Source organism: Dromaius novaehollandiae, unplaced genomic scaffold (assembly GCF_036370855.1).
Source record: "Dromaius novaehollandiae isolate bDroNov1 unplaced genomic scaffold, bDroNov1.hap1 HAP1_SCAFFOLD_125, whole genome shotgun sequence".
Taxonomy (NCBI): domain Eukaryota; kingdom Metazoa; phylum Chordata; class Aves; order Casuariiformes; family Dromaiidae; genus Dromaius; species Dromaius novaehollandiae.
Window position 1 is genome coordinate 41,741 of NW_026991441.1, and position 70,459 is coordinate 112,199.

The window sequence follows — 70,459 nt, forward strand, 5'->3', positions numbered from 1 at the left end:
AAGTCGTTTTTCCTTTACCGTGAAGAGGCTATGAAATGCTGTATATTAATCACCTGCATTTTTCTTCTTAGTTATTCTAGAATAGGAAGCCTAAAGGGACAAAAGGTGCCTTGCAGGATCTGGGGATAGCTTTTGCAGGACGGGAGCATTCTGGTAAGTATGATATGATGATTCTCATCTTATATATTTTTATAAAGCTAAACAGCTACTGTAACTTTTTCAAGTTACGTAATGCTCTGTTCAACAAAAGCATCAAAATAAGAAAGACCAGATGCTTCAAAGATTAGAGTTTGTCATCTCTAAGTTTATGCTTTTTTCTGAAATCTGGCCTAGTCCTTTGAAGTGTATGTTGCACAACACAGCCAAACATTAAATTATTAGGGTTCAAAAGAAAAAGACAGTGGGGGAAGAATAAGGAAATCGAGGGAGAATCAAGGAAACTTGATCTTACTGGATAGGTCTGGACATCTTATTAGTGTAAGAGAATATTAGTACAATCGGAATTTGATATAAGTGATAAAACAAAACAAGAATGTTAGTAATCAGGACCATATATTAAACTCTGGTTAGATGACCATTAGATGTTCAGCAAAGGAAACTTCACTGCCACTGCCCTTTTCCGAACTTTCTCTAGAAAACCATGTGTCAGAGTTCCGTGAATCCCTTCCATTTATGTAAGCCTTACCTGAATGCCTTTTCCCCCACTAACAGTAGTTTAAAAGGAAGAATATGAACATAACCATTCTTTTCAAGGCTTGGATGATTCTCGGAATACTGCCCGTCTTGCTTGGAGGATGATTTGTGATGGATGTGTGCTGAAGGTTACTAAATCTTTGGCTAAGCTTAGTAACTTCCTCACATCTTCCCTTCTACTTGCTTCAGAGCCTGGCATCCAGATGAAAGATGAGCTATTCAAATAAACAACCCAGCATCTTGACTATGAATTGAACAGAACATCATTAGGCTAATATGCTTATTAATTTAGAGCATTGATTTCTACTTCTGGGGATTCATTTCCCCAAATCTCCATTTGTGGGAACTCCCCTCCATTTGGGGACTCCCTAGGCACATCCAAAGGGGAACCTGATTTCCCGAACACTGAGTATAAACTTCACTGACAAGACTCCACTGGGAAGTAATAGCAGACCTGAAACATCTGGAGATACAACTTGCAAAATAAGCTCTCCAGCGGAGGAAAACCACAACAGTGCTACCGGAGTTATGATAAATTCCAACGTACAAACAGGAGAACAACAGGAGAGAAGCACAATCAATTCCTCTACAGCCATCCATGTTGCATCTAGCAGCAGCTTAAGGACTGATTTACATGATCAAGCCCAAAGCTCTTTAACAGCATCTGCTGACAGATTTGCTTTTCCTCTTGGACAGCCACAGCTATCTCGCGGTACAGGCATTCAGAAAGGGTTCCGCAATGGGCACCTGACGACTACTGCCAAATACAGCTCTCCAGTACATGGATCAGGACTAGTGCTTGTCTCCACTACCATCCCCTCAGTTAATATCTCTGAGGAGGATACTAGTACTAGTTCCGATTGTTTCTCTCTGCTGACTGACTGGGAAGAGGTAGCTTTCATACCAGAATCACAGTATGAACACAATTCAGATTGTGTTCCATTCAAAGATGACTCCAGTACAGCTATTTTAACAGCATCTGAAGAAACAACAATTTCTAGAGTATCAGTTGTTATGAGTTCAGATCTTCAAAGTTTGGGGAAAACTGTGGTACCTGTGGAACCTCGGAAGTCTATCGTTTACAAAAGTCCCGATACTATGATCTATAATGTAGGAATGGTCCAAAGGCAGACTTCAAACTTTTCTGCTTTTAAGTTACCACCTGCAAAGGCAAATGCTACTTCAGCACATTCAGCATTAACTGGAAATGATTCCACTCCCGAGGCTCCTCAAAGAAAGCCAACAAGTCCAAAAATGTTCCCACCAGCAAAAAAACACTCTTTTGCTATCTAGAAAGAGAAGACTGCATCTTTTAGGCATTGCTTACCTTCAAGAAGTTCAAACTTGTCCAAAGTGTCTCCTGCCATTCTGAACTCCACAGTCAATTTGAATCAATCTGTAAGAGCTGCCAAAAATGAAAAACCAACCCCCCCTCGGTGTCATTGTGGTCAAAGAGCTAAAAGACTGTATGTATCAAATACCGGTCCAAATCACGGCAAAGCATTTTGTGGTTGTCCTGTCAGTAAGCAGGAAGGCAATAAGAAAGGCTGTGAATACTTCAAGTGGGAATATGCATCTCTGAAAGAGAAATCTAATGTTCTCACGGTGAATGCAGATGCTTTGACCTCTCCCGGAACTTCTTCCAACACTGCAGGAAATTCTTCCCACAAGAAATACTTGCGTCTTAGACCCTCTATGAGAACTTGAAAATTGATGGGGTTTTGTCCAGATCTTAAGCTTAATTACTTGTTGCTGCTTACTATTATCAGGACGGTCAAATGATCTTAGATATGTCTTCTGAGAATGGGACCAAAATGACATGCTTGGTTAAAGTAAATAAAAGTGGAAATTGCTCAAGCATGTCATAAACTATCTCATTAATGAAGTGAGAGAACTGATCAAGCTGCGAGTGCTAAAATTAAAGTATGAACAGCTGATGGTAAATATTTTACACTTCTATTTTATCATCTATTTTAAACTCTTTACTAGTCCAGTCTTTAAACATCACTGCCATGATACAGATTTTATTTATACTCATTTTTCTAAACATACTTGTATTGAGCTGCAACTTTTAAAAATGTATTTATTGTTGCACTTCTGAAAAGTGATTCTTGATTCCTCGCCAACCTAGAACATTTCCAGGAATGTCCCAATCTGCAACCTTTTCCAGGGAACCTCGACCTGGAATGGCACTAGACTCCTGCTGACCTAAAACAGTTCTGGACAGAATCTCCAATTCAGTTCTACACTCACTCAAGTACAATGGTTCTAGACTTGAGCCACACCTCTAGAATGCTTCTAGGTGCACTGGCTCCAGAACCTTTCCAGGAACCCCTCAATCTGGAACTTTCACAGGCACCACCCCCACCATGACCCAGAACTAGTTGACTGCAAAGTGTTCTAGGCCAGTGAGTCTGGAACCATACCAGGGTGCATACCAGGGTCCCAAGCCAAAAGCCCACTGGCATGAAAAGCAGTCCTTGGATTTGGGGGGCAACTGTTATGATTATTCTATGACTTCTACAAGCTACATTTTCCCACTCTTGATTACTCTAATTGACTTCTTCACATTTTCTTGGCAACCCTAATGGAATTTATTGCTGTAGCTGCAAAGTGTCTGAACATACGGTTTCTGCCTGTCCGTAGCCTTCGTGAATATCCAGCCCAGTGTGCTCTTCCCATTCTCCCATCACTTCAGGGTTGATTGGCTCCCCGGCACTCACACAGTGCCGCAGGCTTCTGAATTTGTAGCTTGGTGGGAAAGAAAAAGCAAATAATTGGCAGAGTTAAGCAGACACAGTGATCTATCTGCAATGTCCCCTTCCTTATTGTATTCCTGGATCATGGAGTCCTTTCTACACGAAAATAAAATCTTCACCAAGTCCTATACATTCCATTCCAATTGTGTGGAGCTAAACATAAAGAAATCTGCAAAAATGCAAATGCTCTTTTATTTCTCCATTATTTTAACATCTAGTAATTGATACAGTGTTTCTAACCCTAGAATCTAAACTGGGGTCTCCAACAAAATGGTAACAAAAAGTCACAGGAGAGTTGCCAAGCTGCACTGACACGCGCTATTCTTGTAGAGCATGGTAGTGGGGGAATGCAGGGGAAAAACAAAGGGAAGGGGAATCCAACTATAAAAGCACTTTGGAAAGTAGGTCAATCATGCTACGCTATCATTATTATCCTACTATTTCATCAGCTAAACTGCTTTTCAAAGTCTCATGCAAGTTTGCTACAATTTGTGGAATCTGTGATGGTTACGCTGTCCCTGAAATGTTTACTCTGGCTTTGTTCCTAATATGTCAGATTCAAGATGTTGAGAAATACATGACTACCTTTGCTGTTACATCATTGTAACTCTGAAGTAAAGTCAAGGTGAGAAGAGCATTTGGTCCACTGTTTTGATCAAATACACTAATAAGGATCTTTTCTTTGGCTTACCTGGACAGTCTATGTTGCACCAACATTCGATAGGCAGTTGGAGCAGAACAGAAGACTGTTATGGGAAATCTTGACAGACTCTAGAGAATTAGAATAAAAAAAAAGGAGATGTCGCTACTGAAACACGTGAGGTCTCACCTACATCACAAGAGATAACATAACGATCTCTGTATTCAGCTTACAAAACTCAAGAACAAAAGCAGTTAGCTTTGTACTCGCCAACACGAATATACAGCAGTTCTATTTAAACAGGTTCTTCTTCAAAACAGAATCTACATCTTTTTACAGCTAGTTCAACGCACCCAAGCTTTGTGCTCTGGAAAGCTTTTCAGTCTCCCTTGCAGAATTTCTTCATAATTCCAACTTAAGTAGAAAACAAAGGAAACCATAAGGCTACTTTTTCAGACGTTCCAGAGGGGAATGACCGATAAAGTGTTCTTCAATGGATCTTAATGTTAGCTAACAATTTTCAGCCATCACAGTAACGTGGGTATGATGATAAAGGGATTCCGTGTAAAAGGAATAATGGTGGTCTTTTTCACAGAGTTGCGTGCAGAGGATGTAACAGAATATAACGCTGGTGCCATTTGTTAAAGAAATATAGGCTTGCTGCCTCTTCACTCCTTAACATGCAGTTCTACAGTACATGCAAGCAAAATTCTCAATTATCTGCTGCTGTCACTCATTTTAACACCACCACCAAAGCACTCCACAAGCTCCTGTCCCATTTCTTGCGGGCTTCACTTTTAGGCCTAGGAATGGATGTTTGCAGGTTTGGGCAGTCGAATCTCCTCTCAGCAGAGTACAGAACAAAAATTTGGGGACGTTAAAGATTCTCGTGTTTGGGGGCTTACATTTACAGCCTTCACTACTGAAATACCAGTTGCTTACTTCCTGGTGAAGCTCACAATTCTTCAGCATACTGCCCCTGAATAGCTCTGGGGAAGTGAAAATCTGGGGAGGACAAGCCAGAGAGAAGAGTGCTGTTGCTGGGCTCTCCTTGCTCTCAAAAGAGGATGCTGAATAAATAAGTATGAGATTGCAGGAGTTTTGTTGAAATCATATTGTAGGGATAAGGATTCTTTGAGGTTTACTTACTTTTTAGTTTGCTCTCTTCTGATTTGTTACTCTTTGCCAGTTAGAATGAGATGCATTGCTACGCCAATTTTCTAAACAACACAGTTTTATAAACTCAGAGATCTCACGAACCTGTGTAGTCCTTCCGGATAGTTCGGAACTATCAGCATTTTGTTCCTGTGGGACTTGTCTCTAAAGCAGTCACGCATGAATTCAGAAGCCTAAGAGCCATGTCTTTTCCCCCTTTTTACGGTACACACTTCATAAACTTGTTCTTTGCTGATGTTCAGTAAATGGGCAATCTATTAATTATACACAATGAAGAGTTTAGAAGAAGTTAAAGAAAATGTGAAAAAAGAGGTTAGTGACTCTGTATGACTGCCAAGTGCAATACACACTAAGGCAGCTAACCTCCAACTACGCCTTGTTGCACAGAAAAAAGGCTTGTTGGGACTGAATAGAACTGCTGCTTTTTAAAATAGTGAAACACAGAGCTGCTGGTAAAATCTTCTCTTCCCCTTCTTTCTGCCAATTTACCAGCTACAGAAATACATCTGTGATTTAAAGTGATAGCCTTACCTTCCACTTACTGTGAGGCCAATGCCATAGCTGCTGTGGGAATGTGCAGTCCTTTTTGGAGCCCCCGTAGTTCCACTGGTAAAATAGATGGCCATCGGGTCTTGACGCTTTGTGGTCACGCAGTGGTGATCAGAAGGAGCATGCCTTTAAAATGTGCAAAATGAGGAATACAGTGATTTGAAAGGGTGAATTACACATTCTTGAAAACGCTTGGCTAAAATAACTTCTGCAGCAAGCAAAAGTGTCATAAACATTGACATTTTCCCACTGTGCAGTCCTGAAGGGAGGAAAATATTTTGGCATGTGCCAACATTTCCTGTTCACAACCAATCACTGTGCTTGCCTTTCATTGTTTCTGTGGCGCTTTCACAGTAGTGGTTACTCACTTCAGGAGCTCTCTGAAGTTCAGCCATCCTTCTCTGTGGCCCTCTGATACAAGCAGCTTGGCTTTCAGAGACTGCCATTCAGGCCCACCTGAGTCCACAGCTGGTGCCACAGAACCATCAGTGATGACACACTTTGCCTTTGATTTCTGTAGTCGATGGAGAATGTCCTTTGCTGTCAGCTGCTGCCTGCCAGGAATCGGGACAGTTCCTAAAGGAGAATACTCTCAATATTTAAGAACAATACTTGTACCTAGAAACAGTCTCTAGCTTGCCTTGTGCTTATTAGTGGGACAGGGCTGCGCTGAAAGCAGGCTTTGGCTCTGCATTTGTAAATATACCCTTCTTTTTCATGCACTAAATTCGACGGGAGGATCACTGCAAGTTAGAAAATACTAGGCTCAACATGGGACAGCCAAAGAAACCAACAGAAGGACTTTTTTGGGGTGGAAAGCATTGCCACTGGGACATGCTACCCCTCTGGATTTGTATTCTTCACTAGTAAATACAGGTGTACCTGTCCTCACAGGGTATGCTGCTGGCGTTTGTGAGGCCCCGAGACATTCTGGGCTGTAAATACTGGCAAGCCGAGTATTTAACATAGCCCACAGGGGAACATGTGAAACACACGGGTAAGTATGTGCTAATTGCATTGTAAGTTAAGAAGACGATGCATTTGCGATGCATCACAAGTGCTGGAAAGAGGAGAATGACAGAGGTCCACGGACTCCCAGAATTTCCTTAACAGCTAGAGCATGTTCAAAAAATCCTAAAAGTACCATAAAGACAAAACTTGGCATGAAGGGTGTTGACCAGCATGGCAGTGATGATCATCCCCGTTAGCATGTTTGTAGTTCTGAGTCTATTAAATAGCAATGATCGGTGTATGTGACAGCAGCTATAGCTATACATCATTTCTATGCTTTTACTAACCTGTTCGCATGCAAGCCACATTCAGCAGCCACCACTCCGGGATCCTGGGCAGAATCCAAATAACTCTGTCTCCCGGTTGCAGACCACAGGCACCAGACAGTACATTAGCCGCTTGCCTGGACAGGACTCCCAGCTCTTCAAAGCTCCACTTCACTTCTTCTCCGTCACCGCTTACCCACCACAATGCAGGGTTTTCAGGCTTTTTGCCCTCCTACAGGACAACAGGGCACAGTGCAAATGCTTCATTTAGGGAACATGTTGCCTTTAATTTAAGCCTGAGGAAGGAAAACAGTCATCATTTATTGAATGCTGAATAAACCTGGGGCATAATAAATATGAATGAATAAACCGGGGGGTGTAAGCCATAAAGTTCAACTGAATGGTTACAGGGCCAAGATAGAATGGATTAGTTTAAGACTGAGAGAAGGGATTCATGGTTCTTCCCATTCTGACTTGTTACAGGGTAAGTTACTTACCCTTATGCTTACTTACCTCAATTGTAAAACAGACACCTGACTTGTACAGTGACCTTGAGATTTATTAAGTGCGAGGTGGTATTTCTGAAGTCGTTTTTCCTTTACCGTGAAGAGGCTATGAAATGCTGTATATTAATCACCTGCATTTTTCTTCTTAGTTATTCTAGAATAGGAAGCCTAAAGGGACAAAAGGTGCCTTGCAGGATCTGGGGATAGCTTTTGCAGGACGGGAGCATTCTGGTAAGTATGATATGATGATTCTCATCTTATATATTTTTATAAAGCTAAACAGCTACTGTAACTTTTTCAAGTTACGTAATGCTCTGTTCAACAAAAGCATCAAAATAAGAAAGACCAGATGCTTCAAAGATTAGAGTTTGTCATCTCTAAGTTTATGCTTTTTTCTGAAATCTGGCCTAGTCCTTTGAAGTGTATGTTGCACAACACAGCCAAACATTAAATTATTAGGGTTCAAAAGAAAAAGACAGTGGGGGAAGAATAAGGAAATCGAGGGAGAATCAAGGAAACTTGATCTTACTGGATAGGTCTGGACATCTTATTAGTGTAAGAGAATATTAGTACAATCGGAATTTGATATAAGTGATAAAACAAAACAAGAATGTTAGTAATCAGGACCATATATTAAACTCTGGTTAGATGACCATTAGATGTTCAGCAAAGGAAACTTCACTGCCACTGCCCTTTTCCAAACTTTCTCTAGAAAACCATGTGTCAGAGTTCCGTGAATCCCTTCCATTTATGTAAGCCTTACCTGAATGCCTTTTCCCCCACTAACAGTAGTTTAAAAGGAAGAATATGAACATAACCATTCTTTTCAAGGCTTGGATGATTCTCGGAATACTGCCCGTCTTGCTTGGAGGATGATTTGTGATGGATGTGTGCTGAAGGTTACTAAATCTTTGGCTAAGCTTAGTAACTTCCTCACATCTTCCCTTCTACTTGCTTCAGAGCCTGGCATCCAGATGAAAGATGAGCTATTCAAATAAACAACCCAGCATCTTGACTATGAATTGAACAGAACATCATTAGGCTAATATGCTTATTAATTTAGAGCATTGATTTCTACTTCTGGGGATTCATTTCCCCAAATCTCCATTTGTGGGAACTCCCCTCCATTTGGGGACTCCCTAGGCACATCCAAAGGGGAACCTGATTTCCCGAACACTGAGTATAAACTTCACTGACAAGACTCCACTGGGAAGTAATAGCAGACCTGAAACATCTGGAGATACAACTTGCAAAATAAGCTCTCCAGCGGAGGAAAACCACAACAGTGCTACCGGAGTTATGATAAATTCCAACGTACAAACAGGAGAACAACAGGAGAGAAGCACAATCAATTCCTCTACAGCCATCCATGTTGCATCTAGCAGCAGCTTAAGGACTGATTTACATGATCAAGCCCAAAGCTCTTTAACAGCATCTGCTGACAGATTTGCTTTTCCTCTTGGACAGCCACAGCTATCTCGCGGTACAGGCATTCAGAAAGGGTTCCGCAATGGGCACCTGACGACTACTGCCAAATACAGCTCTCCAGTACATGGCTCAGGACTAGTGCTTGTCTCCACTACCATCCCCTCAGTTAATATCTCTGAGGAGGATACTAGTACTAGTTCCGATTGTTTCTCTCTGCTGACTGACTGGGAAGAGGTAGCTTTCATACCAGAATCACAGTATGAACACAATTCAGATTGTGTTCCATTCAAAGATGACTCCAGTACAGCTATTTTAACGGCATCTGAAGAAACAACAATTTCTAGAGTATCAGTTGTCATGAGTTCAGATCTTCAAAGTTTGGGGAAAACTGTGGTACCTGTGGAACCTCGGAAGTCTATCGTTTACAAAAGTCCCGATACTATGATCTATAATGTAGGAATGGTCCAAAGGCAGACTTCAAACTTTTCTGCTTTTAAGTTACCACCTGCAAAGGCAAATGCTACTTCACCACATTCAGCATTAACTGGAAATGATTCCACTCCCGAGGCTCCTCAAAGAAAGCCAACAAGTCCAAAAATGTTCCCACCAGCAAAAAAACACTCTTTTGCTATCTAGAAAGAGAAGACTGCATCTTTTAGGCATTGCTTACCTTCAAGAAGTTCAAACTTGTCCAAAGTGTCTCCTGCCATTCTGAACTCCACAGTCAATTTGAATCAATCTGTAAGAGCTGCCAAAAATGAAAAACCAACCCCCCCTCGGTGTCATTGTGGTCAAAGAGCTAAAAGACTGTATGTATCAAATACCGGTCCAAATCACGGCAAAGCATTTTGTGGTTGTCCTGTCAGTAAGCAGGAAGGCAATAAGAAAGGCTGTGAATACTTCAAGTGGGAATATGCATCTCTGAAAGAGAAATCTAATGTTCTCACGGTGAATGCAGATGCTTTGACCTCTCCCGGAACTTCTTCCAACACTGCAGGAAATTCTTCCCACAAGAAATACTTGCGTCTTAGACCCTCTATGAGAACTTGAAAATTGATGGGGTTTTGTCCAGATCTTAAGCTTAATTACTTGTTGCTGCTTACTATTATCAGGACGGTCAAATGATCTTAGATATGTCTTCTGAGAATGGGACCAAAATGACATGCTTGGTTAAAGTAAATAAAAGTGGAAATTGCTCAAGCATGTCATAAACTATCTCATTAATGAAGTGAGAGAACTGATCAAGCTGCGAGTGCTAAAATTAAAGTATGAACAGCTGATGGTAAATATTTTACACTTCTATTTTATCATCTATTTTAAACTCTTTACTAGTCCAGTCTTTAAACATCACTGCCATGATACAGATTTTATTTATACTCATTTTTCTAAACATACTTGTATTGAGCTGCAACTTTTAAAAATGTATTTATTGTTGCACTTCTGAAAAGTGATTCTTGATTCCTCGCCAACCTAGAACATTTCCAGGAATGTCCCAATCTGCAACCTTTTCCAGGGAACCTCGACCTGGAATGGCACTAGACTCCTGCTGACCTAAAACAGTTCTGGACAGAATCTCCAATTCAGTTCTACACTCACTCAAGTACAATGGTTCTAGACTTGAGCCACACCTCTAGAATGCTTCTAGGTGCACTGGCTCCAGAACCTTTCCAGGAACCCCTCAATCTGGAACTTTCACAGGCACCACCCCCACCATGACCCAGAACTAGTTGACTGCAAAGTGTTCTAGGCCAGTGAGTCTGGAACCATACCAGGGTGCATACCAGGGTCCCAAGCCAAAAGCCCACTGGCATGAAAAGCAGTCCTTGGATTTGGGGGGCAACTGTTATGATTATTCTATGACTTCTACAAGCTACATTTTCCCACTCTTGATTACTCTAATTGACTTCTTCACATTTTCTTGGCAACCCTAATGGAATTTATTGCTGTAGCTGCAAAGTGTCTGAACATACGGTTTCTGCCTGTCCGTAGCCTTCGTGAATATCCAGCCCAGTGTGCTCTTCCCATTCTCCCATCACTTCAGGGTTGATTGGCTCCCCGGCACTCACACAGTGCCGCAGGCTTCTGAATTTGTAGCTTGGTGGGAAAGAAAAAGCAAATAATTGGCAGAGTTAAGCAGACACAGTGATCTATCTGCAATGTCCCCTTCCTTATTGTATTCCTGGATCATGGAGTCCTTTCTACACGAAAATAAAATCTTCACCAAGTCCTATACATTCCATTCCAATTGTGTGGAGCTAAACATAAAGAAATCTGCAAAAATGCAAATGCTCTTTTATTTCTCCATTATTTTAACATCTAGTAATTGATACAGTGTTTCTAACCCTAGAATCTAAACTGGGGTCTCCAACAAAATGGTAACAAAAAGTCACAGGAGAGTTGCCAAGCTGCACTGACACGCGCTATTCTTGTAGAGCATGGTAGTGGGGGAATGCAGGGGAAAAACAAAGGGAAGGGGAATCCAACTATAAAAGCACTTTGGAAAGTAGGTCAATCATGCTACGCTATCATTATTATCCTACTATTTCATCAGCTAAACTGCTTTTCAAAGTCTCATGCAAGTTTGCTACAATTTGTGGAATCTGTGATGGTTACGCTGTCCCTGAAATGTTTACTCTGGCTTTGTTCCTAATATGTCAGATTCAAGATGTTGAGAAATACATGACTACCTTTGCTGTTACATCATTGTAACTCTGAAGTAAAGTCAAGGTGAGAAGAGCATTTGGTCCACTGTTTTGATCAAATACACTAATAAGGATCTTTTCTTTGGCTTACCTGGACAGTCTATGTTGCACCAACATTCGATAGGCAGTTGGAGCAGAACAGAAGACTGTTATGGGAAATCTTGACAGACTCTAGAGAATTAGAATAAAAAAAAAGGAGATGTCGCTACTGAAACACGTGAGGTCTCACCTACATCACAAGAGATAACATAACGATCTCTGTATTCAGCTTACAAAACTCAAGAACAAAAGCAGTTAGCTTTGTACTCGCCAACACGAATATACAGCAGTTCTATTTAAACAGGTTCTTCTTCAAAACAGAATCTACATCTTTTTACAGCTAGTTCAACGCACCCAAGCTTTGTGCTCTGGAAAGCTTTTCAGTCTCCCTTGCAGAATTTCTTCATAATTCCAACTTAAGTAGAAAACAAAGGAAACCATAAGGCTACTTTTTCAGACGTTCCAGAGGGGAATGACCGATAAAGTGTTCTTCAATGGATCTTAATGTTAGCTAACAATTTTCAGCCATCACAGTAACGTGGGTATGATGATAAAGGGATTCCGTGTAAAAGGAATAATGGTGGTCTTTTTCACAGAGTTGCGTGCAGAGGATGTAACAGAATATAACGCTGGTGCCATTTGTTAAAGAAATATAGGCTTGCTGCCTCTTCACTCCTTAACATGCAGTTCTACAGTACATGCAAGCAAAATTCTCAATTATCTGCTGCTGTCACTCATTTTAACACCACCACCAAAGCACTCCACAAGCTCCTGTCCCATTTCTTGCGGGCTTCACTTTTAGGCCTAGGAATGGATGTTTGCAGGTTTGGGCAGTCGAATCTCCTCTCAGCAGAGTACAGAACAAAAATTTGGGGACGTTAAAGATTCTCGTGTTTGGGGGCTTACATTTACAGCCTTCACTACTGAAATACCAGTTGCTTACTTCCTGGTGAAGCTCACAATTCTTCAGCATACTGCCCCTGAATAGCTCTGGGGAAGTGAAAATCTGGGGAGGACAAGCCAGAGAGAAGAGTGCTGTTGCTGGGCTCTCCTTGCTCTCAAAAGAGGATGCTGAATAAATAAGTATGAGATTGCAGGAGTTTTGTTGAAATCATATTGTAGGGATAAGGATTCTTTGAGGTTTACTTACTTTTTAGTTTGCTCTCTTCTGATTTGTTACTCTTTGCCAGTTAGAATGAGATGCATTGCTACGCCAATTTTCTAAACAACACAGTTTTATAAACTCAGAGATCTCACGAACCTGTGTAGTCCTTCCGGATAGTTCGGAACTATCAGCATTTTGTTCCTGTGGGACTTGTCTCTAAAGCAGTCACGCATGAATTCAGAAGCCTAAGAGCCATGTCTTTTCCCCCTTTTTACGGTACACACTTCATAAACTTGTTCTTTGCTGATGTTCAGTAAATGGGCAATCTATTAATTATACACAATGAAGAGTTTAGAAGAAGTTAAAGAAAATGTGAAAAAAGAGGTTAGTGACTCTGTATGACTGCCAAGTGCAATACACACTAAGGCAGCTAACCTCCAACTACGCCTTGTTGCACAGAAAAAAGGCTTGTTGGGACTGAATAGAACTGCTGCTTTTTAAAATAGTGAAACACAGAGCTGCTGGTAAAATCTTCTCTTCCCCTTCTTTCTGCCAATTTACCAGCTACAGAAATACATCTGTGATTTAAAGTGATAGCCTTACCTTCCACTTACTGTGAGGCCAATGCCATAGCTGCTGTGGGAATGTGCAGTCCTTTTTGGAGCCCCCGTAGTTCCACTGGTAAAATAGATGGCCATCGGGTCTTGACGCTTTGTGGTCACGCAGTGGTGATCAGAAGGAGCATGCCTTTAAAATGTGCAAAATGAGGAATACAGTGATTTGAAAGGGTGAATTACACATTCTTGAAAACGCTTGGCTAAAATAACTTCTGCAGCAAGCAAAAGTGTCATAAACATTGACATTTTCCCACTGTGCAGTCCTGAAGGGAGGAAAATATTTTGGCATGTGCCAACATTTCCTGTTCACAACCAATCACTGTGCTTGCCTTTCATTGTTTCTGTGGCGCTTTCACAGTAGTGGTTACTCACTTCAGGAGCTCTCTGAAGTTCAGCCATCCTTCTCTGTGGCCCTCTGATACAAGCAGCTTGGCTTTCAGAGACTGCCATTCAGGCCCACCTGAGTCCACAGCTGGTGCCACAGAACCATCAGTGATGACACACTTTGCCTTTGATTTCTGTAGTCCATGGAGAATGTCCTTTGCTGTCAGCTGCTGCCTGCCAGGAATCGGGACAGTTCCTAAAGGAGAATACTCTCAATATTTAAGAACAATACTTGTACCTAGAAACAGTCTCTAGCTTGCCTTGTGCTTATTAGTGGGACAGGGCTGCGCTGAAAGCAGGCTTTGGCTCTGCATTTGTAAATATACCCTTCTTTTTCATGCATTAAATTCGACGGGAGGATCACTGCAAGTTAGAAAATACTAGGCTCAACATGGGACAGCCAAAGAAACCAACAGAAGGACTTTTTTGGGGTGGAAAGCATTGCCACTGGGACATGCTACCCCTCTGGATTTGTATTCTTCACTAGTAAATACAGGTGTACCTGTCCTCACAGGGTATGCTGCTAGTGTTTGTGAGGCCCCGAGACATTCTGGGCTGTAAATACTGGCAAGCCGAGTATTTAACATAGCCCACAGGGGAACATGTGAAACACTCGGGTAAGTATGTGCTAATTGCATTGTAAGTTAAGAAGACGATGCATTTGCGATGCATCACAAGTGCTGGAAAGAGGAGAATGAAAGAGGTCCACGGACTCCCAGAATTTCCTTAACAGCTAGAGCATGTTCAAAAAATCCTAAAAGTACCATAAAGACAAAACTTGGCATGAAGGGTGTTGACCAGCATGGCAGTGATGATCATCCCCGTTAGCATGTTTGTAGTTCTGAGTCTATTAAATAGCAATGATCGGTGTATGTGACAGCAGCTATAGCTATAAATGATTTCTATGCTTTTACTAACCTGTTCGCATGCAAGCCACATTCAGCAGCCACCACTCCGGGATCCTGGGCAGAATCCAAATAACTCTGTCTCCCGGTTGCAGACCACAGGCACCAGACAGTACATTAGCCGCTTGCCTGGACAGGACTCCCAGCTCTTCAAAGCTCCACTTCACTTCTTCTCCGTCACCGCTTACCCACCACAATGCAGGGTTTTCAGGCTTTTTGCCCTCCTACAGGACAACAGGGCACAGTGCAAATGCTTCATTTAGGGAACATGTTGCCTTTAATTTAAGCCTGAGGAAGGAAAACAGTCATCATTTATTGAATGCTGAATAAACCTGGGGCATAATAAATATGAATGAATAAACCGGGGGGTGTAAGCCATAAAGTTCAACTGAATGGTTACAGGGCCAAGATAGAATGGATTAGTTTAAGACTGAGAGAAGGGATTCATGGTTCTTCCCATTCTGACTTGTTACAGGGTAAGTTACTTACCCTTATGCTTACTTACCTCAATTGTAAAACAGACACCTGACTTGTACAGTGACCTTGAGATTTATTAAGTGCGAGGTGGTATTTCTGAAGTCGTTTTTCCTTTACCGTGAAGAGGCTATGAAATGCTGTATATTAATCACCTGCATTTTTCTTCTTAGTTATTCTAGAATAGGAAGCCTAAAGGGACAAAAGGTGCCTTGCAGGATCTGGGGATAGCTTTTGCAGGACGGGAGCATTCTGGTAAGTATGATATGATGATTCTCATCTTATATATTTTTATAAAGCTAAACAGCTACTGTAACTTTTTCAAGTTACGTAATGCTCTGTTCAACAAAAGCATCAAAATAAGAAAGACCAGATGCTTCAAAGATTAGAGTTTGTCATCTCTAAGTTTATGCTTTTTTCTGAAATCTGGCCTAGTCCTTTGAAGTGTATGTTGCACAACACAGCCAAACGTCAAATTATTAGGGTTCAAAAGAAAAAGACAGTGGGGGAAGAATAAGGAAATCGAGGGAGAATCAAGGAAACTTGATCTTACTGGATAGGTCTGGACATCTTATTAGTGTAAGAGAATATTAGTACAATCGGAATTTGATATAAGTGATAAAACAAAACAAGAATGTTAGTAATCAGGACCATATATTAAACTCTGGTTAGATGACCATTAGATGTTCAGCAAAGGAAACTTCACTGCCACTGCCCTTTTCCAAACTTTCTCTAGAAAACCATGTGTCAGAGTTCCGTGAATCCCTTCCATTTATGTAAGCCTTACCTGAATGCCTTTTCCCCCACTAACAGTAGTTTAAAAGGAAGAATATGAACATAACCATTCTTTTCAAGGCTTGGATGATTCTCGGAATACTGCCCGTCTTGCTTGGAGGATGATTTGTGATGGATGTGTGCTGAAGGTTACTAAATCTTTGGCTAAGCTTAGTAACTTCCTCACATCTTCCCTTCTACTTGCTTCAGAGCCTGGCATCCAGATGAAAGATGAGCTATTCAAATAAACAACCCAGCATCTTGACTATGAATTGAACAGAACATCATTAGGCTAATATGCTTATTAATTTAGAGCATTGATTTCTACTTCTGGGGATTCATTTCCCCAAATCTCCATTTCTTTGGGGACTCCCTAGGCACATCCAAAGGGGAACCTGATTTCCCGAACACTGAGTATAAACTTCACTGACAAGACTCCACTGGGAAGTAATAGCAGACCTGAAACATCTGGAGATACAACTTGCAAAATAAGCTCTCCAGCGGAGGAAAACCACAACAGTGCTACCGGAGTTATGATAAATTCCAACGTACAAACAGGAGAACAACAGGAGAGAAGCACAATCAATTCCTCTACAGCCATCCATGTTGCATCTAGCAGCAGCTTAAGGACTGATTTACATGATCAAGCCCAAAGCTCTTTAACAGCATCTGCTGACAGATTTGCTTTTCCTCTTGGACAGCCACAGCTATCTCGCGGTACAGGCACTCAGAAAGGGTTCCGCAATGGGCACCTGACGACTACTGCCAAATACAGCTCTCCAGTACATGGCTCAGGACTAGTGCTTGTCTCCACTACCATCCCCTCAGTTAATATCTCTGAGGAGGATACTAGTACTAGTTCCGATTGTTTCTCTCTGCTGACTGACTGGGAAGAGGTAGCTTTCATACCAGAATCACAGTATGAACACAATTCAGATTGTGTTCCATTCAAAGATGACTCCAGTACAGCTATTTTAACAGCATCTGAAGAAACAACAATTTCTAGAGTATCAGTTGTCATGAGTTCAGATCTTCAAAGTTTGGGGAAAACTGTGGTACCTGTGGAACCTCGGAAGTCTATCGTTTACAAAAGTCCCGATACTATGATCTATAATGTAGGAATGGTCCAAAGGCAGACTTCAAACTTTTCTGCTTTTAAGTTACCACCTGCAAAGGCAAATGCTACTTCACCACATTCAGCATTAACTGGAAATGATTCCACTCCCGAGGCTCCTCAAAGAAAGCCAACAAGTCCAAAAATGTTCCCACCAGCAAAAAAACACTCTTTTGCTATCTAGAAAGAGAAGACTGCATCTTTTAGGCATTGCTTACCTTCAAGAAGTTCAAACTTGTCCAAAGTGTCTCCTGCCATTCTGAACTCCACAGTCAATTTGAATCAATCTGTAAGAGCTGCCAAAAATGAAAAACCAACCCCCCCTCGGTGTCATTGTGGTCGAAGAGCTAAAAGACTGTATGTATCAAATACCGGTCCAAATCACGGCAAAGCATTTTGTGGTTGTCCTGTCAGTAAGCAGGAAGGCAATAAGAAAGGCTGTGAATACTTCAAGTGGGAATATGCATCTCTGAAAGAGAAATCTAACGTTCTCACGGCGAATGCAGATGCTTTGACCTCTCCCGGAACTTCTTCCAACACTGCAGGAAATTCTTCCCACAAGAAATACTTGCGTCTTAGACCCTCTATGAGAACTTGAAAATTGATGGGGTTTTGTCCAGATCTTAAGCTTAATTACTTGTTGCTGCTTACTATTATCAGGACGGTCAAATGATCTTAGATATGTCTTCTGAGAATGGGACCAAAATGACATGCTTGGTTAAAGTAAATAAAAGTGGAAATTGCTCAAGCATGTCATAAACTATCTCATTAATGAAGTGAGAGAACTGATCAAGCTGCGAGTGCTAAAATTAAAGTATGAACAGCTGATGGTAAATATTTTACACTTCTATTTTATCATCTATTTTAAACTCTTTACTAGTCCAGTCTTTAAACATCACTGCCATGATACAGATTTTATTTATACTCATTTTTCTAAACATACTTGTATTGAGCTGCAACTTTTAAAAATGTATTTATTGTTGCGCTTCTGAAAAGTGATTCTTGATTCCTCGCCAACCTAGAACATTTCCAGGAATGTCCCAATCTGCAACCTTTTCCAGGGAACCTCGACCTGGAATGGCACTAGACTCCTGCTGACCTAAAACAGTTCTGGACAGAATCTCCAATTCAGTTCTACACTCACTCAACTACAATGGTTCTAGACTTGAGCCACACCTCTAGAATGCTTCTAGGTGCACTGGCTCCAGAACCTTTCCAGGAACCCCTCAATCTGGAACTTTCACAGGCACCACCCCCACCATGACCCAGAACTAGTTGACTGCAAAGTGTTCTAGGCCAGTGAGTCTGGAACCATACCAGGGTGCGTCTGGGACGGTTCTAGACTCGGCGACCTAGAACCGCTCTAGACTTGGTTCTAGACTTGCCGGCCTAGGACCGCTCTGGACTTGCCGGCCTAGAACCATTCCAGGGTGAGTCTAGCAAGCAAAATTTGGCATGCAGCAATGAGGAACACACCTTTTTTGTTTTACTTCCCAAGCCAAAAGCCCACTGGCATGAAAAGCAGTCCTTGGATTTCGGGGGCAACTGTTATGATTATTCTATGACTTATACAAGCTACATTTTCCCACTCTTCATTACTCTAATTGACTTCTTCACATTTTCTTGGCAACCCTAATGGAATTTATTGCTGTAGCTGCAAAGTGTCTGAACATACGGTTTCTGCCTGTCCGTAGCCTTCGTGAATATCCAGCCCAGTGTGCTCTTCCCATTCTCCCATCACTTCAGGGTTGATTGGCTCCCCGGCACTCACACAGTGCCGCAGGCTTCTGAATTTGTAGCTTGGTGGGAAAGAAAAAGCAAATAATTGGCAGAGTTAAGCAGACACAGTGATCTATCTGCAATGTCCCCTTCCTTATTGTATTCCTGGATCATGGAGTCCTTTCTACACGAAAATAAAATCTTCACCAAGTCCTATACATTCCATTCCAATTGTGTGGAGCTAAACATAAAGAAATCTGCAAAAATGCAAACGCTCTTTTATTTCTCCATTATTTTAACATCTAGTAATTGATACAGTGTTTCTAACCCTAGAATCTAAACTGGGGTCTCCAACAAAATGGTAACAAAAAGTCACAGGAGAGTTGCCAAGCTGCACTGACACGCACTATTCTTGTAGAGCATGGTAGTGGGAGAATGCAGGGGAAAAACAAAGGGAAGGGGAATCCAACTATAAAAGCACTTTGGAAAGTAGGTCAATCATGCTACGCTATCATTATTATCCTACTATTTCATCAGCTAAACTGCTTTTCAAAGTCTCATGCAAGTTTGCTACAATTTGTGGAATCTGTGATGGTTACGCTGTCCCTGAAATGTTTACTCTGGCTTTGTTCCTAATATGTCAGATTCAAGATGTTGAGAAATACATGACTACCTTTGCTGTTACATCATTGTAACTCTGAAGTAAAGTCAAGGTGAGAAGAGCATTTGGTCCACTGTTTTGATCAAATACACTAATAAGGATCTTTTCTTTGGCTTACCTGGACAGTCTATGTTGCACCAACATTCGATAGGCAGTTGGAGCAGAACAGAAGACTGTTATGGGAAATCTTGACAGACTCTAGAGAATTAGAATAAAAAAAAGGAGATGTCGCTACTGAAACACGTGAGGTCTCACCTACATCACAAGAGATAACATAACGATCTCTGTATTCAGCTTACAAAACACAAGAACAAAAGCAGTTAGCTTTGTACTCGCCAACACGAATATACAGCAGTTCTATTTAAACAGGTTCTTCTTCAAAACAGAATCTACATCTTTTTACAGCTAGTTCAACGCACCCAAGCTTTGTGCTCTGGAAAGCTTTTCAGTCTCCCTTGCAGAATTTCTTCATAATTCCAACTTAAGTAGAAAACAAAGGAAACCATAAGGCTACTTTTTCAGACGTTCCAGAGGGGAATGACCGATAAAGTGTTCTTCAATGGATCTTAATGTTAGCTAACAATTTTCAGCCATCACAGTAACGTGGGTATGATGATAAAGGGATTCCGTGTAAAAGGAATAATGGTGGTCTTTTTCACAGAGTTGCGTGCAGAGGATGTAACAGAATATAACGCTGGTGCCATTTGTTAAAGAAATATAGGCTTGCTGCCTCTTCACTCCTTAACATGCAGTTCTACAGTACATGCAACCAAAATTCTCAATTATCTGCTGCTGTCACTCATTTTAACACCACCACCAAAGCGCTCCACAAGCTCCTGTCCCATTTCTTGCGGGCTTCACTTTTAGGCCTAGGAATGGATGTTTGCAGGTTTGGGCAGTCGAATCTCTTCTCAGCAGAGTACAGAACAAAAATTTGGGGACGTTAAAGATTCTCTTGTTTGGGGGCTTACATTTACAGCCTTCACTACTGAAATACCAGTTGCTTACTTCCTGGTGAAGCTCACAATTCTTCAGCATACTGCCCCTGAATAGCTCTGGGGAAGTGAAAATCTGGGGAGGACGAGCCAGAGAGAAGAGTGCTGTTGCTGGGCTCTCCTTGCTCTCAAAAGAGGATGCTGAATAAATAAGTATGAGATTGCAGGAGTTTTGTTGAAATCATATTGTAGGGATAAGGATTCTTTGAGGTTTACTTACTTTTTAGTTTGCTCTCTTCTGATTTGTTACTCTTTGCCAGTTAGAATGAGATGCATTGCTACGCCAATTTTCTAAACAACACAGTTTTATAAACTCAGAGATCTCACAAACCTGTGTAGTCCTTCCTATGTTCGGAACTATCAGCATTTTGTTCCTGTGGGACTTGTCTCTAAAGCAGTCACGCATGAATTCAGAAGCCTAAGAGCCATGTCTTTCCCCCCTTTTTACGGTACACACCTCATAAACTTGTTCTTTGCTGATGTTCAGTAAATGGGCAATCTATTAATTATACACAATGAAGAGTTTAGAAGAAGTTAAAGAAAATGTGAAAAAAGAGGTTAGTGACTCTGTATGACTGCCAAGTGCAATACACACTAAGGCAGCTAACCTCCAACTACGCCTTGTTGCACAGAAAAAAGGCTTGTTGGGACTGAATAGAACTGCTGCTTTTTAAAATAGTGAAACACAGAGCTGCTGGTAAAATCTTCTCTTCCCCTTCTTTCTGCCAATTTACCAGCTACAGAAATACATCTGTGATTTAAAGTGATAGCCTTACCTTCCACTTACTGTGAGGCCAATGCCATAGCTGCTGTGGGAATGTGCAATCCTTTTTGGAGCCCCCGTAGTTCCACTGGTAAAATAGATGGCCATCGGGTCTTGACGCTTTGTGGTCACGCAGTGGTGATCAGAAGGAGCATGCCTTTAAAATGTGCAAAATGAGGAATACAGTGATTTGAAAGGGTGAATTACACATTCTTGAAAACGCTTGGCTAAAATAACTTCTGCAGCAAGCAAAAGTGTCATAAACATTGACATTTTCCCACTGTGCAGTCCTGAAGGGAGGAAAATATTTTGGCATGTGCCAACATTTCCTGTTCACAACCAATCACTGTGCTTGCCTTTCATTGTTTCTGTGGCGCTTTCACAGTAGTGGTTACTCACTTCAGGAGCTCTCTGAAGTTCAGCCATCCTTCTCTGTGGCCCTCTGATACAAGCAGCTTGGCTTTCAGAGACTGCCATTCAGGCCCACCTGAGTCCACAGCTGGTGCCACAGAACCATCAGTGATGACACACTTTGCCTTTGATTTCTGTAGTCCATGGAGAATGTCCTTTGCTGTCAGCTGCTGCCTGCCAGGAATCGGGACAGTTCCTAAAGGAGAATACTCTCAATATTTAAGAACAATACTTGTACCTAGAAACAGTCTCTAGCTTGCCTTGTGCTTATTAGTGGGACAGGGCTGCGCTGAAAGCAGGCTTTGGCTCTGCATTTGTAAATATACCCTTCTTTTTCATGCATTAAATTCGACGGGAGGATCACTGCAAGTTAGAAAATACTAGGCTCAACATGGGACAGCCAAAGAAACCAACAGAAGGACTTTTTTGGGGTGGAAAGCATTGCCACTGGGACATGCTACCCCTCTGGATTTGTATTCTTCACTAGTAAATACAGGTGTACCTGTCCTCACAGGGTATGCTGCTGGCGTTTGTGAGGCCCCGAGACATTCTGGGCTGTAAATACTGGCAAGCCGAGTATTTAACATAGCCCACAGGGGAACATGTGAAACACACGGGTAAGTATGTGCTAATTGCATTGTAAGTTAAGAAGACGATGCATTTGCGATGCATCACAAGTGCTGGAAAGAGGAGAATGACAGAGGTCCACGGACTCCCAGAATTTCCTTAACAGCTAGAGCATGTTCAAAAAATCCTAAAAGTACCATAAAGACAAAACTTGGCATGAAGGGTGTTGACCAGCATGGCAGTGATGATCATCCCCGTTAGCATGTTTGTAGTTCTGAGTCTATTAAATAGCAATGATCGGTGTATGTGACAGCAGCTATAGCTATAAATGATTTCTATGCTTTTACTAACCTGTTCGCATGCAAGCCACATTCAGCAGCCACCACTCCGGGATCCTGGGCAGAATCCAAATAACTCTGTCTCCCGGTTGCAGACCACAGGCACCAGACAGTACATTAGCCGCTTGCCTGGACAGGACTCCCAGCTCTTCAAAGCTCCACTTCACTTCTTCTCCGTCACCGCTTACCCACCACAATGCAGGGTTTTCAGGCTTTTTGCCCTCCTACAGGACAACAGGGCACAGTGCAAATGCTTCATTTAGGGAACATGTTGCCTTTAATTTAAGCCTGAGGAAGGAAAACAGTCATCATTTATTGAATGCTGAATAAACCTGGGGCATAATAAATATGAATGAATAAACCGGGGGGTGTAAGCCATAAAGTTCAACTGAATGGTTACAGGGCCAAGATAGAATGGATTAGTTTAAGACTGAGAGAAGGGATTCATGGTTCTTCCCATTCTGACTTGTTACAGGGTAAGTTACTTACCCTTATGCTTACTTACCTCAATTGTAAAACAGACACCTGACTTGTACAGTGACCTTGAGATTTATTAAGTGCGAGGTGGTATTTCTGAAGTCGTTTTTCCTTTACCGTGAAGAGGCTATGAAATGCTGTATATTAATCACCTGCATTTTTCTTCTTAGTTATTCTAGAATAGGAAGCCTAAAGGGACAAAAGGTGCCTTGCAGGATCTGGGGATAGCTTTTGCAGGACGGGAGCATTCTGGTAAGTATGATATGATGATTCTCATCTTATATATTTTTATAAAGCTAAACAGCTACTGTAACTTTTTCAAGTTACGTAATGCTCTGTTCAACAAAAGCATCAAAATAAGAAAGACCAGATGCTTCAAAGATTAGAGTTTGTCATCTCTAAGTTTATGCTTTTTTCTGAAATCTGGCCTAGTCCTTTGAAGTGTATGTTGCACAACACAGCCAAACATTAAATTATTAGGGTTCAAAAGAAAAAGACAGTGGGGGAAGAATAAGGAAATCGAGGGAGAATCAAGGAAACTTGATCTTACTGGATAGGTCTGGACATCTTATTAGTGTAAGAGAATATTAGTACAATCGGAATTTGATATAAGTGATAAAACAAAACAAGAATGTTAGTAATCAGGACCATATATTAAACTCTGGTTAGATGACCATTAGATGTTCAGCAAAGGAAACTTCACTGCCACTGCCCTTTTCCGAACTTTCTCTAGAAAACCATGTGTCAGAGTTCCGTGAATCCCTTCCATTTATGTAAGCCTTACCTGAATGCCTTTTCCCCCACTAACAGTAGTTTAAAAGGAAGAATATGAACATAACCATTCTTTTCAAGGCTTGGATGATTCTCGGAATACTGCCCGTCTTGCTTGGAGGATGATTTGTGATGGATGTGTGCTGAAGGTTACTAAATCTTTGGCTAAGCTTAGTAACTTCCTCACATCTTCCCTTCTACTTGCTTCAGAGCCTGGCATCCAGATGAAAGATGAGCTATTCAAATAAACAACCCAGCATCTTGACTATGAATTGAACAGAACATCATTAGGCTAATATGCTTATTAATTTAGAGCATTGATTTCTACTTCTGGGGATTCATTTCCCCAAATCTCCATTTGTGGGAACTCCCCTCCATTTGGGGACTCCCTAGGCACATCCAAAGGGGAACCTGATTTCCCGAACACTGAGTATAAACTTCACTGACAAGACTCCACTGGGAAGTAATAGCAGACCTGAAACATCTGGAGATACAACTTGCAAAATAAGCTCTCCAGCGGAGGAAAACCACAACAGTGCTACCGGAGTTATGATAAATTCCAACGTACAAACAGGAGAACAACAGGAGAGAAGCACAATCAATTCCTCTACAGCCATCCATGTTGCATCTAGCAGCAGCTTAAGGACTGATTTACATGATCAAGCCCAAAGCTCTTTAACAGCATCTGCTGACAGATTTGCTTTTCCTCTTGGACAGCCACAGCTATCTCGCGGTACAGGCATTCAGAAAGGGTTCCGCAATGGGCACCTGACGACTACTGCCAAATACAGCTCTCCAGTACATGGCTCAGGACTAGTGCTTGTCTCCACTACCATCCCCTCAGTTAATATCTCTGAGGAGGATACTAGTACTAGTTCCGATTGTTTCTCTCTGCTGACTGACTGGGAAGAGGTAGCTTTCATACCAGAATCACAGTATGAACACAATTCAGATTGTGTTCCATTCAAAGATGACTCCAGTACAGCTATTTTAACAGCATCTGAAGAAACAACAATTTCTAGAGTATCAGTTGTCATGAGTTCAGATCTTCAAAGTTTGGGGAAAACTGTGGTACCTGTGGAACCTCGGAAGTCTATCGTTTACAAAAGTCCCGATACTATGATCTATAATGTAGGAATGGTCCAAAGGCAGACTTCAAACTTTTCTGCTTTTAAGTTACCACCTGCAAAGGCAAATGCTACTTCACCACATTCAGCATTAACTGGAAATGATTCCACTCCCGAGGCTCCTCAAAGAAAGCCAACAAGTCCAAAAATGTTCCCACCAGCAAAAAAACACTCTTTTGCTATCTAGAAAGAGAAGACTGCATCTTTTAGGCATTGCTTACCTTCAAGAAGTTCAAACTTGTCCAAAGTGTCTCCTGCCATTCTGAACTCCACAGTCAATTTGAATCAATCTGTAAGAGCTGCCAAAAATGAAAAACCAACCCCCCCTCGGTGTCATTGTGGTCAAAGAGCTAAAAGACTGTATGTATCAAATACCGGTCCAAATCACGGCAAAGCATTTTGTGGTTGTCCTGTCAGTAAGCAGGAAGGCAATAAGAAAGGCTGTGAATACTTCAAGTGGGAATATGCATCTCTGAAAGAGAAATCTAATGTTCTCACGGTGAATGCAGATGCTTTGACCTCTCCCGGAACTTCTTCCAACACTGCAGGAAATTCTTCCAACAGGAAATACTTGCGTCTTAGACCCTCTATGAGAACTTGAAAATTGATGGGGTTTTGTCCAGATCTTAAGCTTAATTACTTGTTGCTGCTTACTATTATCAGGACGGTCAAATGATCTTAGATATGTCTTCTGAGAATGGGACCAAAATGACATGCTTGGTTAAAGTAAATAAAAGTGGAAATTGCTCAAGCATGTCATAAACTATCTCATTAATGAAGTGAGAGAACTGATCAAGCTGCGAGTGCTAAAATTAAAGTATGAACAGCTGATGGTAAATATTTTACACTTCTATTTTATCATCTATTTTAAACTCTTTACTAGTCCAGTCTTTAAACATCACTGCCATGATACAGATTTTATTTATACTCATTTTTCTAAACATACTTGTATTGAGCTGCAACTTTTAAAAATGTATTTATTGTTGCACTTCTGAAAAGTGATTCTTGATTCCTCGCCAACCTAGAACATTTCCAGGAATGTCCCAATCTGCAACCTTTTCCAGGGAACCTCGACCTGGAATGGCACTAGACTCCTGCTGACCTAAAACAGTTCTGGACAGAATCTCCAATTCAGTTCTACACTCACTCAACTACAATGGTTCTAGACTTGAGCCACACCTCTAGAATGCTTCTAGGTGCACTGGCTCCAGAACCTTTCCAGGAACCCCTCAATCTGGAACTTTCACAGGCACCACCCCCACCATGACCCAGAACTAGTTGACTGCAAAGTGTTCTAGGCCAGTGAGTCTGGAACCATACCAGGGTGCATACCAGGGTCCCAAGCCAAAAGCCCACTGGCATGAAAAGCAGTCTTTGGATTTGGGGGGCAACTGTTATGATTATTCTATGACTTCTACAAGCTACATTTTCCCACTCTTCATTACTCTAATTGACTTCTTCACATTTTCTTGGCAACCCTAATGGAATTTATTGCTGTAGCTGCAAAGTGTCTGAACATATGGTTTCTGCCTGTCCGTAGCCTTCGTGAATATCCAGCCCAGTGTGCTCTTCCCATTCTCCCATCACTTCAGGGTTGATTGGCTCCCCGGCACTCACACAGTGCCGCAGGCTTCTGAATTTGTAGCTTGGTGGGAAAGAAAAAGCAAATAATTGGCAGAGTTAAGCAGACACAGTGATCTATCTGCAATGTCCCCTTCCTTATTGTATTCCTGGATCATGGAGTCCTTTCTACACGAAAATAAAATCTTCACCAAGTCCTATACATTCCATTCCAATTGTGTGGAGCTAAACATAAAGAAATCTGCAAAAATGCAAATGCTCTTTTATTTCTCCATTATTTTAACATCTAGTAATTGATACAGTGTTTCTAACCCTAGAATCTAAACTGGGGTCTCCAACAAAATGGTAACAAAAAGTCACAGGAGAGTTGCCAAGCTGCACTGACACGCGCTATTCTTGTAGAGCATGGTAGTGGGGGAATGCAGGGGAAAAACAAAGGGAAGGGGAATCCAACTATAAAAGCACTTTGGAAAGTAGGTCAATCATGCTACGCTATCATTATTATCCTACTATTTCATCAGCTAAACTGCTTTTCAAAGTCTCATGCAAGTTTGCTACAATTTGTGGAATCTGTGATGGTTACGCTGTCCCTGAAATGTTTACTCTGGCTTTGTTCCTAATATGTCAGATTCAAGATGTTGAGAAATACATGACTACCTTTGCTGTTACATCATTGTAACTCTGAAGTAAAGTCAAGGTGAGAAGAGCATTTGGTCCACTGTTTTGATCAAATACACTAATAAGGATCTTTTCTTTGGCTTACCTGGACAGTCTATGTTGCACCAACATTCGATAGGCAGTTGGAGCAGAACAGAAGACTGTTATGGGAAATCTTGACAGACTCTAGAGAATTAGAATAAAAAAAGGAGATGTCGCTACTGAAACACGTGAGGTCTCACCTACATCACAAGAGATAACATAACGATCTCTGTATTCAGCTTACAAAACACAAGAACAAAAGCAGTTAGCTTTGTACTCGCCAACACGAATATACAGCAGTTCTATTTAAACAGGTTCTTCTTCAAAACAGAATCTACATCTTTTTACAGCTAGTTCAACGCACCCAAGCTTTGTGCTCTGGAAAGCTTTTCAGTCTCCCTTGCAGAATTTCTTCATAATTCCAACTTAAGTAGAAAACAAAGGAAACCATAAGGCTACTTTTTCAGACGTTCCAGAGGGGAATGACCGATAAAGTGTTCTTCAATGGATCTTAATGTTAGCTAACAATTTTCAGCCATCACAGTAACGTGGGTATGATGATAAAGGGATTCCGTGTAAAAGGAATAATGGTGGTCTTTTTCACAGAGTTGCGTGCAGAGGATGTAACAGAATATAACGCTGGTGCCATTTGTTAAAGAAATATAGGCTTGCTGCCTCTTCACTCCTTAACATGCAGTTCTACAGTACATGCAAGCAAAATTCTCAATTATCTGCTGCTGTCACTCATTTTAACACCACCACCAAAGCGCTCCACAAGCTCCTGTCCCATTTCTTGCGGGCTTCACTTTTAGGCCTAGGAATGGATGTTTGCAGGTTTGGGCAGTCGAATCTCCTCTCAGCAGAGTACAGAACAAAAATTTGGGGACGTTAAAGATTCTCGTGTTTGGGGGCTTACATTTACAGCCTTCACTACTGAAATACCAGTTGCTTACTTCCTGGTGAAGCTCACAATTCTTCAGCATACTGCCCCTGAATAGCTCTGGGGAAGTGAAAATCTGGGGAGGACAAGCCAGAGAGAAGAGTGCTGTTGCTGGGCTCTCCTTGCTCTCAAAAGAGGATGCTGAATAAATAAGTATGAGATTGCAGGAGTTTTGTTGAAATCATATTGTAGGGATAAGGATTCTTTGAGGTTTACTTACTTTTTAGTTTGCTCTCTTCTGATTTGTTACTCTTTGCCAGTTAGAATGAGATGCATTGCTACGCCAATTTTCTAAACAACACAGTTTTATAAACTCAGAGATCTCACGAACCTGTGTAGTCCTTCCTATGTTCGGAACTATCAGCATTTTGTTCCTGTGGGACTTGTCTCTAAAGCAGTCACGCATGAATTCAGAAGCCTAAGAGCCATGTCTTTTCCCCCTTTTTACGGTACACACTTCATAAACTTGTTCTTTGCTGATGTTCAGTAAATGGGCAATCTATTAATTATACACAATGAAGAGTTTAGAAAAAGTTAAAGAAAATGTTAAAAAAGAGGTTAGTGACTCTGTATGACTGCCAAGTGCAATACACACTAAGGCAGCTAACCTCCAACTACGCCTTGTTGCACAGAAAAAAGGCTTGTTGGGACTGAATAGAACTGCTGCTTTTTAAAATAGTGAAACACAGAGCTGCTGGTAAAATCTTCTCTTCCCCTTCTTTCTGCCAATTTACCAGCTACAGAAATACATCTGTGATTTAAAGTGATAGCCTTACCTTCCACTTACTGTGAGGCCAATGCCATAGCTGCTGTGGGAATGTGCAATCCTTTTTGGAGCCCCCGTAGTTCCACTGGTAAAATAGATGGCCATCGGGTCTTGACGCTTTGTGGTCACGCAGTGGTGATCAGAAGGAGCATGCCTTTAAAATGTGCAAAATGAGGAATACAGTGATTTGAAAGGGTGAATTACACATTCTTGAAAACGCTTGGCTAAAATAACTTCTGCAGCAAGCAAAAGTGTCATAAACATTGACATTTTCCCACTGTGCAGTCCTGAAGGGAGGAAAATATTTTGGCATGTGCCAACATTTCCTGTTCACAACCAATCACTGTGCTTGCCTTTCATTGTTTCTGTGGCGCTTTCACAGTAGTGGTTACTCACTTCAGGAGCTCTCTGAAGTTCAGCCATCCTTCTCTGTGGCCCTCTGATACAAGCAGCTTGGCTTTCAGAGACTGCCATTCAGGCCCACCTGAGTCCACAGCTGGTGCCACAGAACCATCAGTGATGACACACTTTGCCTTTGATTTCTGTAGTCCATGGAGAATGTCCTTTGCTGTCAGCTGCTGCCTGCCAGGAATCGGGACAGTTCCTAAAGGAGAATACTCTCAATATTTAAGAACAATACTTGTACCTAGAAACAGTCTCTAGCTTGCCTTGTGCTTATTAGTGGGACAGGGCTGCGCTGAAAGCAGGCTTTGGCTCTGCATTTGTAAATATACCCTTCTTTTTCATGCATTAAATTCGACGGGAGGATCACTGCAAGTTAGAAAATACTAGGCTCAACATGGGACAGCCAAAGAAACCAACAGAAGGACTTTTTTGGGGTGGAAAGCATTGCCACTGGGACATGCTACCCCTCTGGATTTGTATTCTTCACTAGTAAATACAGGTGTACCTGTCCTCACAGGGTATGCTGCTGGCGTTTGTGAGGCCCCGAGACATTCTGGGCTGTAAATACTGGCAAGCCGAGTATTTAACATAGCCCACAGGGGAACATGTGAAACACACGGGTAAGTATGTGCTAATTGCATTGTAAGTTAAGAAGACGATGCATTTGCGATGCATCACAAGTGCTGGAAAGAGGAGAATGACAGAGGTCCACGGACTCCCAGAATTTCCTTAACAGCTAGAGCATGTTCAAAAAATCCTAAAAGTACCATAAAGACAAAACTTGGCATGAAGGGTGTTGACCAGCATGGCAGTGATGATCATCCCCGTTAGCATGTTTGTAGTTCTGAGTCTATTAAATAGCAATGATCGGTGTATGTGACAGCAGCTATAGCTATAAATGATTTCTATGCTTTTACTAACCTGTTCGCATGCAAGCCACATTCAGCAGCCACCACTCCGGGATCCTGGGCAGAATCCAAATAACTCTGTCTCCCGGTTGCAGACCACAGGCACCAGACAGTACATTAGCCGCTTGCCTGGACAGGTCTCCCAGCTCTTCAAAGCTCCACTTCACTTCTTCTCCGTCACCGCTTACCCACCACAATGCAGGGTTTTCAGGCTTTTTGCCCTCCTACAGGACAACAGGGCACAGTGCAAATGCTTCATTTAGGGAACATGTTGCCTTTAATTTAAGCCTGAGGAAGGAAAACAGTCATCATTTATTGAATGCTGAATAAACCTGGGGCATAATAAATATGAATGAATAAACCGGGGGGTGTAAGCCATAAAGTTCAACTGAATGGTTACAGGGCCAAGATAGAATGGATTAGTTTAAGACTGAGAGAAGGGATTCATGGTTCTTCCCATTCTGACTTGTTACAGGGTAAGTTACTTACCCTTATGCTTACTTACCTCAATTGTAAAACAGACACCTGACTTGTACAGTGACCTTGAGATTTATTAAGTGCGAGGTGGTATTTCTGAAGTCGTTTTTCCTTTACCGTGAAGAGGCTATGAAATGCTGTATATTAATCACCTGCATTTTTCTTCTTAGTTATTCTAGAATAGGAAGCCTAAAGGGACAAAAGGTGCCTTGCAGGATCTGGGGATAGCTTTTGCAGGACGGGAGCATTCTGGTAAGTATGATATGATGATTCTCATCTTATAGATATATATTTTTATAAAGCTAAACAGCTACTGTAACTTTTTCAAGTTACGTAATGCTCTGTTCAACAAAAGCATCAAAATAAGAAAGACCAGATGCTTCAAAGATTAGAGTTTGTCATCTCTAAGTTTATGCTTTTTTCTGAAATCTGGCCTAGTCCTTTGAAGTGTATGTTGCACAACACAGCCAAACATTAAATTATTAGGGTTCAAAAGAAAAAGACAGTGGGGGAAGAATAAGGAAATCGAGGGAGAATCAAGGAAACTTGATCTTACTGGATAGGTCTGGACATCTTATTAGTGTAAGAGAATATTAGTACAATCGGAATTTGATATAAGTGATAAAACAAAACAAGAATGTTAGTAATCAGGACCATATATTAAACTCTGGTTAGATGACCATTAGATGTTCAGCAAAGGAAACTTCACTGCCACTGCCCTTTTCCAAACTTTCTCTAGAAAACCATGTGTCAGAGTTCCGTGAATCCCTTCCATTTATGTAAGCCTTACCTGAATGCCTTTTCCCCCACTAACAGTAGTTTAAAAGGAAGAATATGAACATAACCATTCTTTTCAAGGCTTGGATGATTCTCGGAATACTGCCCGTCTTGCTTGGAGGATGATTTGTGATGGATGTGTGCTGAAGGTTACTAAATCTTTGGCTAAGCTTAGTAACTTCCTCACATCTTCCCTTCTACTTGCTTCAGAGCCTGGCATCCAGATGAAAGATGAGCTATTCAAATAAACAACCCAGCATCTTGACTATGAATTGAACAGAACATCATTAGGCTAATATGCTTATTAATTTAGAGCATTGATTTCTACTTCTGGGGATTCATTTCCCCAAATCTCCATTTGTGGGAACTCCCCTCCATTTGGGGACTCCCTAGGCACATCCAAAGGGGAACCTGATTTCCCGAACACTGAGTATAAACTTCACTGACAAGACTCCACTGGGAAGTAATAGCAGACCTGAAACATCTGGAGATACAACTTGCAAAATAAGCTCTCCAGCGGAGGAAAACCACAACAGTGCTACCGGAGTTATGATAAATTCCAACGTACAAACAGGAGAACAACAGGAGAGAAGCACAATCAATTCCTCTACAGCCATCCATGTTGCATCTAGCAGCAGCTTAAGGACTGATTTACATGATCAAGCCCAAAGCTCTTTAACAGCATCTGCTGACAGATTTGCTTTTCCTCTTGGACAGCCACAGCTATCTCGCGGTACAGGCATTCAGAAAGGGTTCCGCAATGGGCACCTGACGACTACTGCCAAATACAGCTCTCCAGTACATGGCTCAGGACTAGTGCTTGTCTCCACTACCATCCCCTCAGTTAATATCTCTGAGGAGGATACTAGTACTAGTTCCGATTGTTTCTCTCTGCTGACTGACTGGGAAGAGGTAGCTTTCATACCAGAATCACAGTATGAACACAATTCAGATTGTGTTCCATTCAAAGATGACTCCAGTACAGCTATTTTAACAGCATCTGAAGAAACAACAATTTCTAGAGTATCAGTTGTTATGAGTTCAGATCTTCAAAGTTTGGGGAAAACTGTGGTACCTGTGGAACCTCGGAAGTCTATCGTTTACAAAAGTCCCGATACTATGATCTATAATGTAGGAATGGTCCAAAGGCAGACTTCAAACTTTTCTGCTTTTAAGTTACCACCTGCAAAGGCAAATGCTACTTCACCACATTCAGCATTAACTGGAAATGATTCCACTCCCGAGGCTCCTCAAAGAAAGCCAACAAGTCCAAAAATGTTCCCACCAGCAAAAAAACACTCTTTTGCTATCTAGAAAGAGAAGACTGCATCTTTTAGGCATTGCTTACCTTCAAGAAGTTCAAACTTGTCCAAAGTGTCTCCTGCCATTCTGAACTCCACAGTCAATTTGAATCAATCTGTAAGAGCTGCCAAAAATGAAAAACCAACCCCCCCTCGGTGTCATTGTGGTCAAAGAGCTAAAAGACTGTATGTATCAAATACCGGTCCAAATCACGGCAAAGCATTTTGTGGTTGTCCTGTCAGTAAGCAGGAAGGCAATAAGAAAGGCTGTGAATACTTCAAGTGGGAATATGCATCTCTGAAAGAGAAATCTAATGTTCTCACGGTGAATGCAGATGCTTTGACCTCTCCCGGAACTTCTTCCAACACTGCAGGAAATTCTTCCCACAAGAAATACTTGCGTCTTAGACCCTCTATGAGAACTTGAAAATTGATGGGGTTTTGTCCAGATCTTAAGCTTAATTACTTGTTGCTGCTTACTATTATCAGGACGGTCAAATGATCTTAGATATGTCTTCTGAGAATGGGACCAAAATGACATGCTTGGTTAAAGTAAATAAAAGTGGAAATTGCTCAAGCATGTCATAAACTATCTCATTAATGAAGTGAGAGAACTGATCAAGCTGCGAGTGCTAAAATTAAAGTATGAACAGCTGATGGTAAATATTTTACACTTCTATTTTATCATCTATTTTAAACTCTTTACTAGTCCAGTCTTTAAACATCACTGCCATGATACAGATTTTATTTATACTCATTTTTCTAAACATACTTGTATTGAGCTGCAACTTTTAAAAATGTATTTATTGTTGCACTTCTGAAAAGTGATTCTTGATTCCTCGCCAACCTAGAACATTTCCAGGAATGTCCCAATCTGCAACCTTTTCCAGGGAACCTCGACCTGGAATGGCACTAGACTCCTGCTGACCTAAAACAGTTCTGGACAGAATCTCCAATTCAGTTCTACACTCACTCAACTACAATGGTTCTAGACTTGAGCCACACCTCTAGAATGCTTCTAGGTGCACTGGCTCCAGAACCTTTCCAGGAACCCCTCAATCTGGAACTTTCACAGGCACCACCCCCACCATGACCCAGAACTAGTTGACTGCAAAGTGTTCTAGGCCAGTGAGTCTGGAACCATACCAGGGTGCATACCAGGGTCCCAAGCCAAAAGCCCACTGGCATGAAAAGCAGTCTTTGGATTTGGGGGGCAACTGTTATGATTATTCTATGACTTCTACAAGCTACATTTTCCCACTCTTCATTACTCTAATTGACTTCTTCACATTTTCTTGGCAACCCTAATGGAATTTATTGCTGTAGCTGCAAAGTGTCTGAACATATGGTTTCTGCCTGTCCGTAGCCTTCGTGAATATCCAGCCCAGTGTGCTCTTCCCATTCTCCCATCACTTCAGGGTTGATTGGCTCCCCGGCACTCACACAGTGCCGCAGGCTTCTGAATTTGTAGCTTGGTGGGAAAGAAAAAGCAAATAATTGGCAGAGTTAAGCAGACACAGTGATCTATCTGCAATGTCCCCTTCCTTATTGTATTCCTGGATCATGGAGTCCTTTCTACACAAAAATAAAATCTTCACCAAGTCCTATACATTCCATTCCAATTGTGTGGAGCTAAACATAAAGAAATCTGCAAAAATGCAAATGCTCTTTTATTTCTCCATTATTTTAACATCTAGTAATTGATACAGTGTTTCTAACCCTAGAATCTAAACTGGGGTCTCCAACAAAATGGTAACAAAAAGTCACAGGAGAGTTGCCAAGCTGCACTGACACGCGCTATTCTTGTAGAGCATGGTAGTGGGGGAATGCAGGGGAAAAACAAAGGGAAGGGGAATCCAACTATAAAAGCACTTTGGAAAGTAGGTCAATCATGCTACGCTATCATTATTATCCTACTATTTCATCAGCTAAACTGCTTTTCAAAGTCTCATGCAAGTTTGCTACAATTTGTGGAATCTGTGATGGTTACGCTGTCCCTAAAATGTTTACTCTGGCTTTGTTCCTAATATGTCAGATTCAAGATGTTGAGAAATACATGACTACCTTTGCTGTTACATCATTGTAACTCTGAAGTAAAGTCAAGGTGAGAAGAGCATTTGGTCCACTGTTTTGATCAAATACACTAATAAGGATCTTTTCTTTGGCTTACCTGGACAGTCTATGTTGCACCAACATTCGATAGGCAGTTGGAGCAGAACAGAAGACTGTTATGGGAAATCTTGACAGACTCTAGAGAATTAGAATAAAAAAAAGGAGATGTCGCTACTGAAACACGTGAGGTCTCACCTACATCACAAGAGATAACATAACGATCTCTGTATTCAGCTTACAAAACACAAGAACAAAAGCAGTTAGCTTTGTACTCGCCAACACGAATATACAGCAGTTCTATTTAAACAGGTTCTTCTTCAAAACAGAATCTACATCTTTTTACAGCTAGTTCAACGCACCCAAGCTTTGTGCTCTGGAAAGCTTTTCAGTCTCCCTTGCAGAATTTCTTCATAATTCCAACTTAAGTAGAAAACAAAGGAAACCATAAGGCTACTTTTTCAGACGTTCCAGAGGGGAATGACCGATAAAGTGTTCTTCAATGGATCTTAATGTTAGCTAACAATTTTCAGCCATCACAGTAACGTGGGTATGATGATAAAGGGATTCCGTGTAAAAGGAATAATGGTGGTCTTTTTCACAGAGTTGCGTGCAGAGGATGTAACAGAATATAACGCCGGTGCCATTTGTTAAAGAAATATAGGCTTGCTGCCTCTTCACTCCTTAACATGCAGTTCTACAGTACATGCAAGCAAAATTCTCAATTATCTGCTGCTGTCACTCATTTTAACACCACCACCAAAGCGCTCCACAAGCTCCTGTCCCATTTCTTGCGGGCTTCACTTTTAGGCCTAGGAATGGATGTTTGCAGGTTTGGGCAGTCGAATCTCCTCTCAGCAGAGTACAGAACAAAAATTTGGGGACGTTAAAGATTCTCGTGTTTGGGGGCTTACATTTACAGCCTTCACTACTGAAATACCAGTTGCTTACTTCCTGGTGAAGCTCACAATTCTTCAGCATACTGCCCCTGAATAGCTCTGGGGAAGTGAAAATCTGGGGAGGACAAGCCAGAGAGAAGAGTGCTGTTGCTGGGCTCTCCTTGCTCTCAAAAGAGGATGCTGAATAAATAAGTATGAGATTGCAGGAGTTTTGTTGAAATCATATTGTAGGGATAAGGATTCTTTGAGGTTTACTTACTTTTTAGTTTGCTCTCTTCTGATTTGTTACTCTTTGCCAGTTAGAATGAGATGCATTGCTACGCCAATTTTCTAAACAACACAGTTTTATAAACTCAGAGATCTCACGAACCTGTGTAGTCCTTCCTATGTTCGGAACTATCAGCATTTTGTTCCTGTGGGACTTGTCTCTAAAGCAGTCACGCATGAATTCAGAAGCCTAAGAGCCATGTCTTTTCCCCCTTTTTACGGTACACACTTCATAAACTTGTTCTTTGCTGATGTTCAGTAAATGGGCAATCTATTAATTATACACAATGAAGAGTTTAGAAAAAGTTAAAGAAAATGTGAAAAAAGAGGTTAGTGACTCTGTATGACTGCCAAGTGCAATACACACTAAGGCAGCTAACCTCCAACTACGCCTTGTTGCACAGAAAAAAGGCTTGTTGGGACTGAATAGAACTGCTGCTTTTTAAAATAGTGAAACACAGAGCTGCTGGTAAAATCTTCTCTTCCCCTTCTTTCTGCCAATTTACCAGCTACAGAAATACATCTGTGATTTAAAGTGATAGCCTTACCTTCCACTTACTGTGAGGCCAATGCCATAGCTGCTGTGGGAATGTGCAATCCTTTTTGGAGCCCCCGTAGTTCCACTGGTAAAATAGATGGCCATCAGGTCTTGACGCTTTGTGGTCACGCAGTGGTGATCAGAAGGAGCATGCCTTTAAAATGTGCAAAATGAGGAATACAGTGATTTGAAAGGGTGAATTACACATTCTTGAAAACGCTTGGCTAAAATAACTTCTGCAGCAAGCAAAAGTGTCATAAACATTGACATTTTCCCACTGTGCAGTCCTGAAGGGAGGAAAATATTTTGGCATGTGCCAACATTTCCTGTTCACAACCAATCACTGTGCTTGCCTTTCATTGTTTCTGTGGCGCTTTCACAGTAGTGGTTACTCACTTCAGGAGCTCTCTGAAGTTCAGCCATCCTTCTCTGTGGCCCTCTGATACAAGCAGCTTGGCTTTCAGAGACTGCCATTCAGGCCCACCTGAGTCCACAGCTGGTGCCACAGAACCATCAGTGATGACACACTTTGCCTTTGATTTCTGTAGTCGATGGAGAATGTCCTTTGCTGTCAGCTGCTGCCTGCCAGGAATCGGGACAGTTCCTAAAGGAGAATACTCTCAATATTTAAGAACAATACTTGTACCTAGAAACAGTCTCTAGCTTGCCTTGTGCTTATTAGTGGGACAGGGCTGCGCTGAAAGCAGGCTTTGGCTCTGCATTTGTAAATATACCCTTCTTTTTCATGCATTAAATTCGACGGGAGGATCACTGCAAGTTAGAAAATACTAGGCTCAACATGGGACAGCCAAAGAAACCAACAGAAGGACTTTTTTGGGGTGGAAAGCATTGCCACTGGGACATGCTACCCCTCTGGATTTGTATTCTTCACTAGTAAATACAGGTGTACCTGTCCTCACAGGGTATGCTGCTGGCGTTTGTGAGGCCCCGAGACATTCTGGGCTGTAAATACTGGCAAGCCGAGTATTTAACATAGCCCACAGGGGAACATGTGAAACACACGGGTAAGTATGTGCTAATTGCATTGTAAGTTAAGAAGACGATGCATTTGCGATGCATCACAAGTGCTGGAAAGAGGAGAATGACAGAGGTCCACGGACTCCCAGAATTTCCTTAACAGCTAGAGCATGTTCAAAAAATCCTAAAAGTACCATAAAGACAAAACTTGGCATGAAGGGTGTTGACCAGCATGGCAGTGATGATCATCCCCGTTAGCATGTTTGTAGTTCTGAGTCTATTAAATAGCAATGATCGGTGTATGTGACAGCAGCTATAGCTATACATCATTTCTATGCTTTTACTAACCTGTTCGCATGCAAGCCACATTCAGCAGCCACCACTCCGGGATCCTGGGCAGAATCCAAATAACTCTGTCTCCCGGTTGCAGACCACAGGCACCAGACAGTACATTAGCCGCTTGCCTGGACAGGTCTCCCAGCTCTTCAAAGCTCCACTTCACTTCTTCTCCGTCACCGCTTACCCACCACAATGCAGGATTTTCAGGCTTTTTGCCCTCCTACAGGACAACAGGGCACAGTGCAAATGCTTCATTTAGGGAACATGTTGCCTTTAATTTAAGCCTGAGGAAGGAAAACAGTCATCATTTATTGAATGCTGAATAAACCTGGGGCATAATAAATATGAATGAATAAACCGGGGGATGTAAGCCATAAAGTTCAACTGAATGGTTACAGGGCCAAGATAGAATGGATTAGTTTAAGACTGAGAGAAGGGATTCATGGTTCTTCCCATTCTGACTTGTTACAGGGTAAGTTACTTACCCTTATGCTTACTTACCTCAATTGTAAAACAGACACCTGACTTGTACAGTGACCTTGAGATTTATTAAGTGCGAGGTGGTATTTCTGAAGTCATTTTTCCTTTACCGTGAAGAGGCTATGAAATGCTGTATATTAATCACCTGCATTTTTCTTCTTAGTTATTCTAGAATAGGAAGCCTAAAGGGACAAAAGGTGCCTTGCAGGATCTGGGGATAGCTTTTGCAGGACGGGAGCATTCTGGTAAGTATGATATGATGATTCTCATCTTATAGATATATATTTTTATAAAGCTAAACAGCTACTGTAACTTTTTCAAGTTACGTAATGCTCTGTTCAACAAAAGCATCAAAATAAGAAAGACCAGATGCTTCAAAGATTAGAGTTTGTCATCTCTAAGTTTATGCTTTTTTCTGAAATCTGGCCTAGTCCTTTGAAGTGTATGTTGCACAACACAGCCAAACATTAAATTATTAGGGTTCAAAAGAAAAAGACAGTGGGGGAAGAATAAGGAAATCGAGGGAGAATCAAGGAAACTTGATCTTACTGGATAGGTCTGGACATCTTATTAGTGTAAGAGAATATTAGTACAATCGGAATTTGATATAAGTGATAAAACAAAACAAGAATGTTAGTAATCAGGACCATATATTAAACTCTGGTTAGATGACCATTAGATGTTCAGCAAAGGAAACTTCACTGCCACTGCCCTTTTCCAAACTTTCTCTAGAAAACCATGTGTCAGAGTTCCGTGAATCCCTTCCATTTATGTAAGCCTTACCTGAATGCCTTTTCCCCCACTAACAGTAGTTTAAAAGGAAGAATATGAACATAACCATTCTTTTCAAGGCTTGGATGATTCTCGGAATACTGCCCGTCTTGCTTGGAGGATGATTTGTGATGGATGTGTGCTGAAGGTTACTAAATCTTTGGCTAAGCTTAGTAACTTCCTCACATCTTCCCTTCTACTTGCTTCAGAGCCTGGCATCCAGATGAAAGATGAGCTATTCAAATAAACAACCCAGCATCTTGACTATGAATTGAACAGAACATCATTAGGCTAATATGCTTATTAATTTAGAGCATTGATTTCTACTTCTGGGGATTCATTTCCCCAAATCTCCATTTGTGGGAACTCCCCTCCATTTGGGGACTCCCTAGGCACATCCAAAGGGGAACCTGATTTCCCGAACACTGAGTATAAACTTCACTGACAAGACTCCACTGGGAAGTAATAGCAGACCTGAAACATCTGGAGATACAACTTGCAAAATAAGCTCTCCAGCGGAGGAAAACCACAACAGTGCTACCGGAGTTATGATAAATTCCAACGTACAAACAGGAGAACAACAGGAGAGAAGCACAATCAATTCCTCTACAGCCATCCATGTTGCATCTAGCAGCAGCTTAAGGACTGATTTACATGATCAAGCCCAAAGCTCTTTAACAGCATCTGCTGACAGATTTGCTTTTCCTCTTGGACAGCCACAGCTATCTCGCGGTACAGGCATTCAGAAAGGGTTCCGCAATGGGCACCTGACGACTACTGCCAAATACAGCTCTCCAGTACATGGCTCAGGACTAGTGCTTGTCTCCACTACCATCCCCTCAGTTAATATCTCTGAGGAGGATACTAGTACTAGTTCCGATTGTTTCTCTCTGCTGACTGACTGGGAAGAGGTAGCTTTCATACCAGAATCACAGTATGAACACAATTCAGATTGTGTTCCATTCAAAGATGACTCCAGTACAGCTATTTTAACGGCATCTGAAGAAACAACAATTTCTAGAGTATCAGTTGTCATGAGTTCAGATCTTCAAAGTTTGGGGAAAACTGTGGTACCTGTGGAACCTCGGAAGTCTATCGTTTACAAAAGTCCCGATACTATGATCTATAATGTAGGAATGGTCCAAAGGCAGACTTCAAACTTTTCTGCTTTTAAGTTACCACCTGCAAAGGCAAATGCTACTTCACCACATTCAGCATTAACTGGAAATGATTCCACTCCCGAGGCTCCTCAAAGAAAGCCAACAAGTCCAAAAATGTTCCCACCAGCAAAAAAACACTCTTTTGCTATCTAGAAAGAGAAGACTGCATCTTTTAGGCATTGCTTACCTTCAAGAAGTTCAAACTTGTCCAAAGTGTCTCCTGCCATTCTGAACTCCACAGTCAATTTGAATCAATCTGTAAGAGCTGCCAAAAATGAAAAACCAACCCCCCCTCGGTGTCATTGTGGTCAAAGAGCTAAAAGACTGTATGTATCAAATACCGGTCCAAATCACGGCAAAGCATTTTGTGGTTGTCCTGTCAGTAAGCAGGAAGGCAATAAGAAAGGCTGTGAATACTTCAAGTGGGAATATGCATCTCTGAAAGAGAAATCTAATGTTCTCACGGTGAATGCAGATGCTTTGACCTCTCCCGGAACTTCTTCCAACACTGCAGGAAATTCTTCCCACAAGAAATACTTGCGTCTTAGACCCTCTATGAGAACTTGAAAATTGATGGGGTTTTGTCCAGATCTTAAGCTTAATTACTTGTTGCTGCTTACTATTATCAGGACGGTCAAATGATCTTAGATATGTCTTCTGAGAATGGGACCAAAATGACATGCTTGGTTAAAGTAAATAAAAGTGGAAATTGCTCAAGCATGTCATAAACTATCTCATTAATGAAGTGAGAGAACTGATCAAGCTGCGAGTGCTAAAATTAAAGTATGAACAGCTGATGGTAAATATTTTACACTTCTATTTTATCATCTATTTTAAACTCTTTACTAGTCCAGTCTTTAAACATCACTGCCATGATACAGATTTTATTTATACTCATTTTTCTAAACATACTTGTATTGAGCTGCAACTTTTAAAAATGTATTTATTGTTGCACTTCTGAAAAGTGATTCTTGATTCCTCGCCAACCTAGAACATTTCCAGGAATGTCCCAATCTGCAACCTTTTCCAGGGAACCTCGACCTGGAATGGCACTAGACTCCTGCTGACCTAAAACAGTTCTGGACAGAATCTCCAATTCAGTTCTACACTCACTCAACTACAATGGTTCTAGACTTGAGCCACACCTCTAGAATGCTTCTAGGTGCACTGGCTCCAGAACCTTTCCAGGAACCCCTCAATCTGGAACTTTCACAGGCACCACCCCCACCATGACCCAGAACTAGTTGACTGCAAAGTGTTCTAGGCCAGTGAGTCTGGAACCATACCAGGGTGCATACCAGGGTCCCAAGCCAAAAGCCCACTGGCATGAAAAGCAGTCTTTGGATTTGGGGGGCAACTGTTATGATTATTCTATGACTTCTACAAGCTACATTTTCCCACTCTTCATTACTCTAATTGACTTCTTCACATTTTCTTGGCAACCCTAATGGAATTTATTGCTGTAGCTGCAAAGTGTCTGAACATATGGTTTCTGCCTGTCCGTAGCCTTCGTGAATATCCAGCCCAGTGTGCTCTTCCCATTCTCCCATCACTTCAGGGTTGATTGGCTCCCCGGCACTCACACAGTGCCGCAGGCTTCTGAATTTGTAGCTTGGTGGGAAAGAAAAAGCAAATAATTGGCAGAGTTAAGCAGACACAGTGATCTATCTGCAATGTCCCCTTCCTTATTGTATTCCTGGATCATGGAGTCCTTTCTACACAAAAATAAAATCTTCACCAAGTCCTATACATTCCATTCCAATTGTGTGGAGCTAAACATAAAGAAATCTGCAAAAATGCAAATGCTCTTTTATTTCTCCATTATTTTAACATCTAGTAATTGATACAGTGTTTCTAACCCTAGAATCTAAACTGGGGTCTCCAACAAAATGGTAACAAAAAGTCACAGGAGAGTTGCCAAGCTGCACTGACACGCGCTATTCTTGTAGAGCATGGTAGTGGGGGAATGCAGGGGAAAAACAAAGGGAAGGGGAATCCAACTATAAAAGCACTTTGGAAAGTAGGTCAATCATGCTACGCTATCATTATTATCCTACTATTTCATCAGCTAAACTGCTTTTCAAAGTCTCATGCAAGTTTGCTACAATTTGTGGAATCTGTGATGGTTACGCTGTCCCTAAAATGTTTACTCTGGCTTTGTTCCTAATATGTCAGATTCAAGATGTTGAGAAATACATGACTACCTTTGCTGTTACATCATTGTAACTCTGAAGTAAAGTCAAGGTGAGAAGAGCATTTGGTCCACTGTTTTGATCAAATACACTAATAAGGATCTTTTCTTTGGCTTACCTGGACAGTCTATGTTGCACCAACATTCGATAGGCAGTTGGAGCAGAACAGAAGACTGTTATGGGAAATCTTGACAGACTCTAGAGAATTAGAATAAAAAAAAGGAGATGTCGCTACTGAAACACGTGAGGTCTCACCTACATCACAAGAGATAACATAACGATCTCTGTATTCAGCTTACAAAACACAAGAACAAAAGCAGTTAGCTTTGTACTCGCCAACACGAATATACAGCAGTTCTATTTAAACAGGTTCTTCTTCAAAACAGAATCTACATCTTTTTACAGCTAGTTCAACGCACCCAAGCTTTGTGCTCTGGAAAGCTTTTCAGTCTCCCTTGCAGAATTTCTTCATAATTCCAACTTAAGTAGAAAACAAAGGAAACCATAAGGCTACTTTTTCAGACGTTCCAGAGGGGAATGACCGATAAAGTGTTCTTCAATGGATCTTAATGTTAGCTAACAATTTTCAGCCATCACAGTAACGTGGGTATGATGATAAAGGGATTCCGTGTAAAAGGAATAATGGTGGTCTTTTTCACAGAGTTGCGTGCAGAGGATGTAACAGAATATAACGCCGGTGCCATTTGTTAAAGAAATATAGGCTTGCTGCCTCTTCACTCCTTAACATGCAGTTCTACAGTACATGCAAGCAAAATTCTCAATTATCTGCTGCTGTCACTCATTTTAACACCACCACCAAAGCGCTCCACAAGCTCCTGTCCCATTTCTTGCGGGCTTCACTTTTAGGCCTAGGAATGGATGTTTGCAGGTTTGGGCAGTCGAATCTCCTCTCAGCAGAGTACAGAACAAAAATTTGGGGACGTTAAAGATTCTCGTGTTTGGGGGCTTACATTTACAGCCTTCACTACTGAAATACCAGTTGCTTACTTCCTGGTGAAGCTCACAATTCTTCAGCATACTGCCCCTGAATAGCTCTGGGGAAGTGAAAATCTGGGGAGGACAAGCCAGAGAGAAGAGTGCTGTTGCTGGGCTCTCCTTGCTCTCAAAAGAGGATGCTGAATAAATAAGTATGAGATTGCAGGAGTTTTGTTGAAATCATATTGTAGGGATAAGGATTCTTTGAGGTTTACTTACTTTTTAGTTTGCTCTCTTCTGATTTGTTACTCTTTGCCAGTTAGAATGAGATGCATTGCTACGCCAATTTTCTAAACAACACAGTTTTATAAACTCAGAGATCTCACGAACCTGTGTAGTCCTTCCTATGTTCGGAACTATCAGCATTTTGTTCCTGTGGGACTTGTCTCTAAAGCAGTCACGCATGAATTCAGAAGCCTAAGAGCCATGTCTTTTCCCCCTTTTTACGGTACACACTTCATAAACTTGTTCTTTGCTGATGTTCAGTAAATGGGCAATCTATTAATTATACACAATGAAGAGTTTAGAAAAAGTTAAAGAAAATGTGAAAAAAGAGGTTAGTGACTCTGTATGACTGCCAAGTGCAATACACACTAAGGCAGCTAACCTCCAACTACGCCTTGTTGCACAGAAAAAAGGCTTGTTGGGACTGAATAGAACTGCTGCTTTTTAAAATAGTGAAACACAGAGCTGCTGGTAAAATCTTCTCTTCCCCTTCTTTCTGCCAATTTACCAGCTACAGAAATACATCTGTGATTTAAAGTGATAGCCTTACCTTCCACTTACTGTGAGGCCAATGCCATAGCTGCTGTGGGAATGTGCAGTCCTTTTTGGAGCCCCCGTAGTTCCACTGGTAAAATAGATGGCCATCAGGTCTTGACGCTTTGTGGTCACGCAGTGGTGATCAGAAGGAGCATGCCTTTAAAATGTGCAAAATGAGGAATACAGTGATTTGAAAGGGTGAATTACACATTCTTGAAAACGCTTGGCTAAAATAACTTCTGCAGCAAGCAAAAGTGTCATAAACATTGACATTTTCCCACTGTGCAGTCCTGAAGGGAGGAAAATATTTTGGCATGTGCCAACATTTCCTGTTCACAACCAATCACTGTGCTTGCCTTTCATTGTTTCTGTGGCGCTTTCACAGTAGTGGTTACTCACTTCAGGAGCTCTCTGAAGTTCAGCCATCCTTCTCTGTGGCCCTCTGATACAAGCAGCTTGGCTTTCAGAGACTGCCATTCAGGCCCACCTGAGTCCACAGCTGGTGCCACAGAACCATCAGTGATGACACACTTTGCCTTTGATTTCTGTAGTCCATGGAGAATGTCCTTTGCTGTCAGCTGCTGCCTGCCAGGAATCGGGACAGTTCCTAAAGGAGAATACTCTCAATATTTAAGAACAATACTTGTACCTAGAAACAGTCTCTAGCTTGCCTTGTGCTTATTAGTGGGACAGGGCTGCGCTGAAAGCAGGCTTTGGCTCTGCATTTGTAAATATACCCTTCTTTTTCATGCATTAAATTCGACGGGAGGATCACTGCAAGTTAGAAAATACTAGGCTCAACATGGGACAGCCAAAGAAACCAACAGAAGGACTTTTTTGGGGTGGAAAGCATTGCCACTGGGACATGCTACCCCTCTGGATTTGTATTCTTCACTAGTAAATACAGGTGTACCTGTCCTCACAGGGTATGCTGCTGGCGTTTGTGAGGCCCCGAGACATTCTGGGCTGTAAATACTGGCAAGCCGAGTATTTAACATAGCCCACAGGGGAACATGTGAAACACACGGGTAAGTATGTGCTAATTGCATTGTAAGTTAAGAAGACGATGCATTTGCGATGCATCACAAGTGCTGGAAAGAGGAGAATGACAGAGGTCCACGGACTCCCAGAATTTCCTTAACAGCTAGAGCATGTTCAAAAAATCCTAAAAGTACCATAAAGACAAAACTTGGCATGAAGGGTGTTGACCAGCATGGCAGTGATGATCATCCCCGTTAGCATGTTTGTAGTTCTGAGTCTATTAAATAGCAATGATCGGTGTATGTGACAGCAGCTATAGCTATACATCATTTCTATGCTTTTACTAACCTGTTCGCATGCAAGCCACATTCAGCAGCCACCACTCCGGGATCCTGGGCAGAATCCAAATAACTCTGTCTCCCGGTTGCAGACCACAGGCACCAGACAGTACATTAGCCGCTTGCCTGGACAGGTCTCCCAGCTCTTCAAAGCTCCACTTCACTTCTTCTCCGTCACCGCTTACCCACCACAATGCAGGATTTTCAGGCTTTTTGCCCTCCTACAGGACAACAGGGCACAGTGCAAATGCTTCATTTAGGGAACATGTTGCCTTTAATTTAAGCCTGAGGAAGGAAAACAGTCATCATTTATTGAATGCTGAATAAACCTGGGGCATAATAAATATGAATGAATAAACCGGGGGATGTAAGCCATAAAGTTCAACTGAATGGTTACAGGGCCAAGATAGAATGGATTAGTTTAAGACTGAGAGAAGGGATTCATGGTTCTTCCCATTCTGACTTGTTACAGGGTAAGTTACTTACCCTTATGCTTACTTACCTCAATTGTAAAACAGACACCTGACTTGTACAGTGACCTTGAGATTTATTAAGTGCGAGGTGGTATTTCTGAAGTCGTTTTTCCTTTACCGTGAAGAGGCTATGAAATGCTGTATATTAATCACCTGCATTTTTCTTCTTAGTTATTCTAGAATAGGAAGCCTAAAGGGACAAAAGGTGCCTTGCAGGATCTGGGGATAGCTTTTGCAGGACGGGAGCATTCTGGTAAGTATGATATGATGATTCTCATCTTATAGATATATATTTTTATAAAGCTAAACAGCTACTGTAACTTTTTCAAGTTACGTAATGCTCTGTTCAACAAAAGCATCAAAATAAGAAAGACCAGATGCTTCAAAGATTAGAGTTTGTCATCTCTAAGTTTATGCTTTTTTCTGAAATCTGGCCTAGTCCTTTGAAGTGTATGTTGCACAACACAGCCAAACATTAAATTATTAGGGTTCAAAAGAAAAAGACAGTGGGGGAAGAATAAGGAAATCGAGGGAGAATCAAGGAAACTTGATCTTACTGGATAGGTCTGGACATCTTATTAGTGTAAGAGAATATTAGTACAATCGGAATTTGATATAAGTGATAAAACAAAACAAGAATGTTAGTAATCAGGACCATATATTAAACTCTGGTTAGATGACCATTAGATGTTCAGCAAAGGAAACTTCACTGCCACTGCCCTTTTCCAAACTTTCTCTAGAAAACCATGTGTCAGAGTTCCGTGAATCCCTTCCATTTATGTAAGCCTTACCTGAATGCCTTTTCCCCCACTAACAGTAGTTTAAAAGGAAGAATATGAACATAACCATTCTTTTCAAGGCTTGGATGATTCTCGGAATACTGCCCGTCTTGCTTGGAGGATGATTTGTGATGGATGTGTGCTGAAGGTTACTAAATCTTTGGCTAAGCTTAGTAACTTCCTCACATCTTCCCTTCTACTTGCTTCAGAGCCTGGCATCCAGATGAAAGATGAGCTATTCAAATAAACAACCCAGCATCTTGACTATGAATTGAACAGAACATCATTAGGCTAATATGCTTATTAATTTAGAGCATTGATTTCTACTTCTGGGGATTCATTTCCCCAAATCTCCATTTCTTTGGGGACTCCCTAGGCACATCCAAAGGGGAACCTGATTTCCCGAACACTGAGTATAAACTTCACTGACAAGACTCCACTGGGAAGTAATAGCAGACCTGAAACATCTGGAGATACAACTTGCAAAATAAGCTCTCCAGCGGAGGAAAACCACAACAGTGCTACCGGAGTTACGATAAATTCCAACGTACAAACAGGAGAACAACAGGAGAGAAGCACAATCAATTCCTCTACAGCCATCCATGTTGCATCTAGCAGCAGCTTAAGGACTGATTTACATGATCAAGCCCAAAGCTCTTTAACAGCATCTGCTGACAGATTTGCTTTTCCTCTTGGACAGCCACAGCTATCTCGCGGTACAGGCATTCAGAAAGGGTTCCGCAATGGGCACCTGACGACTACTGCCAAATACAGCTCTCCAGTACATGGCTCAGGACTAGTGCTTGTCTCCACTACCATCCCCTCAGTTAATATCTCTGAGGAGGATACTAGTACTAGTTCCGATTGTTTCTCTCTGCTGACTGACTGGGAAGAGGTAGCTTTCATACCAGAATCACAGTATGAACACAATTCAGATTGTGTTCCATTCAAAGATGACTCCAGTACAGCTATTTTAACGGCATCTGAAGAAACAACAATTTCTAGAGCATCAGTTGTGATGAGTTCAGATCTTCAAAGTTTGGGGAAAACTGTGGTACCTGTGGAACCTCGGAAGTCTATCGTTTACAAAAGTCCCGATACTATGATCTATAATGTAGGAATGGTCCAAAGGCAGACTTCAAACTTTTCTGCTTTTAAGTTACCACCTGCAAAGGCAAATGCTACTTCACCACATTCAGCATTAACTGGAAATGATTCCACTCCCGAGGCTCCTCAAAGAAAGCCAACAAGTCCAAAAATGTTCCCACCAGCGAAAAAACACTCTTTTGCTATCTAGAAAGAGAAGACTGCATCTTTTAGGCATTGCTTACCTTCAAGAAGTTCAAACTTGTCCAAAGTGTCTCCTGCCATTCTGAACTCCACAGTCAATTTGAATCAATCTGTAAGAGCTGCCAAAAATGAAAAACCAACCCCCCCTCGGTGTCATTGTGGTCGAAGAGCTAAAAGACTGTATGTATCAAATACCGGTCCAAATCACGGCAAAGCATTTTGTGGTTGTCCTGTCAGTAAGCAGGAAGGCAATAAGAAAGGCTGTGAATACTTCAAGTGGGAATATGCATCTCTGAAAGAGAAATCTAATGTTCTCACGGCGAATGCAGATGCTTTGACCTCTCCCGGAACTTCTTCCAACACTGCAGGAAATTCTTCCCACAAGAAATACTTGCGTCTTAGACCCTCTATGAGAACTTGAAAATTGATGGGGTTTTGTCCAGATCTTAAGCTTAATTACTTGTTGCTGCTTACTATTATCAGGACGGTCAAATGATCTTAGATATGTCATCTGAGAATGGGACCAAAATGACATGCTTGGTTAAAGTAAATAAAAGTGGAAATTGCTCAAGCATGTCATAAACTATCTCATTAATGAAGTGAGAGAACTGATCAAGCTGCGAGTGCTAAAATTAAAGTATGAACAGCTGATGGTAAATATTTTACACTTCTATTTTATCATCTATTTTAAACTCTTTACTAGTCCAGTCTTTAAACATCACTGCCATGATACAGATTTTATTTATACTCATTTTTCTAAACATACTTGTATTGAGCTGCAACTTTTAAAAATGTATTTATTGTTGCACTTCTGAAAAGTGATTCTTGATTCCTCGCCAACCTAGAACATTTCCAGGAATGTCCCAATCTGCAACCTTTTCCAGGGAACCTCGACCTGGAATGGCACTAGACTCCTGCTGACCTAAAACAGTTCTGGACAGAATCTCCAATTCAGTTCTACACTCACTCAACTACAATGGTTCTAGACTTGAGCCACACCTCTAGAATGCTTCTAGGTGCACTGGCTCCAGAACCTTTCCAGGAACCCCTCAATCTGGAACTTTCACAGGCACCACCCCCCCCATGACCCAGAACTAGTTGACCGCAAAGTGTTCTAGGCCAGTGAGTCTGGAACCATACCAGGGGGAGTCTGCGAACGGCTCTAGACTTGGCGACCTAGAAAGGTTCTCGACTTGCCGACCTAGAACGGTTCTCGACTCGGTTCTAGACCTGGCGACCTAGAACCGTTCTAGACTCGGTTCCGGATTGGCGACCTAGAACGGTTCTCGACTCGGTTCTAGCCCTGGCGACCTAGAACCGTTCTCGACTCGGTTCTAGACTCGGCGACCTAGAACGGTTCTCGACTCGGTTCTAGACTTGCCAACCTAGAACCACTCTAGACTTGCCGACCTAGGACCGCTCTGGACTTGCCGGCCTAGGACCATTCCAGGGTGAGTCTAGAAAGCAAAATTTGGCATGCAGCAATGAGGAACACACCTTTTTTGTTTTACTTCCCAAGCCAAAAGCCCACTGGCATGAAAAGCAGTCCTTGGATTTGGGGGGCAACTGTTATGATTATTCTATGACTTCTACAAGCTACATTTTCCCACTCTTGATTACTCTAATTGACTTCTTCACATTTTCTTGGCAACCCTAATGGAATTTATTGCTGTAGCTGCAAAGTGTCTGAACATACGGTTTCTGCCTGTCCGTAGCCTTCGTGAATATCCAGCCCAGTGTGCTCTTCCCATTCTCCCATCACTTCAGGGTTGATTGGCTCCCCGGCACTCACACAGTGCCGCAGGCTTCTGAATTTGTAGCTTGGTGGGAAAGAAAAAGCAAATAATTGGCAGAGTTAAGCAGACACAGTGATCTATCTGCAATGTCCCCTTCCTTATTGTATTCCTGGATCATGGAGTCCTTTCTACACGAAAATAAAATCTTCACCAAGTCCTATACATTCCATTCCAATTGTGTGGAGCTAAACATAAAGAAATCTGCAAAAATGCAAATGCTCTTTTATTTCTCCATTATTTTAACATCTAGTAATTGATACAGTGTTTCTAACCCTAGAATCTAAACTGGGGTCTCCAACAAAATGGTAACAAAAAGTCACAGGAGAGTTGCCAAGCTGCACTGACACGCGCTATTCTTGTAGAGCATGGTAGTGGGGGAATGCAGGGGAAAAACAAAGGGAAGGGGAATCCAACTATAAAAGCACTTTGGAAAGTAGGTCAATCATGCTACGCTATCATTATTATCCTACTATTTCATCAGCTAAACTGCTTTTCAAAGTCTCATGCAAGTTTGCTACAATTTGTGGAATCTGTGATGGTTACGCTGTCCCTAAAATGTTTACTCTGGCTTTGTTCCTAATATGTCAGATTCAAGATGTTGAGAAATACATGACTACCTTTGCTGTTACATCATTGTAACTCTGAAGTAAAGTCAAGGTGAGAAGAGCATTTGGTCCACTGTTTTGATCAAATACACTAATAAGGATCTTTTCTTTGGCTTACCTGGACAGTCTATGTTGCACCAACATTCGATAGGCAGTTGGAGCAGAACAGAAGACTGTTATGGGAAATCTTGACAGACTCTAGAGAATTAGAATTAAAAAAAAGGAGATGTCGCTACTGAAACACGTGAGGTCTCACCTACATCACAAGAGATAACATAACGATCTCTGTATTCAGCTTACAAAACACAAGAACAAAAGCAGTTAGCTTTGTACTCGCCAACACGAATATACAGCAGTTCTATTTAAACAGGTTCTTCTTCAAAACAGAATCTACATCTTTTTACAGCTAGTTCAACGCACCCAAGCTTTGTGCTCTGGAAAGCTTTTCAGTCTCCCTTGCAGAATTTCTTCATAATTCCAACTTAAGTAGAAAACAAAGGAAACCATAAGGCTACTTTTTCAGACGTTCCAGAGGGGAATGACCGATAAAGTGTTCTTCAATGGATCTTAATGTTAGCTAACAATTTTCAGCCATCACAGTAACGTGGGTATGATGATAAAGGGATTCCGTGTAAAAGGAATAATGGTGGTCTTTTTCACAGAGTTGCGTGCAGAGGATGTAACAGAATATAACGCTGGTGCCATTTGTTAAAGAAATATAGGCTTGCTGCCTCTTCACTCCTTAACATGCAGTTCTACAGTACATGCAAGCAAAATTCTCAGTTATCTGCTGCTGTCACTCATTTTAACACCACCACCAAAGCGCTCCACAAGCTCCTGTCCCATTTCTTGCGGGCTTCACTTTTAGGCCTAGGAATGGATGTTTGCAGGTTTGGGCAGTCGAATCTCCTCTCAGCAGAGTACAGAACAAAAATTTGGGGACGTTAAAGATTCTCGTGTTTGGGGGCTTACGTTTACAGCCTTCACTACTGAAATACCAGTTGCTTACTTCCTGGTGAAGCTCACAATTCTTCAGCATACTGCCCCTGAATAGCTCTGGGGAAGTGAAAATCTAGGGAGGACGAGCCAGAGAGAAGAGTGCTGTTGCTGGGCTCTCCTTGCTTACCTCAAAGACAATGCTTGGGTCGAAGCGGGGCATCTTATGTGCAAAGACACAGGCCCCTTGAATCCATGGGGAAAAAATGCTGCTCCAACCTGACTTTGCCCAGCCCGTGTCTGATGTATTCCAAAATATATCTGAAGGAGTCAAGTCCAGCCAGTACCTGGGTGACACAGTGCAAGAGTCCACAATCTCTATTTGGCAGAAAGAGGGCCAATATTAAAACATCAACAACAGACGTGCCAATGAAGCACTGTTTTTCTTGGCTAGATGATGATCAGCAAATGACGGAATTTCTGAGCGGGAGTGGGTCACAGTGCAGTGAAGATGTCATCAGGATAGACTGATGTTGCATTTTTCTAGGAGAAAAATTATACTGATGGACAAGCTAATACCACCTCGAAACAGGATGCTGAATAAATAGGTATGAGATTGCAGGAGTTTTGTTGAAATCATATTGTAGGGATAAGGATTCTTTGAGGTTTACTTACTTTTTAGTTTGCTCTCTTCTGATTTGTTACTCTTTGCCAGTTAGAATGAGATGCATTGCTACGCCAATTTTCTAAACAACACAGTTTTATAAACTCAGAGATCTCACGAACCTGTGTAGTCCTTCCTATGTTCGGAACTATCAGCATTTTGTTCCTGTGGGACTTGTCTCTAAAGCAGTCACGCATGAATTCAGAAGCCTAAGAGCCATGTCTTTGCCCCCTTTTTATGGTACACACCTCATAAACTTGTTCTTTGCTGATGTTCAGTAAATGGGCAATCTATTAATTATACACAATGAAGAGTTTAGAAGAAGTTAAAGAAAATGTGAAAAAAGAGGTTAGTGACTCTGTATGACTGCCAAGTGCAATACACACTAAGGCAGCTAACCTCCAACTACGCCTTGTTGCACAGAAAAAAGGCTTGTTGGGACTGAATAGAACTGCTGCTTTTTAAAATAGTGAAACACAGAGCTGCTGGTAAAATCTTCTCTTCCCCTTCTTTCTGCCAATTTACCAGCTACAGAAATACATCTGTGATTTAAAGTGATAGCCTTACCTTCCACTTACTGTGAGGCCAATGCCATAGCTGCTGTGGGAATGTGCAGTCCTTTTTGGAGCCCCCGTAGTTCCACTGGTAAAATAGATGGCCATCGGGTCTTGACGCTTTGTGGTCACGCAGTGGTGATCAGAAGGAGCATGCCTTTAAAATGTGCAAAATGAGGAATACAGTGATTTGAAAGGGTGAATTACACATTCTTGAAAACGCTTGGCTAAAATAACTTCTGCAGCAAGCAAAAGTGTCATAAACATTGACATTTTCCCACTGTGCAGTCCTGAAGGGAGGAAAATATTTTGGCATGTGCCAACATTTCCTGTTCACAACAAATCACTGTGCTTGCCTTTCATTGTTTCTGTGGCGCTTTCACAGTAGTGGTTACTCACTTCAGGAGCTCTCTGAAGTTCAGCCATCCTTCTCTGTGGCCCTCTGATACAAGCAGCTTGGCTTTCAGAGACTGCCATTCAGGCCCACCTGAGTCCACAGCTGGTGCCACAGAACCATCAGTGATGACACACTTTGCCTTTGATTTCTGTAGTCCATGGAGAATGTCCTTTGCTGTCAGCTGCTGCCTGACAGGAATCGGGACAGTTCCTAAAGGAGAATACTCTCAATATTTAAGAACAATACTTGTACCTAGAAACAGTCTCTAGCTTGCCTTGTGCTTATTAGTGGGACAGGGCTGCGCTGAAAGCAGGCTTTGGCTCTGCATTTGTAAATATACCCTTCTTTTTCATGCACTAAATTCGACGGGAGGATCACTGCAAGTTAGAAAATACTAGGCTCAACATGGGACAGCCAAAGAAACCAACAGAAGGACTTTTTTGGGGTGGAAAGCATTGCCACTGGGACATGCTACCCCTCTGGATTTGTATTCTTCACTAGTAAATACAGGTGTACCTGTCCTCACAGGGTATGCTGCTGGTGTTTGTGAGGCCCCGAGACATTCTGGGCTGTAAATACTGGCAAGCCGAGTATTTAACATAGCCCACAGGGGAACATGTGAAACACACGGGTAAGTATGTGCTAATTGCATTGTAAGTTAATAAGACGATGCATTTGCGATGCATCACAAGTGCTGGAAAGAGGAGAATGACAGAGGTCCACGGACTCCCAGAATTTCCTTAACAGCTAGAGCATGTTCAAAAAATCCTAAAAGTACCATAAAGACAAAACTTGGCATGAAGGGTGTTGACCAGCATGGCAGTGATGATCATCCCCGTTAGCATGTTTGTAGTTCTGAGTCTATTAAATAGCAATGATCGGTGTATGTGACAGCAGCTATAGCTATACATCATTTCTATGCTTTTACTAACCTGTTCGCATGCAAGCCACATTCAGCAGCCACCACTCCGGGATCCTGGGCAGAATCCAAATAACTCTGTCTCCCGGTTGCAGACCACAGGCACCAGACAGTACATTAGCCGCTTGCCTGGACAGGACTCCCAGCTCTTCAAAGCTCCACTTCACTTCTTCTCCGTCACCGCTTACCCACCACAATGCAGGGTTTTCAGGCTTTTTGCCCTCCTACAGGACAACAGGGCACAGTGCAAATGCTTCATTTAGGGAACATGTTGCCTTTAATTTAAGCCTGAGGAAGGAAAACAGTCATCATTTATTGAATGCTGAATAAACCTGGGGCATAATAAATATGAATGAATAAACCGGGGGGTGTAAGCCATAAAGTTCAACTGAATGGTTACAGGGCCAAGATAGAATGGATTAGTTTAAGACTGAGAGAAGGGATTCATGGTTCTTCCCATTCTGACTTGTTACAGGGTAAGTTACTTACCCTTATGCTTACTTACCTCAATTGTAAAACAGACACCTGACTTGTACAGTGACCTTGAGATTTATTAAGTGCGAGGTGGTATTTCTGAAGTCGTTTTTCCTTTACCGTGAAGAGGCTATGAAATGCTGTATATTAATCACCTGCATTTTTCTTCTTAGTTATTCTAGAATAGGAAGCCTAAAGGGCCAAAAGGTGCCTTGCAGGATCTGGGGATAGCTTTTGCAGGACGGGAGCATTCTGGTAAGTATGATATGATGATTCTCATCTTATATATTTTTATAAAGCTAAACAGCTACTGTAACTTTTTCAAGTTACGTAATGCTCTGTTCAACAAAAGCATCAAAATAAGAAAGACCAGATGCTTCAAAGATTAGAGTTTGTCATCTCTAAGTTTATGCTTTTTTCTGAAATCTGGCCTAGTCCTTTGAAGTGTATGTTGCACAACACAGCCAAACATTAAATTATTAGGGTTCAAAAGAAAAAGACAGTGGGGGAAGAATAAGGAAATCGAGGGAGAATCAAGGAAACTTGATCTTACTGGATAGGTCTGGACATCTTATTAGTGTAAGAGAATATTAGTACAATCGGAATTTGATATAAGTGATAAAACAAAACAAGAATGTTAGTAATCAGGACCATATATTAAACTCTGGTTAGATGACCATTAGATGTTCAGCAAAGGAAACTTCACTGCCACTGCCCTTTTCCAAACTTTCTCTAGAAAACCATGTGTCAGAGTTCCGTGAATCCCTTCCATTTATGTAAGCCTTACCTGAATGCCTTTTCCCCCACTAACAGTAGTTTAAAAGGAAGAATATGAACATAACCATTCTTTTCAAGGCTTGGATGATTCTCGGAATACTGCCCGTCTTGCTTGGAGGATGATTTGTGATGGATGTGTGCTGAAGGTTACTAAATCTTTGGCTAAGCTTAGTAACTTCCTCACATCTTCCCTTCTACTTGCTTCAGAGCCTGGCATCCAGATGAAAGATGAGCTATTCAAATAAACAACCCAGCATCTTGACTATGAATTGAACAGAACATCATTAGGCTAATATGCTTATTAATTTAGAGCATTGATTTCTACTTCTGGGGATTCATTTCCCCAAATCTCCATTTGTGGGAACTCCCCTCCATTTGGGGACTCCCTAGGCACATCCAAAGGGGAACCTGATTTCCCGAACACTGAGTATAAACTTCACTGACAAGACTCCACTGGGAAGTAATAGCAGACCTGAAACATCTGGAGATACAACTTGCAAAATAAGCTCTCCAGCGGAGGAAAACCACAACAGTGCTACCGGAGTTATGATAAATTCCAACGTACAAACAGGAGAACAACAGGAGAGAAGCACAATCAATTCCTCTACAGCCATCCATGTTGCATCTAGCAGCAGCTTAAGGACTGATTTACATGATCAAGCCCAAAGCTCTTTAACAGCATCTGCTGACAGATTTGCTTTTCCTCTTGGACAGCCACAGCTATCTCGCGGTACAGGCATTCAGAAAGGGTTCCGCAATGGGCACCTGACGACTACTGCCAAATACAGCTCTCCAGTACATGGCTCAGGACTAGTGCTTGTCTCCACTACCATCCCCTCAGTTAATATCTCTGAGGAGGATACTAGTACTAGTTCCGATTGTTTCTCTCTGCTGACTGACTGGGAAGAGGTAGCTTTCATACCAGAATCACAGTATGAACACAATTCAGATTGTGTTCCATTCAAAGATGACTCCAGTACAGCTATTTTAACAGCATCTGAAGAAACAACAATTTCTAGAGTATCAGTTGTCATGAGTTCAGATCTTCAAAGTTTGGGGAAAACTGTGGTACCTGTGGAACCTCGGAAGTCTATCGTTTACAAAAGTCCCGATACTATGATCTATAATGTAGGAATGGTCCAAAGGCAGACTTCAAACTTTTCTGCTTTTAAGTTACCACCTGCAAAGGCAAATGCTACTTCACCACATTCAGCATTAACTGGAAATGATTCCACTCCCGAGGCTCCTCAAAGAAAGCCAACAAGTCCAAAAATGTTCCCACCAGCAAAAAAACACTCTTTTGCTATCTAGAAAGAGAAGACTGCATCTTTTAGGCATTGCTTACCTTCAAGAAGTTCAAACTTGTCCAAAGTGTCTCCTGCCATTCTGAACTCCACAGTCAATTTGAATCAATCTGTAAGAGCTGCCAAAAATGAAAAACCAACCCCCCCTCGGTGTCATTGTGGTCGAAGAGCTAAAAGACTGTATGTATCAAATACCGGTCCAAATCACGGCAAAGCATTTTGTGGTTGTCCTGTCAGTAAGCAGGAAGGCAATAAGAAAGGCTGTGAATACTTCAAGTGGGAATATGCATCTCTGAAAGAGAAATCTAATGTTCTCATGGCGAATGCAGATGCTTTGACCTCTCCCGGAACTTCTTCCAACACTGCAGGAAATTCTTCCAACAGGAAATACTTGCGTCTTAGACCCTCTATGAGAACTTGAAAATTGATGGGGTTTTGTCCAGATCTTAAGCTTAATTACTTGTTGCTGCTTACTATTATCAGGACGGTCAAATGATCTTAGATATGTCTTCTGAGAATGGGACCAAAATGACATGCTTGGTTAAAGTAAATAAAAGTGGAAATTGCTCAAGCATGTCATAAACTGTCTCATTAATGAAGTGAGAGAACTGATCAAGCTGCGAGTGCTAAAATTAAAGTATGAACAGCTGATGGTAAATATTTTACACTTCTATTTTATCATCTATTTTAAACTCTTTACTAGTCCAGTCTTTAAACATCACTGCCATGATACAGATTTTATTTATACTCATTTTTCTAAACATACTTGTATTGAGCTGCAACTTTTAAAAATGTATTTATTGTTGCACTTCTGAAAAGTGATTCTTGATTCCTCGCCAACCTAGAACATTTCCAGGAATGTCCCAATCTGCAACCTTTTCCAGGGAACCTCGACCTGGAATGGCACTAGACTCCTGCTGACCTAAAACAGTTCTGGACAGAATCTCCAATTCAGTTCTAGACTCACTCAACTACAATGGTTCTAGACTTGAGCCACACCTCTAGAATGCTTCTAGGTGCACTGGCTCCAGAACCTTTCCAGGAACCCCTCAATCTGGAACTTTCACAGGCACCACCCCCCCCATGACCCAGAACTAGTTGACCGCAAAGTGTTCTAGGCCAGTGAGTCTGGAACCATACCAGGGGGAGTCTGCGAACGGCTCTAGACTTGGGAACCTAGAAAGGTTCTCGACTTGCCGACCTAGAACGGTTCTAGACCTGGCGACCTAGAACCGTTCTAGACTCGGTTCCGGATTGGCGACCTAGAACGGTTCTCGACTCGGTTCTAGACCTGGCGACCTAGAACCGTTCTAGACTCGGTTCTAGACCTGGCGACCTAGAACGGTTCTCGACTCGGTTCTAGACTTGCCAACCTAGAACCACTCTAGACTTGCCGACCTAGGACCGCTCTGGACTTGCCGAACTAGGACCGCTCTGGACTTGCCGGCCTAGGACCATTCCAGGGTGAGTCTAGAAAGCAAAATTTGGCATGCAGCAATGAGGAACACACCTTTTTTGTTTTACTTCCCAAGCCAAAAGCCCACTGGCATGAAAAGCAGTCCTTGGATTTGGGGGGCAACTGTTATGATTATTCTATGACTTCTACAAGCTACATTTTCCCACTCTTGATTACTCTAATTGACTTCTTCACATTTTCTTGGCAACCCTAATGGAATTTATTGCTGTAGCTGCAAAGTGTCTGAACATACGGTTCCTGCCTGTCCGTAGCCTTCGTGAATATCCAGCCCAGTGTGCTCTTCCCATTCTCCCATCACTTCAGGGTTGATTGGCTCCCCGGCACTCACACAGTGCCACAGGCTTCTGAATTTGTAGCTTGGTGGGAAAGAAAAAGCAAATAATTGGCAGAGTTAAGCAGACACAGTGATCTCTCTGCAATGTCCCCTTCCTTATTGTATTCCTGGATCATGGAGTCCTTTCTACACGAAAATAAAATCTTCACCAAGTCCTATACATTCCATTCCAATTGTGTGGAGCTAAACATAAAGAAATCTGCAAAAATGCAAATGCTCTTTTATTTCTCCATTATTTTAACATCTAGTAATTGATACAGTGTTTCTAACCCTAGAATCTAAACTGGGGTCTCCAACAAAATGGTAACAAAAAGTCACAGGAGAGTTGCCAAGCTGCACTGACACGCGCTATTCTTGTAGAGCATGGTAGTGGGGGAATGCAGGGGAAAAACAAAGGGAAGGGGAATCCAACTATAAAAGCACTTTGGAAAGTAGGTCAATCATGCTACGCTATCATTATTATCCTACTATTTCATCAGCTAAACTGCTTTTCAAAGTCTCATGCAAGTTTGCTACAATTTGTGGCATCTGTGATGGTTACGCTGTCCCTGAAATGTTTACTCTGGCTTTGTTCCTAATATGTCAGATTCAAGATGTTGAGAAATACATGACTACCTTTGCTGTTACATCATTGTAACTCTGAAGTAAAGTCAAGGTGAGAAGAGCATTTGGTCCACTGTTTTGATCAAATACACTAATAAGGATCTTTTCTTTGGCTTACCTGGACAGTCTATGTTGCACCAACATTCGATAGGCAGTTGGAGCAGAACAGAAGACTGTTATGGGAAATCTTGACAGACTCTAGAGAATTAGAATAAAAAAAAGGAGATGTCGCTACTGAAACACGTGAGGTCTCACCTACATCACAAGAGATAACATAACGATCTCTGTATTCAGCTTACAAAACACAAGAACAAAAGCAGTTAGCTTTGTACTCGCCAACACGAATATACAGCAGTTCTATTTAAACAGGTTCTTCTTCAAAACAGAATCTACATCTTTTTACAGCTAGTTCAACGCACCCAAGCTTTGTGCTCTGGAAAGCTTTTCAGTCTCCCTTGCAGAATTTCTTCATAATTCCAACTTAAGTAGAAAACAAAGGAAACCATAAGGCTACTTTTTCAGACGTTCCAGAGGGGAATGACCGATAAAGTGTTCTTCAATGGATCTTAATGTTAGCTAACAATTTTCAGCCATCACAGTAACGTGGGTATGATGATAAAGGGATTCCGTGTAAAAGGAATAATGGTGGTCTTTTTCACAGAGTTGCGTGCAGAGGATGTAACAGAATATAACGCTGGTGCCATTTGTTAAAGAAATATAGGCTTGCTGCCTCTTCACTCCTTAACATGCAGTTCTACAGTACATGCAAGCAAAATTCTCAATTATCTGCTGCTGTCACTCATTTTAACACCACCACCAAAGCGCTCCACAAGCTCCTGTCCCATTTCTTGCGGGCTTCACTTTTAGGCCTAGGAATGGATGTTTGCAGGTTTGGGCAGTCGAATCTCCTCTCAGCAGAGTACAGAACAAAAATTTGGGGACGTTAAAGATTCTCTTGTTTGGGGGCTTACATTTACAGCCTCCACTACTGAAATACCAGTTGCTTACTTCCTGGTGAAGCTCACAATTCTTCAGCATACTGCCCCTGAATAGCTCTGGGGAAGTGAAAATCTAGGGAGGACGAGCCAGAGAGAAGAGTGCTGTTGCTGGGCTCTCCTTGCTCTCAAAAGAGGATGCTGAATAAATAAGTATGAGATTGCAGGAGTTTTGTTGAAATCATATTGTAGGGATAAGGATTCTTTGAGGTTTACTTACTTTTTAGTTTGCTCTCTTCTGATTTGTTACTCTTTGCCAGTTAGAATGAGATGCATTGCTACGCCAATTTTCTAAACAACACAGTTTTATAAACTCAGAGATCTCACGAACCTGTGTAGTCCTTCCTATGTTCGGAACTATCAGCATTTTGTTCCTGTGGGACTTGTCTCTAAAGCAGTCACGCATGAATTCAGAAGCCTAAGAGCCATGTCTTTTCCCCCTTTTTACGGTACACACTTCATAAACTTGTTCTTTGCTGATGTTCAGTAAATGGGCAATCTATTAATTATACACAATGAAGAGTTTAGAAAAAGTTAAAGAAAATGTGAAAAAAGAGGTTAGTGACTCTGTATGACTGCCAAGTGCAATACACACTAAGGCAGCTAACCTCCAACTACGCCTTGTTGCACAGAAAAAAGGCTTGTTGGGACTGAATAGAACTGCTGCTTTTTAAAATAGTGAAGCACAGAGCTGCTGGTAAAATCTTCTCTTCCCCTTCTTTCTGCCAATTTACCAGCTACAGAAATACATCTGTGATTTAAAGTGATAGCCTTACCTTCCACTTACTGTGAGGCCAATGCCATAGCTGCTGTGGGAATGTGCAGTCCTTTTTGGAGCCCCCGTAGTTCCACTGGTAAAATAGATGGCCATCGGGTCTTGACGCTTTGTGGTCACGCAGTGGTGATCAGAAGGAGCATGCCTTTAAAATGTGCAAAATGAGGAATACAGTGATTTGAAAGGGTGAATTACACATTCTTGAAAACGCTTGGCTAAAATAACTTCTGCAGCAAGCAAAAGTGTCATAAACATTGACATTTTCCCACTGTGCAGTCCTGAAGGGAGGAAAATATTTTGGCATGTGCCAACATTTCCTGTTCACAACAAATCACTGTGCTTGCCTTTCATTGTTTCTGTGGCGCTTTCACAGTAGTGGTTACTCACTTCAGGAGCTCTCTGAAGTTCAGCCATCCTTCTCTGTGGCCCTCTGATACAAGCAGCTTGGCTTTCAGAGACTGCCATTCAGGCCCACCTGAGTCCACAGCTGGTGCCACAGAACCATCAGTGATGACACACTTTGCCTTTGATTTCTGTAGTCCATGGAGAATGTCCTTTGCTGTCAGCTGCTGCCTGCCAGGAATCGGGACAGTTCCTAAAGGAGAATACTCTCAATATTTAAGAACAATACTTGTACCTAGAAACAGTCTCTAGCTTGCCTTGTGCTTATTAGTGGGACAGGGCTGCGCTGAAAGCAGGCTTTGGCTCTGCATTTGTAAATATACCCTTCTTTTTCATGCATTAAATTCGACGGGAGGATCACTGCAAGTTAGAAAATACTAGGCTCAACATGGGACAGCCAAAGAAACCAACAGAAGGACTTTTTTGGGGTGGAAAGCATTGCCACTGGGACATGCTACCCCTCTGGATTTGTATTCTTCACTAGTAAATACAGGTGTACCTGTCCTCACAGGGTATGCTGCTGGTGTTTGTGAGGCCCCGAGACATTCTGGGCTGTAAATACTGGCAAGCCGAGTATTTAACATAGCCCACAGGGGAACATGTGAAACACACGGGTAAGTATGTGCTAATTGCATTGTAAGTTAAGAAGACGATGCATTTGCGATGCATCACAAGTGCTGGAAAGAGGAGAATGACAGAGGTCCACGGACTCCCAGAATTTCCTTAACAGCTAGAGCATGTTCAAAAAATCCTAAAAGTACCATAAAGACAAAACTTGGCATGAAGGGTGTTGACCAGCATGGCAGTGATGATCATCCCCGTTAGCATGTTTGTAGTTCTGAGTCTATTAAATAGCAATGATCGGTGTATGTGACAGCAGCTATAGCTATACATCATTTCTATGCTTTTACTAACCTGTTCGCATGCAAGCCACATTCAGCAGCCACCACTCCGGGATCCTGGGCAGAATCCAAATAACTCTGTCTCCCGGTTGCAGACCACAGGCACCAGACAGTACATTAGCCGCTTGCCTGGACAGGACTCCCAGCTCTTCAAAGCTCCACTTCACTTCTTCTCCGTCACCGCTTACCCACCACAATGCAGGGTTTTCAGGCTTTTTGCCCTCCTACAGGACAACAGGGCACAGTGCAAATGCTTCATTTAGGGAACATGTTGCCTTTAATTTAAGCCTGAGGAAGGAAAACAGTCATCATTTATTGAATGCTGAATAAACCTGGGGCATAATAAATATGAATGAATAAACCGGGGGGTGTAAGCCATAAAGTTCAACTGAATGGTTACAGGGCCAAGATAGAATGGATTAGTTTAAGACTGAGAGAAGGGATTCATGGTTCTTCCCATTCTGACTTGTTACAGGGTAAGTTACTTACCCTTATGCTTACTTACCTCAATTGTAAAACAGACACCTGACTTGTACAGTGACCTTGAGATTTATTAAGTGCGAGGTGGTATTTCTGAAGTCGTTTTTCCTTTACCGTGAAGAGGCTATGAAATGCTGTATATTAATCACCTGCATTTTTCTTCTTAGTTATTCTAGAATAGGAAGCCTAAAGGGACAAAAGGTGCCTTGCAGGATCTGGGGATAGCTTTTGCAGGACGGGAGCATTCTGGTAAGTATGATATGATGATTCTCATCTTATATATTTTTATAAAGCTAAACAGCTACTGTAACTTTTTCAAGTTACGTAATGCTCTGTTCAACAAAAGCATCAAAATAAGAAAGACCAGATGCTTCAAAGATTAGAGTTTGTCATCTCTAAGTTTATGCTTTTTTCTGAAATCTGGCCTAGTCCTTTGAAGTGTATGTTGCACAACACAGCCAAACATTAAATTATTAGGGTTCAAAAGAAAAAGACAGTGGGGGAAGAATAAGGAAATCGAGGGAGAATCAAGGAAACTTGATCTTACTGGATAGGTCTGGACATCTTATTAGTGTAAGAGAATATTAGTACAATCGGAATTTGATATAAGTGATAAAACAAAACAAGAATGTTAGTAATCAGGACCATATATTAAACTCTGGTTAGATGACCATTAGAAGTTCAGCAAAGGAAACTTCACTGCCACTGCCCTTTTCCAAACTTTCTCTAGAAAACCATGTGTCAGAGTTCCGTGAATCCCTTCCATTTATGTAAGCCTTACCTGAATGCCTTTTCCCCCACTAACAGTAGTTTAAAAGGAAGAATATGAACATAACCATTCTTTTCAAGGCTTGGATGATTCTCGGAATACTGCCCGTCTTGCTTGGAGGATGATTTGTGATGGATGTGTGCTGAAGGTTACTAAATCTTTGGCTAAGCTTAGTAACTTCCTCACATCTTCCCTTCTACTTGCTTCAGAGCCTGGCATCCAGATGAAAGATGAGCTATTCAAATAAACAACCCAGCATCTTGACTATGAATTGAACAGAACATCATTAGGCTAATATGCTTATTAATTTAGAGCATTGATTTCTACTTCTGGGGATTCATTTCCCCAAATCTCCATTTGTGGGAACTCCCCTCCATTTGGGGACTCCCTAGGCACATCCAAAGGGGAACCTGATTTCCCGAACACTGAGTATAAACTTCACTGACAAGACTCCACTGGGAAGTAATAGCAGACCTGAAACATCTGGAGATACAACTTGCAAAATAAGCTCTCCAGCGGAGGAAAACCACAACAGTGCTACCGGAGTTATGATAAATTCCAACGTACAAACAGGAGAACAACAGGAGAGAAGCACAATCAATTCCTCTACAGCCATCCATGTTGCATCTAGCAGCAGCTTAAGGACTGATTTACATGATCAAGCCCAAAGCTCTTTAACAGCATCTGCTGACAGATTTGCTTTTCCTCTTGGACAGCCACAGCTATCTCGCGGTACAGGCACTCAGAAAGGGTTCCGCAATGGGCACCTGACGACTGCTGCCAAAATTAAAGACTGTATGTATCAAATACCGGTCCAAATCACGGCAAAGCATTTTGTGGTTGTCCTGTCAGTAAGCAGGAAGGCAATAAGAAAGGCTGTGAATACTTCAAGTGGGAATATGCATCTCTGAAAGAGAAATCTAATGTTCTCACGGCGAATGCAGATGCTTTGACCTCTCCCGGAACTTCTTCCAACACTGCAGGAAATTCTTCCCACAAGAAATACTTGCGTCTTAGACCCTCTATGAGAACTTGAAAATTGATGGGGTTTTGTCCAGATCTTAAGCTTAATTACTTCTTCCTGCTTACTATTATCAGGACGGTCAAATGATCTTAGATATGTCTTCTGAGAATGGGACCAAAATGACATGCTTGGTTAAAGTAAATAAAAGTGGAAATTGCTCAAGCATGTCATAAACTGTCTCATTAATGAAGTGAGAGAACTGATCAAGCTGCGAGTGCTAAAATTAAAGTATGAACAGCTGATGGTAAATATTTTACACTTCTATTTTATCATCTATTTTAAACTCTTTACTAGTCCAGTCTTTAAACATCACTGCCATGATACAGATTTTATTTATACTCATTTTTCTAAACATACTTGTATTGAGCTGCAACTTTTAAAAATGTATTTATTGTTGCACTTCTGAAAAGTGATTCTTGATTCCTCGCCAACCTAGAACATTTCCAGGAATGTCCCAATCTGCAACCTTTTCCAGGGAACCTCGACCTGGAATGGCACTAGACTCCTGCTGACCTAAAACAGTTCTGGACAGAATCTCCAATTCAGTTCTACACTCACTCAACTACAATGGTTCTAGACTTGAGCCACACCTCTAGAATGCTTCTAGGTGCACTGGCTCCAGAACCTTTCCAGGAACCCCTCAATCTGGAACTTTCACAGGCACCACCCCCCCCATGACCCAGAACTAGTTGACTGCAAAGTGTTCTAGGCCAGTGAGTCTGGAACCATACCAGGGTGCATACCAGGGTCCCAAGCCAAAAGCCCACTGGCATGAAAAGCAGTCTTTGGATTTGGGGGGCAACTGTTATGATTATTCTATGACTTCTACAAGCTACATTTTCCCACTCTTCATTACTCTAATTGACTTCTTCACATTTTCTTGGCAACCCTAATGGAATTTATTGCTGTAGCTGCAAAGTGTCTGAACATACGGTTTCTGCCTGTCCGTAGCCTTCGTGAATATCCAGCCCAGTGTGCTCTTCCCATTCTCCCATCACTTCAGGGTTGATTGGCTCCCCGGCACTCACACAGTGCCGCAGGCTTCTGAATTTGTAGCTTGGTGGGAAAGAAAAAGCAAATAATTGGCAGAGTTAAGCAGACACAGTGATCTATCTGCAATGTCCCCTTCCTTATTGTATTCCTGGATCATGGAGTCCTTTCTACACGAAAATAAAATCTTCACCAAGTCCTATACATTCCATTCCAATTGTGTGGAGCTAAACATAAAGAAATCTGCAAAAATGCAAATGCTCTTTTATTTCTCCATTATTTTAACATCTAGTAATTGATACAGTGTTTCTAACCCTAGAATCTAAACTGGGGTCTCCAACAAAATGGTAACAAAAAAGTCACAGGAGAGTTGCCAAGCTGCACTGACACGCGCTATTCTTGTAGAGCATGGTAGTGGGGGAATGCAGGGGAAAAACAAAGGGAAGGGGAATCCAACTATAAAAGCACTTTGGAAAGTAGGTCAATCATGCTACGCTATCATTATTATCCTACTATTTCATCAGCTAAACTGCTTTTCAAAGTCTCATGCAAGTTTGCTACAATTTGTGGAATCTGTGATGGTTACGCTGTCCCTAAAATGTTTACTCTGGCTTTGTTCCTAATATGTCAGATTCAAGATGTTGAGAAATACATGACTACCTTTGCTGTTACATCATTGTAACTCTGAAGTAAAGTCAAGGTGAGAAGAGCATTTGGTCCACTGTTTTGATCAAATACACTAATAAGGATCTTTTCTTTGGCTTACCTGGACAGTCTATGTTGCACCAACATTCGATAGGCAGTTGGAGCAGAACAGAAGACTGTTATGGGAAATCTTGACAGACTCTAGAGAATTAGAATAAAAAAAAGGAGATGTCGCTACTGAAACACGTGAGGTCTCACCTACATCACAAGAGATAACATAACGATCTCTGTATTCAGCTTACAAAACACAAGAACAAAAGCAGTTAGCTTTGTACTCGCCAACACGAATATACAGCAGTTCTATTTAAACAGGTTCTTCTTCAAAACAGAATCTACATCTTTTTACAGCTAGTTCAACGCACCCAAGCTTTGTGCTCTGGAAAGCTTTTCAGTCTCCCTTGCAGAATTTCTTCATAATTCCAACTTAAGTAGAAAACAAAGGAAACCATAAGGCTACTTTTTCAGACGTTCCAGAGGGGAATGACCGATAAAGTGTTCTTCAATGGATCTTAATGTTAGCTAACAATTTTCAGCCATCACAGTAACGTGGGTATGATGATAAAGGGATTCCGTGTAAAAGGAATAATGGTGGTCTTTTTCACAGAGTTGCGTGCAGAGGATGTAACAGAATATAACGCTGGTGCCATTTGTTAAAGAAATATAGGCTTGCTGCCTCTTCACTCCTTAACATGCAGTTCTACAGTACATGCAAGCAAAATTCTCAATTATCTGCTGCTGTCACTCATTTTAACACCACCACCAAAGCGCTCCACAAGCTCCTGTCCCATTTCTTGCGGGCTTCACTTTTAGGCCTAGGAATGGATGTTTGCAGGTTTGGGCAGTCGAATCTCCTCTCAGCAGAGTACAGAACAAAAATTTGGGGACGTTAAAGATTCTCGTGTTTGGGGGCTTACATTTACAGCCTTCACTACTGAAATACCAGTTGCTTACTTCCTGGTGAAGCTCACAATTCTTCAGCATACTGCCCCTGAATAGCTCTGGGGAAGTGAAAATCTGGGGAGGACAAGCCAGAGAGAAGAGTGCTGTTGCTGGGCTCTCCTTGCTCTCAAAAGAGGATGCTGAATAAATAAGTATGAGATTGCAGGAGTTTTGTTGAAATCATATTGTAGGGATAAGGATTCTTTGAGGTTTACTTACTTTTTAGTTTGCTCTCTTCTGATTTGTTACTCTTTGCCAGTTAGAATGAGATGCATTGCTACGCCAATTTTCTAAACAACACAGTTTTATAAACTCAGAGATCTCACGAACCTGTGTAGTCCTTCCTATGTTCGGAACTATCAGCATTTTGTTCCTGTGGGAGTTGTCTCTAAAGCAGTCACGCATGAATTCAGAAGCCTAAGAGCCATGTCTTTTCCCCCTTTTTACAGTACACACTTCATAAACTTGTTCTTTGCTGATGTTCAGTAAATGGGCAATCTATTAATTATACACAATGAAGAGTTTAGAAGAAGTTAAAGAAAATGTGAAAAAAGAGGTTAGTGACTCTGTATGACTGCCAAGTGCAATACACACTAAGGCAGCTAACCTCCAACTACGCCTTGTTGCACAGAAAAAAGGCTTGTTGGGACTGAATAGAACTGCTGCTTTTTAAAATAGTGAAACACAGAGCTGCTGGTAAAATCTTCTCTTCCCCTTCTTTCTGCCAATTTACCAGCTACAGAAATACATCTGTGATTTAAAGTGATAGCCTTACCTTCCACTTACTGTGAGGCCAATGCCATAGCTGCTGTGGGAATGTGCAGTCCTTTTTGGAGCCCCCGTAGTTCCACTGGTAAAATAGATGGCCATCGGGTCTTGACGCTTTGTGGTCACGCAGTGGTGATCAGAAGGAGCATGCCTTTAAAATGTGCAAAATGAGGAATACAGTGATTTGAAAGGGTGAATTACACATTCTTGAAAACGCTTGGCTAAAATAACTTCTGCAGCAAGCAAAAGTGTCATAAACATTGACATTTTCCCACTGTGCAGTCCTGAAGGGAGGAAAATATTTTGGCATGTGCCAACATTTCCTGTTCACAACCAATCACTGTGCTTGCCTTTCATTGTTTCTGTGGCGCTTTCACAGTAGTGGTTACTCACTTCAGGAGCTCTCTGAAGTTCAGCCATCCTTCTCTGTGGCCCTCTGATACAAGCAGCTTGGCTTTCAGAGACTGCCATTCAGGCCCACCTGAGTCCACAGCTGGTGCCACAGAACCATCAGTGATGACACACTTTGCCTTTGATTTCTGTAGTCCATGGAGAATGTCCTTTGCTGTCAGCTGCTGCCTGCCAGGAATCGGGACAGTTCCTAAAGGAGAATACTCTCAATATTTAAGAACAGTACTTGTACCTAGAAACAGTCTCTAGCTTGCCTTGTGCTTATTAGTGGGACAGGGCTGCGCTGAAAGCAGGCTTTGGCTCTGCATTTGTAAATATACCCTTCTTTTTCATGCATTAAATTCGACGGGAGGATCACTGCAAGTTAGAAAATACTAGGCTCAACATGGGACAGCCAAAGAAACCAACAGAAGGACTTTTTTGGGGTGGAAAGCATTGCCACTGGGACATGCTACCCCTCTGGATTTGTATTCTTCACTAGTAAATACAGGTGTACCTGTCCTCACAGGGTATGCTGCTGGTGTTTGTGAGGCCCCGAGACATTCTGGGCTGTAAATACTGGCAAGCCGAGTATTTAACATAGCCCACAGGGGAACATGTGAAACACTCGGGTAAGTATGTGCTAATTGCATTGTAAGTTAAGAAGACGATGCATTTGCGATGCATCACAAGTGCTGGAAAGAGGAGAATGACAGAGGTCCACGGACTCCCAGAATTTCCTTAACAGCTAGAGCATGTTCAAAAAATCCTAAAAGTACCATAAAGACAAAACTTGGCATGAAGGGTGTTGACCAGCATGGCAGTGATGATCATCCCCGTTAGCATGTTTGTAGTTCTGAGTCTATTAAATAGCAATGATCGGTGTATGTGACAGCAGCTATAGCTATACATCATTTCTATGCTTTTACTAACCTGTTCGCATGCAAGCCACATTCAGCAGCCACCACTCCGGGATCCTGGGCAGAATCCAAATAACTCTGTCTCCCGGTTGCAGACCACAGGCACCAGACAGTACATTAGCCGCTTGCCTGGACAGGACTCCCAGCTCTTCAAAGCTCCACTTCACTTCTTCTCCGTCACCGCTTACCCACCACAATGCAGGGTTTTCAGGCTTTTTGCCCTCCTACAGGACAACAGGGCACAGTGCAAATGCTTCATTTAGGGAACATGTTGCCTTTAATTTAAGCCTGAGGAAGGAAAACAGTCATCATTTATTGAATGCTGAATAAACCTGGGGCATAATAAATATGAATGAATAAACCGGGGGGTGTAAGCCATAAAGTTCAACTGAATGGTTACAGGGCCAAGATAGAATGGATTAGTTTAAGACTGAGAGAAGGGATTCATGGTTCTTCCCATTCTGACTTGTTACAGGGTAAGTTACTTACCCTTATGCTTACTTACCTCAATTGTAAAACAGACACCTGACTTGTACAGTGACCTTGAGATTTATTAAGTGCGAGGTGGTATTTCTGAAGTCGTTTTTCCTTTACCGTGAAGAGGCTATGAAATGCTGTATATTAATCACCTGCATTTTTCTTCTTAGTTATTCTAGAATAGGAAGCCTAAAGGGACAAAAGGTGCCTTGCAGGATCTGGGGATAGCTTTTGCAGGACGGGAGCATTCTGGTAAGTATGATATGATGATTCTCATCTTATATATTTTTATAAAGCTAAACAGCTACTGTAACTTTTTCAAGTTACGTAATGCTCTGTTCAACAAAAGCATCAAAATAAGAAAGACCAGATGCTTCAAAGATTAGAGTTTGTCATCTCTAAGTTTATGCTTTTTTCTGAAATCTGGCCTAGTCCTTTGAAGTGTATGTTGCACAACACAGCCAAACATTAAATTATTAGGGTTCAAAAGAAAAAGACAGTGGGGGAAGAATAAGGAAATCGAGGGAGAATCAAGGAAACTTGATCTTACTGGATAGGTCTGGACATCTTATTAGTGTAAGAGAATATTAGTACAATCGGAATTTGATATAAGTGATAAAACAAAACAAGAATGTTAGTAATCAGGACCATATATTAAACTCTGGTTAGATGACCATTAGATGTTCAGCAAAGGAAACTTCACTGCCACTGCCCTTTTCCAAACTTTCTCTAGAAAACCATGTGTCAGAGTTCCGTGAATCCCTTCCATTTATGTAAGCCTTACCTGAATGCCTTTTCCCCCACTAACAGTAGTTTAAAAGGAAGAATATGAACATAACCATTCTTTTCAAGGCTTGGATGATTCTCGGAATACTGCCCGTCTTGCTTGGAGGATGATTTGTGATG

At 41.7% G+C, this 70,459-nt stretch overlaps 7 protein-coding genes and 2 long non-coding RNA genes across 9 annotated transcripts in view; all 9 read right to left on the reverse strand.

The window, feature by feature from the left end:
- Positions 1 to 90, reverse strand: part of LOC135326525 (acyl-coenzyme A synthetase ACSM3, mitochondrial-like) — a 4,384-nt gene extending 4,294 nt beyond the window's left edge. The window contains exon 1 of the mRNA XM_064504353.1: positions 1 to 90. This exon is cut by the window's left edge and continues 563 nt beyond it. The gene's annotated coding sequence lies outside the window, so the exon portion shown is untranslated.
- Positions 91 to 3,377: 3,287 nt separating this feature from the next.
- Positions 3,378 to 7,768, reverse strand: LOC135326524 (acyl-coenzyme A synthetase ACSM3, mitochondrial-like). The gene is made up of 5 exons (XM_064504352.1): positions 7,116 to 7,768; positions 6,186 to 6,393; positions 5,800 to 5,943; positions 4,144 to 4,223; positions 3,378 to 3,444 (listed from the first exon to the last, which is right to left on the reverse strand). Exons 1-4 carry the CDS (start codon positions 7,123 to 7,125, stop codon positions 4,202 to 4,204), a joined length of 384 nt encoding a protein of 127 aa, XP_064360422.1. The 5' UTR covers positions 7,126 to 7,768; the 3' UTR covers positions 3,378 to 3,444; positions 4,144 to 4,201.
- A 3,287-nt stretch (positions 7,769 to 11,055) lies between these two features.
- LOC135326526 (acyl-coenzyme A synthetase ACSM3, mitochondrial-like) lies at positions 11,056 to 15,446 on the reverse strand. The gene is made up of 5 exons (XM_064504354.1): positions 14,794 to 15,446; positions 13,864 to 14,071; positions 13,478 to 13,621; positions 11,822 to 11,901; positions 11,056 to 11,122 (listed from the first exon to the last, which is right to left on the reverse strand). Exons 1-4 carry the CDS (start codon positions 14,801 to 14,803, stop codon positions 11,880 to 11,882), a joined length of 384 nt encoding a protein of 127 aa, XP_064360424.1. The 5' UTR covers positions 14,804 to 15,446; the 3' UTR covers positions 11,056 to 11,122; positions 11,822 to 11,879.
- Positions 15,447 to 26,549: 11,103 nt separating this feature from the next.
- LOC135326527 (uncharacterized) lies at positions 26,550 to 27,847 on the reverse strand. The gene is made up of 2 exons (XR_010386891.1): positions 27,316 to 27,847; positions 26,550 to 26,616 (listed from the first exon to the last, which is right to left on the reverse strand). It is a non-coding gene; the product is annotated as an uncharacterized LOC135326527 (long non-coding RNA).
- Positions 27,848 to 34,229: 6,382 nt separating this feature from the next.
- LOC135326529 (uncharacterized) lies at positions 34,230 to 35,702 on the reverse strand. The gene is made up of 2 exons (XR_010386892.1): positions 34,996 to 35,702; positions 34,230 to 34,296 (listed from the first exon to the last, which is right to left on the reverse strand). It is a non-coding gene; the product is annotated as an uncharacterized LOC135326529 (long non-coding RNA).
- Positions 35,703 to 36,671: 969 nt separating this feature from the next.
- Positions 36,672 to 38,166, reverse strand: LOC135326528 (acyl-coenzyme A synthetase ACSM5, mitochondrial-like; the record flags this gene model as incomplete). The annotated part of the gene is made up of 3 exons (XM_064504355.1): positions 36,672 to 36,792; positions 37,035 to 37,242; positions 37,965 to 38,166. Coding segments are annotated over 3 exons (531 nt in total), but the record flags the coding sequence as incomplete, so codon positions are not given.
- A 3,744-nt stretch (positions 38,167 to 41,910) lies between these two features.
- LOC135326530 (acyl-coenzyme A synthetase ACSM3, mitochondrial-like) lies at positions 41,911 to 45,847 on the reverse strand (the record flags this gene model as incomplete). The annotated part of the gene is made up of 5 exons (XM_064504356.1): positions 41,911 to 41,977; positions 42,677 to 42,756; positions 44,330 to 44,473; positions 44,716 to 44,923; positions 45,646 to 45,847. Coding segments are annotated over 4 exons (576 nt in total), but the record flags the coding sequence as incomplete, so codon positions are not given.
- Positions 45,848 to 45,935: 88 nt separating this feature from the next.
- LOC135326532 (acyl-coenzyme A synthetase ACSM3, mitochondrial-like) lies at positions 45,936 to 54,165 on the reverse strand (the record flags this gene model as incomplete). The annotated part of the gene is made up of 8 exons (XM_064504358.1): positions 45,936 to 47,122; positions 48,219 to 48,296; positions 49,874 to 49,997; positions 50,697 to 50,776; positions 51,705 to 51,861; positions 52,746 to 52,889; positions 53,132 to 53,317; positions 54,062 to 54,165. Coding segments are annotated over 7 exons (819 nt in total), but the record flags the coding sequence as incomplete, so codon positions are not given.
- Positions 54,166 to 65,353: 11,188 nt separating this feature from the next.
- Positions 65,354 to 69,742, reverse strand: LOC135326531 (acyl-coenzyme A synthetase ACSM3, mitochondrial-like). The gene is made up of 5 exons (XM_064504357.1): positions 69,090 to 69,742; positions 68,160 to 68,367; positions 67,774 to 67,917; positions 66,121 to 66,200; positions 65,354 to 65,420 (listed from the first exon to the last, which is right to left on the reverse strand). The coding sequence occupies exons 1-4, from the start codon at positions 69,097 to 69,099 to the stop codon at positions 66,179 to 66,181; spliced, it is 384 nt and encodes a 127-aa protein (XP_064360427.1). The 5' UTR covers positions 69,100 to 69,742; the 3' UTR covers positions 65,354 to 65,420; positions 66,121 to 66,178.
- Between the last annotated feature and the right edge of the window lie 717 nt (positions 69,743 to 70,459).

Bases quoted from the DNA above. Each gene is read 5' to 3' on its own strand.
- LOC135326524 (XM_064504352.1), bottom strand. The intron at 5,944-6,185 runs GTGAGTAACCAC...CACATTTTAAAG, and splicing joins AACTTCAGAGAGCTCCTGAA to GCATGCTCCTTCTGATCACC. The intron at 4,224-5,799 runs GTAAGGCTATCA...CTAATTCTCTAG, and splicing joins GGCCTCACAGTAAGTGGAAG to AGTCTGTCAAGATTTCCCAT.
- LOC135326526 (XM_064504354.1), bottom strand. The intron at 13,622-13,863 runs GTGAGTAACCAC...CACATTTTAAAG, and splicing joins AACTTCAGAGAGCTCCTGAA to GCATGCTCCTTCTGATCACC. The intron at 11,902-13,477 runs GTAAGGCTATCA...CTAATTCTCTAG, and splicing joins GGCCTCACAGTAAGTGGAAG to AGTCTGTCAAGATTTCCCAT.
- LOC135326531 (XM_064504357.1), bottom strand. The intron at 67,918-68,159 runs GTGAGTAACCAC...CACATTTTAAAG, and splicing joins AACTTCAGAGAGCTCCTGAA to GCATGCTCCTTCTGATCACC. The intron at 66,201-67,773 runs GTAAGGCTATCA...CTAATTCTCTAG, and splicing joins GGCCTCACAGTAAGTGGAAG to AGTCTGTCAAGATTTCCCAT.